At 39.2% G+C, this 72,089-nt stretch overlaps 2 protein-coding genes across 2 annotated transcripts in view; one reads left to right on the top strand and one right to left on the bottom strand.

The window, feature by feature from the left end:
- LOC311176738 (butyrophilin-like protein 3) overlaps window positions 1–9,960 on the bottom strand; it is a gene marked incomplete at both ends in the record, with an annotated part of 18,134 nt that extends 8,174 nt beyond the window's left edge. Inside the window, 3 exon segments of the mRNA XM_084242384.1 lie at window positions 4,563–4,838; window positions 7,101–7,448; window positions 9,891–9,960. Coding sequence (XP_084098510.1) covers window positions 4,563–4,838; window positions 7,101–7,448; window positions 9,891–9,960 — 694 coding nt within the window.
- Window positions 9,961–38,029: 28,069 nt separating this feature from the next.
- Window positions 38,030–70,053, top strand: LOC311176737 (butyrophilin-like protein 8; the record flags this gene model as incomplete). The annotated part of the gene is given in 9 exon segments (XM_084242383.1): window positions 38,030–38,056; window positions 41,562–41,637; window positions 45,634–45,981; window positions 66,987–67,127; window positions 67,539–67,559; window positions 68,344–68,370; window positions 68,677–68,703; window positions 69,315–69,946; window positions 69,949–70,053. Coding segments are annotated over 9 exon segments (1,404 nt in total).
- Window positions 70,054–72,089: the final 2,036 nt, after the last annotated feature.

Genomic DNA, 72,089 nt, shown 5'->3' with positions numbered 1-72,089 from the left:
CTTGGGCTTAACAGACATCTATAGAACACTAACCCCTAAAAAATCTGAGTACACATTTTTCTCAAGCTCACATGGATCATTCTCCAGGATCAATCACATACTGGGACAAGTGACAAACATCAACGGATATTCCAAGATTGAAATCATACCAACCATCTTTTCTAACCATGAAGGCATCAAACTAGAAATAAACCATAAAAAGAAGGCAAGGAACTCTATGACCGTATGGAGATTGAAAGCCACACTACTAGAAGACCACTGGACTAATGAGGAGATCAAAGAAGAAATTAAAACTTTCTTTGAATTGAATAACAAGGAGAACATTAATTTCCTAAATGTATGGGATGCAGCAAAAGCAGTAATAAGAGGAAAATATATAGCAATAGAGGCTCACATCAAGAAATAAGAAAGAACTCAAACAACCTAATCTCAAAACTAAAAGAACTAGAAAAAGAACAACAAAAAACCCCCAAAACCAGTAGAAGAAAAGAAATAATAAAAACCAAAGCAGAAATAAATGAAATCAAAACTAAAAAAAAAAATCCAAAAGATCAATGAAACCAAAAGCTGGTTCTTTGAAAAAATAAATAAAATAGACATACCCCTAGCCAGGCTCACAAAGGAAAAAAGGGAGAAAGCACAAATAAACAAGATCACAAATGAAAGAGGAGAAACCACAACGGACACAGCAGAAATCAAAAGAATAATCAGAAACTACCATGAACAACGATGTGGAAACAAGTTCAACAATCTAGAGGAGATGGACAAATTCCTACAACTCTACAATCACCCAAAGCTAGATAAAGAAGAAATAGAACACACAAACAGACCAATTACAAGCAGGGAAATTGAAATGGTAATAAAAAACCTCCCCAAAAACTAAAGCCCAGGACCAGATGGATTTACAAATGAATTCTACCAAACATTCGGATACAAATTAGTGCCTACCCTTCACAAACTCTTCCAAAAAATTGAGAAGGAAAGGATAATACCAAACATGTTCTATGAAGCCAACATTATGCTAATACCAAAACCGAACAAGGTCAACACAAAAAAATAAAACTGCAGGCCAATCTCTCTAATGAACACTGATGCAAAAATCCTCAATAAAATTTTAGCTATCAGAATCCAACAATGTATCCATAAGATAATTCACCACAACCAAGTAGGATTCATTCCAGGGACACAAAGATGGTTCCACACCCGAAAATCAATCAACATTACCCAACACATCAACAAAAAGAAATATAAAAACTTTATAATAATATCAATAGATGCTGAGAAAGCTTTTGACAAAGTGCAACACCCATTCATGATAAAAGCCCTTGAAATTCTTGGGATAAAAGGAACTTACCTCAACGTTATAAAGGCCATATATGACAAACCAACAGCCAGTATCATTCTCAATGGCGAAAAGCTGAAAGCATTTCCATTAAGATCTGGAACAAGACAAGGATGTCCATTCTCACCACTGCTTTTCAATATAATACTGGAAGTCCTAGCCAGAGCAATAAGAGAAGAGAAAGACATACAAGGAATCCAAATAGGAAAAGAAGAAGTCAAACTATCACTATTTGTAGATGATATGATAATATACATACAGAACCTCAAAAACTCCACAGAAAAACTAATTCAACTAATCAACACACAAAAGTCAGTAGCCTTCCTACACACAAACAATATATCTGAAGAAGAAATTAAAAAAAAACACCCCTTTTATTATCAAAACAAAAAATCAAATACTTGGGAATGAATCTAACAAAAGAGGTAAAGGACCAATCCAAAGAAAACTATAAAACACTGTTAAAAGAAATAGAAGAAGACACAAAGAAATGGAAAGACATCCCCTTCTCATGGATTGGAAGAATCAACATTATTAAAATGGCCATCCTACCAATAGCAATATACAGATTCAATGCTATTCCAATAAAAATTTCAATGACATTCTTCAAAGAAATAGAACAATTATTGATGAAATTCATATGGAATCACCAAAAACCCCGAATAGCCAAAGCTCTCCTGAAAAAAAAAAAAAAGAAGAGAATGGAGGCATCACACTCCCAGACTTCAAACTATACTACAAAGCCATAATCATCAAAACTGCATAGTACTGGAACAATAACAGACACACAGACCCATGGAATCGAATAGAAAATCCAGAAATAAACCCACAGATTTGTGGCCAACTAATTTTTGACAAAGGAGCAAATAATATGCACTGGAGCAAAGAAAGTTTGTTTAATAAATGGTGCTGGGAAAACTGGGTCGCTACATGCAAAAGAATGAAGCTCAACTACTACCTCACACAATGCACAAAAACAAACTCAAAATGGATTAAAGAACTAGACAGAAGACCTGAAACCATAAAATACATAGAAGGAAATACAGGCGAAACACTACATGACATGCACATCAAAGACATCTTTACAGACACATCACCCAAGCACTGAATAGTGAAGGCAAAGATAAACAGCTGGGACTACATCAAATTAAAGAGCTTCTGCACAGCAAAAGAGACAATAACCGAAACAAAGAGAAACCCCACCACCTGGGAGAAAATTTTTGCACCCAACACTAATGATAAAGGACTGATCACAAAACTCTACAAAGAGCTGATGAGACTCAACAAAAGCAAAGAAAATAATCCAGTCAAAAAATGGGCAGAAGAGCTAAAAGAAACTTCTCCAAAGAGGAAATACAAATGGCCAACAGGCATATGAAAAAATGTTCAACATCACTTGTAATCAGGGAAATGCAAATCAAAACTACAATGAGATACCATCTCACACGATTAAGAATGGCACATATTAAAAAAACTAGCGACAACAAATGTTGGCGAGGATTTGGAGAAAAAAGGAACTCTCCTGCACTGCTGGTGAGAGTGCAAACTGGTCCAAACTGGTCCAGCACTATGGAGTGCTGTGTGGAGATTTCTTGAACTACTAAACATAGAGCTTCCATATGATCCAGCAATTCCACTCCTAGGTATTTACCCAGATGACACAGAAACAGTAATTGCAAAGGACACCTGCACCCCTATGTTTATAGCAGCACTATTTACAATAGCTAAGCTATGGAAACAACCCAAATGCCCAAAAATAGATGACTGGATCAAGAAGGTGTGGTACATATATGCAATGGAATATTACTCAGCAATCAAAAAGATAAACACATGCAGTTTGCAGCAACATGGATGGAGCTAGAAGGGATCATGCTCAGCGAAATGTCAGACAGAAAAAGAAAAATACGGGATGATCTCACTCATAGCAGGAATTTAGAAAACCTAAATAAGAGACCAGGAAAAAGACTAATCAATGCTAAGTAATAATCAAAATCAACAAGCAACTATAAACCAGAGACACACCCCGGGACGGGGGGGATTAGGAGGGATGGGGAGAGGAAGAATTAGAGTCAAATTAAGGGGGGGGTGCAATTGTATGGGGAATATAATCAAAATGAAAATGCGTACATTGTACAAAGATGAAAAATGATTTAAGAATTATATAAAATAAAATATTAAAAAAAAGAGAAGCAGAGGCAGGAGAGAGAAGAGGAGAAAGAAGAGAGAGAAAAGCCCAGAGTGAAGACTTGTGGGGTGGGGGGGAGTTGTAGGCCTTGTGCCCTCTGCCCCCCCACCCCACACCCCTGCCTGCTGTGTACCTGGTTGCTGCATTATAAATAAAAGCTCAATAAAAGACTGAGAAAGCCACTGAGGGCTCCAGGACTCTCATTTACCCTGTCTGCTTTGATCATAGTAAACCTGCTTAGTGGCCCATCCTACTTCTACACCATTTGGCTCATCCCCCCTTTGTTTCCTATCCTTGTCCTTTAGTAGTCTCAATTCTGCAGTCATTTTAAACAAATATCTGTTATATTTTTCCCCTATTAATTGGCAACAATCAGGATTCTTAAATCCAGTCTAATATAATTTGTCTTTTTACTGGCTATTTAAGTGCCAGTGAAATTAATTAATATATGTACATCTTTTCTTGTTCCCAGAATTAGTTTTTTTTTTTTAATTTTTGTGTTGATTTTAGCAGGGTATACCACGAGGACAACCATTTGGGGAAGGAAATATTTGATTCTAGGGCCTCCCCGGTGGTGCAGTGGTTGAGCGCTGGGCTGTGAAGATGTCTGCTGCCTCTGCAGCGCCAGTTCGATCCCCGGCCACCGGCGAGGGTCCCACATGGCATGCAGACCTCTCCTGCCATGCCTGCTGCTCCCCTCAGCAGTGTACTTCATCAGTCTGCCTGTTCTGCTCCCCGCTCGGGTTCTGGTGAATTCTCTCACCCTCCCACACTTCTGACTGTACCCAGTGCTTGTATAAATAAATAAATAAATCTTAAAAAAGAGAAATATTTGATTCTAATCACCTTAAATAACAGACAATTGTTTCCACCTAATAAAATTTTTGTGATTTTTTAATATCTTATCAGTCTTTCAATATTTAAATTAGAAAGTAAAAATGGACAGCACTATACAAGATTTGGAACTTGATGTTCCTGTTCTCCCTTCATTTTACCCAGCCATCTTCCTTGCTTCTCCTCCTTCCCATCACTCACCTCCTATCCAAATCCTGGATTCCAACTCTTGGCTATTGTTGGTGAGCTGGACGGAACATGATATACTCCCAGAATTTTCTTGGATGGTAAAGGAGGTCTCCACATCAAATAAGCCATGTTTATCTGTATTTACCTTTGTGTCTGAAGGGAAATTATGTTCATGTGAATTTTTCCATTTCACTATAGGCTTGGGGAACCAACCTGAGGACTTGCAGAGCAGCTGGATGCCTCCATGGAAATATCCAATCATAGAAATGAGAGGAGCTGAGCCCAAGGCTAAGAAGGAAAAAAAGGAAAGGCTGTAAGAATAGATGATACTCAAAGGCTATAGATGTTCTGACTCAGATTCTTGAAGAACATGGATATAACACCTTTCGCCTAATGGTTGATGTTTGTTTCTCATGCACTTAGACTTATAAAACTGCTATAAATTCTCCCATAGTTTGTTCAGTCAACACAAATTTAACAACTACTAGATACATGGATACTATTAAGCACTAAATATGGTAAGTGACTAAGGCAGAGTTCATTATAATAAAGCTCTTGCTGACAAAAAAGAAGACAACTATAAGTTACTACATTTCATTGTGAGATGTGTGACTAAGCAAACATGGTAAAATTAGAACTGAAGAGAAAATGATTGTTAGGGGAAGTTGTTGCTTCCTGGCAGTGACATGCCACCCTTCTCTGTAAAATGAATAATGGTTTTATTGTTAACAAGGGAAAAAAGGGAGAAATATGTCAGACAGAGGGACAAGTGCATACCAAGGCACACAGGACAGGCATGGCCAAAATAGTATAATAAAGGCTTAAGTTGTCTTTGGAACCAGAACCAACACTTGAGTGCTAAACCTAAATAGGGTGATTATCTACTAAAATAGAAGCTTTAAATAGGATCCAGAGTTCCCTAACATTATAAGTAATATATCTGAGCTACAATAAAAATTACCCACTAAATAAATAAATAAATAAATAAATAAATAATGACTAACTAACTAAATAAATAAAATTACCCACTAAACCAATAAACAGAATAATAACAACTTGAATGGTAATGAACAGCACTGAGATGAATCATATGAAGGAATGAAGGAATCACCTGACAAAGACTTATAAGTAGCTGTCATAAAATGCTTCAATAGTAGTTATTTCTAAAGATATGATAAAATAAAACTCTCATCAGAAACAGAACTTATTATCTTCATGGGAATGTAGACAGGTATAGCCCCTTTGGAAAACAACATGGAGTATCTCAAAATATTAAAAACAGATCTGCTATATGATCCATGATCCATCAATTTCACTCCTTCATATCTACACAAAAAATGCAAAAATATTTACTCAAGGTGATATATGTACTCCTACATTATTGCAGCACTATTTACCATAGTCAAATTATGGAAACTACTTAAGTATAAAAATATTAGGAATATGTAGTTTATATACACTTCGGAATGCTCCTAAAATTTAGAAAAGTTGAATTCTTGCCATTTGCAGCAACACAGATGTAACTGGAGGAGATAATTCTATGGTAATAAATAAGAAAGAGAAATACAAGATCGTGTCACTTATATGCGGAATACAGAGAAACAAAACAAAGTGTCAGACAGAACCAAACCAATAACAAACCCTAGAAGTCTAGTTATAAATTTGAGGATATCAGTGGGGGAGGGAGTGGTTGGAAAGCAGGGTATGGAGGGTGCCCAATGGACTATGGTGGACGACTGTGGGTACCTTATGGGGTAGTGTGATAACATACATCTGAAGATGTATTCATAAATCCTATGCCTCTGAATTATATTCAGTGTTATAAACCATTGTTTCATCAGTAAAAAAAAAAGAAGTACTCTCAAATTTCTTGACACATGTGGTGTGACCCAACATGTGGTCTATCCTGGAGAACGTTCCATGTGCACTGCAGGAGAATGTTATCAGCTTTTTTTTGGTGTGCAGTACCCTATATCTAACAAGCCAATGTGCTCCAGCTCCTCCTTGAAAGTGATTGTTTCCTTGTTTATTTTCTGTCTTGTTTATCTGTTCATTTGTGAACATGGGATGTCAAAGTTCCTACTAATTTTGTGTTGCTACCAATGTTTATTTTCAGATTTGCTAATAGTTGTTTTATTTTGATGCTAATTTTGGTGCATACGTATTGATGAATGTCATATCTGGTGTAGTGATTACTTAATTATTATATAATGTCCACCCCATCTTTCATTATTCTGTTTCCATAACAGTCTTCAAATGATATGATCATAAAGATGGAAACTGATTATTGCTTCCAGGTATTGGAGAAGCTGCTGGATGAAGAATTTGAGTGTGACTATAGAGGAGTAACAAATGGATATCTTTATGTTGATGGAATAGTTCTATATCTTGATGATGTAATTACATAAATCTACTCATATGATAAAATGACAGTACTACACACACAAAAGAAAAAGAACTGATATTGTTTCTCATCAATCTTTTTTAAAAAAATCCAGGATGATTCTACAAGGTAACTAAGTTCTGAGTTCTCTAAAATAAGCAACTGACCTGATACCTGCATATCCCAGCTGGTGTTCTGTTCGTAAGTCCGGGATTTGAACCAGCACCCATACAGGCCAGCATCTGAGAGAGTGACTTTCTTCAGTCTCAGGGAGACACGCCCATTACCTAAGGAGTCCTTCAGCAACTCAGTTCTCCCTCGATAGTCTGGAATTTGAATATCATTTTGGTCTTTCCCATCCCTGTACAGGTGGATAACAGCAGAAAACTGATCCCTGAAGAAGCGCACTTCCATGGCCTCTGCATTTGTCTCAGGAGCCAGGGAGCAGGAGAACACTGCATCCTCCCCCACCAACACCTGAACCATCTTCTCTGGCCCAATCACCTGCCACTGTCCTATGAAAGAAACAGAGTAGAAAACTGAGCAAATCCCTCCCAGTGTCCTGCTCAGGGCTGGTGTGGCCTGGGGATGTGCTTGCAGCGTGTGGAGCTTTTGTCACAATCTCCTTTCTAAACCCAGGGCCTTGCATCTGTGTGTCCCCTTGTATTTCACACAAAGCTTCCACACCAGTTGCTTCACTCATTCCTCACAAGCATACAGAAAAGTATGTTTTATTAACTGTCCCAGATTCATGATGAGATTTGTTCTTTAGTATATTCACATTACAATGCATCCTTTCCATTAAATGTATCTTTACATTTGTGTAATTGTATTTTTTCCACTTTATAATTTTGACATGAATCCTTCTTCATCTAATATAATCAATATGTCTTACCTTAATTTTTCTTGGATTTACTTTGTGCAGCTTTGTTTTACCTCAGTATTGAAATTTTCTTTATCATCTTGTTTCAAGACTTTTTGTGTGTGTCCCCTGCATGACTCCAGCTCTGTGTGGACAGAGTCTGTTTTTCTCAGAATGTCGTGCCTAGCAGTCAGCATGGTGCTCAGCACAGAGTATGGGCTTACAAACCATAATTACACTTAGGAAGTGTGGGAAGCCACTTCTTTCACCACTTGTATATTTGCTTGATGACCATTTCAGTAATTTTCCTGCTGTGAGTCACACTTACCATTTTGTTATGTTTTTATTTCTCCTCAGGCCACAAACTGTGGACTCTCACTCCCTTCCACTCTACCTGTGCTAACTGGAAATGTCTCTTGAATCATTCACACCTATATATGCATGAGGGATGCAGTGTATGTCCTAGGTAAAGTGGGTCATATTAGATTTTTACTGACTATTTTTACTTCAGAGCCAATTATTTCTTACTTTAAACATGTTTTATAAATCTTTCTGAAATGTATTTCACTCACACATTTTGAGAGGGAATTTTATTCAATAAAATGTCATTTTGCAGCAGGGTCTCTGACCAACCACTGACCTGGCAACATGGACACTGACCTCTGTCCCTCACTCATCTCAGACTCTTGCTGTGGTAGGATAAGTACATCCCTGCCCACTGACAGCTCCTCCCCATAGTTCAGCCTCTGCTTACCTGCTGAGGGCTTCCTGTTCCCTCTTCAATGTGGGCAGCCCAGAGGGCCCATAGTTTGATGTCCAGGTGGCCTTTGTCACCACTGAGGTCATCAGGCAGTAATTTTGGAAGATTCTTAGGCAGCATCCACATGGCTCCTCAGAGGCTCAGTCCCAGGGGGGCTGAGTCTTATTTGCTGACAACAGGAACCTGCTCACTGGCCCACCCGCTCTGGCTTCCCTCCATTACAATCTCTCTCCCTACTCCCTCACGTTGTTCCCAGAATCCTGAACAGACCACAACCACTGAGGTGAATAGAGTGTCTGTTGGACTTTGCAGGCCCCCACCTGGGGTAGATGGGCTGCTACTGGTGTTCCTTCAGGGCTGTGGAGGTGCTTGAGTTCAGGGAACAAGTTCTGGAGCATCTCTGACTCTCTGACTAGCCATCACTGCTGTCAAGTCTTGTGGTAGCAGCTCCTCCCACACTTTGCACTTTCTTTGGGAATCAGTGAGGAGAAGCTTGTTGATCATGTGCCATGTGCTAGTGGAGCTCTGCATTGTGTGTTTTACGCACACAAACTTATACAGTTCTTGTAACACCCTCTCTGAATGTGACATGGTCTCTATGTCACAAGGAGCAAAATAAAACCTAGAGAAGTTATGAGCCAAAACATGTAAAGCAGAGGAATGGGAGTTTTTTAAAAAATAAAATTTTTAAAAATGAAGTCTTTCTGCCTCTAAGATAATTTCCATAATATACTACTGCCTCTCTTGGAAACAGAGATCAGAGTTGGTAGCGCAGCAGGCTTTGTTGTGATAGGAACTGGAAGGATAAATCACACTGAATTTCAGCCCAGAATATGCTAGAATCCAATTTATTCCTCACTTAAAGATCTGGATATTTTCCCCACCCTCAGGTCACATATCATAGGTGTTTCTAGCTCAATGTGTCCAAAGCTAGACACAATTCTCTTTCCCTAAATAGTTTCTTCTTCCCCTCGTATACTTAACCTGGGTGCTCTATTGGAGATATCCCCAACCAAAACCCCAGATCCTACCTGAGTTACTTATCTACCCTGACATAATTGGCATCCTCTCCCTACTATCATGGTCTTTATTCAACACTCTACTCCAGTTTTTTCTAGACTACGGTAATAGTTTCATGGTGTCTGAGGTCTGCACACTTCCCTGTTTTTCCCACAGCCTTTGTGGGACATTGATTGATGTAAGGCTGGGGAAGAAAAAATCTGGAGGAATGCAAACAACAACATTGTCCTATTCCACTATGCTATTATAGCCAAAAAATCTAAAAGTATTAGTCCGAAAGAAGGGGACAGAGAAAGTACGGTCTAGGCGACTTACCTGACCCAAACTTGAGGAGACTGAGAACCAAAGTGAGCACGAGGGCTACAGATGTGTCCTGTGGGTCCATGTTATGCTATGGAAACAGATGATAGCTGGGATGGGTGGGTAGTTGAGTTAGAAGAATCATCTACAGCAGTTAGCATTCTACACCTGTCCCAAGTGTAGAAATCTTGGGGAAATTTAGCATTAGTCGATGCAGATTGCACTGTTCTTCTTAGACTCTCCCAGACACAGACATGGCTGTATGTGTTAGGAGAATGGGGACTCTGGACTTTGGATCACTGAATTTATTGTCAGGCCATAAACATCTCAGGTCAGGGAAGCAATGAAGTAAAGGGGTGGGGCAGATAGAGGGTCCTGTCAAAGCTGTGCCCTGGGTAGGTAGCATTAGAATTTTAGATTCAGGAATATTTTCAGGTCCAACATACTAGGCAAAGCTTTACAAAAGTCCAAAAAGAGAGGTTGTCCCAAAACAGGGTGTTTAGGCAATCATCTGTTATTCCACAAGCAAGCAAGTCCTACATTTCTAGGTGCAGCGTTAAGTCATTCTGCATTCCTCCCATTATAATTATGATGTCATCTGAGAAATAACTTGTTAGAACAAAGAAACTTAATCTCCAAGAATTTAAAGCATTGAGACAGGGGACATTCAGGCTTGAGGGAAAACTTAGACCCATTTACTAGGCATTCACTAGATACACTAGTTAGGGTAACGACCATTAGAGACTATCCAGTGTCTGAGCATGGAAAGAAGTGATTACGCACTGGATCAGAAAACAAATTTCCTCACATGCTACCATAAAACATATAACATATAATGCAAGTATGGTGCAGAGCAATTTTAAATCATGAGAGCCCTATAGTCATAGAAATAATTCACACAATGACAGTGACTTATGGATAAAAACAAATCATAATATAAACTAGAAAAATATTTAGAATAGACCATAGACAAAAATAATACATTGAGGCTAAAATTGAATGCTAACTGCTGCAGGGGGCCTTGCTGCCCCAGCCAGATAAGACACTGGCAAGCAGCTAAGAAAAGGGCCTCACACCGTGGGGCCGAAGACTTTTAAAGAGCCTCACACCGTGGGGCTGAAGATTCCTTGTGCCTCACACCGTGGGACTGAAGATTAAACATCCTTTTATTTTTTGTTCTTGGTCATAATAAGAAAGACCTTCTCAGTAAATACATTGGGCAATAAATTACAAATATAAGAATATCGTAAGTACATGGCATGGAGAATTACTTGCTTAAAAATTAAACACTGAACAATTTGGCCCACTTGACAATGGGAAATAATTACTGTAACAGAGCATGCCTAGTAAGCAACCCAGAGCTAGCTGCAATTTTCCTTATATGGAAGTTCTGTAAAGAAGCCTTCTAATGATTCATAAAGTTGATTGCACTAGGAATTTCTAGGTAGAAAAAAGTTCTAATAACTGATAACCAGGAAGCAACTGGTCTCTAGTTGCTGGCTGTATAGAGTCTCCTGATATTTAGCCTTGACGGATAGGGATGTACCAAGGACTACTAGCTGTCTTAGGTGGTTGTCTAGGCTGAAATAATGAGTATAAGTTTTAATTATCTGTTAACTTTAAAGGTCACCTCTTTTCTCAAAACACGCAGGTGCCAAATATCTATGGAAAAGGAATGTACTGATTATTTCTGTTTTGCTTTTATGCATACGATAATGTAATCCCGCCACTTGCCTTAATGCATAAATAAAGACCCGCTGAGACCCTCAGCAGGAGATACTTGCACCAGATAGAGTGTCTGCATCTGCCTCATTCCCCTTCCCCTCAGCCCTCAGTTTCGCCGATGCTGTCTCATCCTTTCAGGGACGCCTGACCTGACATTTTGCTGGAGTTGGCCTTTGGCAGCTAACAAACCATATGTTGCCAAGTATGTAGAGCAACAGGAAATCTCATTTATTTCTGGCAGAAATGCAAAATAGTACAATACTCTTTGGAAGACAATAATACAATAGTACAATACTCTTTGATGGTTTCTTAACAAAACTAAACCTTTTTGTTTATTTATTTATTTATTTGTTTATTTATTTATTTTTAAAGATTCATTTATTTATGCACACAAGAGCTGAGGTACAGGCCAGAGGTATGGGGAGAACAGAACAGGCAGATCGACTGAAGTACACTGCTGAGGGGAGCAGTGGGCAAATCAGAAGTCTGCTGTGCCATGTGGGTATCTCCTTGGCCAGCCAGGGATTGAACTCATGCTACAGAGGCTGCAGACAGCTTCACAGGCTTTGTCTTAACCCCTTGCGCCACCAGGGAGGTCCCAACCATTTAGTTTAGACTGTCTTCTATATTTCCCAGTAGTTGTGCTCCAGGATATTTATCTAAGTGAGTTGAGGGCTCATGTTCACACACACACACACACACATACAAATAAACCTGCACATAGATATTTAGAGTAACTTTAATCTTTTTTAAAATTTATTTTATTTTATATATTTTTCACATTTAAATTTTTTTATGTATTTCTTACATCATTTTTCATTTCTGCACAATGTATGCATTTTCATGTTGGTTATATTCCCCATACAATAGCACCCCCCCTTAATTTTACCCCAATCCTGCCTCTCTCTGCCCACCCCCCGTAGTGTGTCTCTGGTTTATAGTTGCTTGTTGATTTTGATTTTTTCTTTATTATAGTTATTCTTTTTCCTGGTCCCTTATTTAGGTTTTCTAATCTCCTGCTGGTATTTTTAAAAATACCAGATCATCTGGTATTTTTCTTTTTCTTTCTGGCGTATTTCGCTGAGCATGATCCCTTCCAACTCCATCCATGTTGCTGCAAATTGCATGAGTTTATCTTTTTTGATTGCTGAGTAATATTCCATTGTGTATATATACCATTTTTCATTTTTGTACAATGTATGCATTTTCATCTTGATTATAGTCCCTGTAAAATTCTCACCACCCTTGCTTTGTTCTTTCTCCCTTCTCCCCCCCTGTAGTATTCTCTGGTTTATAATTGCCTGTTGATTTTGATTTTTACTTTATTATAATTAGTCTTTTTCCTGATCCCTTTTTTGGGTTTTCTAAATTCCTGCTATTAGTGAGACCATCCAGTATTTTTCTTTTTCTTTCTGGCTTATTTCACTGAGCATGATCCCTTCCAGCTCCATCCATGTTGCTGCAAATTGCATGAGTTTATCTTTTTTGATTGCTGAGTAATATTCCATTGTGTATATGTACCATATCTTCTTGATCCAGTCATCTATTTTGGTGTATTTGGGATGTGTCATTGCTTACCTGTTGTCAATAGTGCTGCTATAAACATAGGTGTGCAGGTGTCCTTTTGAATTAATGTTTTTGTGTCCTTTAGGTAGATACCTAGGAGTGGAATTGCTGGATCATATGGAAGCTCCATTTTTAGCAGTTTGAGGAACCTCCACACAGCTTTCCATAGTAGTTGGACCAGTTTGCACTCCCACCAGCAGTGTAGGAGAGTTCCTTTTTCTCCACATCCTTGCCAACATTTGTCGTTGCTAGTTGTTTTTACTATGTGCCATTCTCGCTGGTGTAAGATGGTATCACATTGTAGTTTTGATTTGCATTTCCCTGATTACAAGTGATATTGAACATTTTTTCATACACCTGTTGGTCTCTTGTTTGCTTTCTCTTTGGAGAAGTTTCTTTTTAGCTCTTCTGCCCATTTTTTTGACTGGGTTATTTACTTTGTTTTTGTTGAGTCTTGTCAGTTCTTTGTAGATTTTTGTGATAAGTCCTTTATCATTAGTGTTGTATGCAAAATTTTTCTCCCAATCAGTGGGGTATATCTCTTTGTTTCGGTTGCTGTCTCTTTGCTGTACAGAAGCCCTTTAATTTGCTGTAGTCCCAGCTGTTTATCTTTTCCTTCACTATCACTGCTTTGGATCATGTGTCTTTAAAGATATTACTGAGGTGTATGTCATGTAGTGTTTTTTCTGTATTTCCTTCTATGTATTTTATGGTTTCAGGTCTTATGTCTAGTTCTTTAATCCATTTTGAGTTGGTTTTTGTGCATGGTGTGAGGTAGTAGTCAAGGTACATTCTTTTGCATGTAGTGGGCCCAGTTTTCTCAGCACCATTTATTGAACAAACTATCTTTGCTCCATTGCATATTCTTTGCTCCTTTGTCAAAGATTAGTTAACTGTAAATCTGTGGGTTTATTTCTGGATTTTCTATTCCGTTCCATTGGTCCATGTGTCTGTTCTTGTTCCAAAAGCATGCAGTTTTAATGATTATGGCTTTGTAGTATAGTTTGAAATCTGGCCGTGTGATACCTCCATTCCTTTCCTTTTTTTTTTTTTTTTTTAGGAGAGCTTTGGCTATTTGGGGTTTTTGGTGGCTCCATATGATCTCCATCAATATTTGTTCTATTTCTTTGAGGAATGTCATTGAAATTTTATTGGAATAGCATTGAATCTGTAAATTGCTTTTGGTAGGATGGCAATTTTGATAATGTTTATTCTTCCAGTTCATGATCCCCTGTCTTTGCATTTCTTTGTGCTTTCTTTTATTCCTTTTAACTTTGTTATATAGTTATCTTTGTATAGGTCCTTTACCTCTTTTGTTAGGTTTATTCCCAAGTACTTTATTTTTTTTTGTTTCAATAATAAAACGGATGGTTTTCTTGATTTCTTCTTCAGATTTATTGTTTGTATATCAGAAGGTGACTGATTTTTGTGTGTTAATTTTGTATTCAGCTATAGAGTAGCATTATTCTTTTGTGCCAAAACTTGGAAGCAACTAAAATATACATCAATGGATGAATGTATAAATGAACTATGGTATATCCATATAATATATATTAACTGATATACAGAGAGAGAAATGAGCTATCAAGTCATGAAAAGACAAGAGGAAGAAATTTAAATGAATATTATTAAGTAAGTGTGAATGAATATAACTAAAGTACGTGTGAAAAGGTTGCATGGTGTATGTTTCCAGCAATGACATTCTGTCTTCCTGATGTGCTGTTCCCTTATCATTATATAGTGTCCATTCATGTCCTTTGTTACTTTTTTTTTTAGCTCTAAGTCTTTTTTATCTGATGTAAATATGGCTTCTTTTTGGGGGCCATTTGCTTAAAGAATTGTTTTCTAGTTCTTTACTTTCAGTCTGTTTATCTTTGCAATTTATTTGTCTTTCCTGGAGGCAGCAGAGGGTTGGATTCTGTTTCCTAATATAATATGCTACTCTATGTCTTTTTACTGATGAGTTTAATCCATTAACATTTAGGGTGATTGTTGATATGTGGAAGTCTGTTACTGCCATTATATTTGTAGTTTTATGGTTCTATTTACTTTCTTTTTCAGTTCTTTGTGGTCATTCCTTTCTTTGGTTTAAATCAAAGTCTTCTTGTAATATTTCAAGTGGGGGCTAACAGTAGCAAATTCCTGAAGATTTCTTTTAATCTGAGAAGGTTGTTATTTTCCCTCACAAAGGAAGGAGAGCATCATAGAAATAAAGTATTCTTGGCAGCACTTTTTGTCTTGGAGATTTTATATGTCACTCCATTCTCTTCCTGCCCACAATGTTTCTTCAGGGAAGTCTAATGTTAGCCTAATTGGTTTTCCTTTATAGGTTATCTGTTTCTTACCACTCATCAGTGTCATCATTTTTTCTTTGCCTGAACTCTTGGAAGCTTTACTACTATGTCTCTCGATGTAGATTTCCTTTTATTAAGATAGTTTGGCATCCATTAGCTTCCTATATGTCTGTTTTCATTTTCTTTTTCAAGTTTGGGAAATTTTCTTCAATTATACCCTTGAATAGTTTTTCCAGCTCCTTCTGGGATTCCCATGCCTCTTATATTTTCTTTCCTTAGGGTGTCAGATAATTCTCAAAGTGTTTCTTCATTCTCTTTCCTTTATATCTCTCTTTTTCTTTCTTGTCTCTTTGAGATTTTTGATTTGTTATTCCATATTGCCTATTCTATTTCAGTGGCATTTTGCAGAACTTTTTACCTCTTCCACTGATGTTTTGATATCTTGCATTTCTTTTATTTTCTTATTTAAAGTTACCCTCTCAATCTTCTGTTTGTTGATTATGTTTCTCATAGCATTCTTTTCCTTTTCCACCTCTTCTTATGTATGATTGATCTTTTATTCCCCTGAGATTTGTTTGTATTATTCAAATTCTTTGACTTTCTTAATTATGGTATTTTTGAATTATTCTTCTGAGAAGAAAAAGTTTTTTTTTCCATGTATGTCTTGTTTGTTTCTGTAGATTGATTTTCTTTCTGTGATTTATTTTTCCCCAGAAAGCTTGCTTGACCATTTTTATTTTCTTTCTCCCTATTGTTTGCTTTCAGGTTTGCTTCAGGCATGGGATGTCTGGGCTGCTGGGTCTGGTGGGAGGAACTCCTATGACTCCTACTGGGCGTGGGTTGTCCAGGCAGGTGTTCAGGATGCTGGGGCCAATGGGTTGACCTCCTACAGATCCACCTAGGCTTGGGTTGTCCAGACTCCTGGGGCCAGTGGTTGGGACTTCTTCTGACTTTAGCATTAGTGTCCAGGATGCTGGTGTCAGTTGGCAACTTCCTGTGGCTCACACCTTCGCATGTAGGCTGGTGTCCAGGCTTCTTGACCCAGTGGGTGGATCTTCCTTGGCTCTGACCTTGGTGTGGGTTGTCCAGACTACTCAGGAAGACTTTTTTTCTTATTTCAATTTCGTTGCTTGCAAATGGTCTGTTCAGGTTTTCTATTTCTTCCTGATTCAGTCTCAGAAAGTTGTAGATTTCAGATTTCTCAGATGCCTGTTGTAACTTCTTTTTTCCTTGTTTCTGGGTCTGTTTATTAAATTCCCCCCCCACTTTTTCCAGTAAGCCTAGCTAGTGGTATCTGTTTTATTGATTTTTTGGAAAGAATCAGTTTTGGCCTTATTTATCCTTTGGACTATCTTTGTAATTTTTATTTCATTAATTTCTACTAATTATTATTATTTCTTTCTTCTACCAGCTTTTGGCTTTGTTTGTTATTGTTTTTCTTCTACCTTATGGTGAAGGGTAAAGTTGTTTATTTGAGCTCTTTTCTATTTCTATTTTGGTATGGGCCTATATTGGTATTTACTTGCTTCATTATGACTTTTTTGTGTCCCATAGATTCTGGTAGGTTGTGTCTTCTCTTTTGTTCATCTTCAGGTATTTTGAATTTTTTTTTGAATTTCTTTTTTTATTTTAATTTTTTTTAGATTTATGTATTTATTTATACAAGCACTGGGTACAATCACAAGTGTGGGAGGGTGAGAGAATTCACCAGAGCCAGAGCAGGGAACAGAGCAGGCAGACGGACCGAAGCACACTGCTGAGGGGAGCAGCGGGCGGCAGGAGAGGTCTGCGCACCATGTGGGACCCTCCTCCGGTGGCCGGGGAGCAGCCGGGAATCAAACTGGCGCTACAGAGGCTGCGGGCAGCTTTGCAACCCAGCCCTCAACCGCTGCGCCACCAGGGAGGCCCCCTGTGTGTTTTTTTTTTAACCATCCCTGTTTATTGTCTTGTGTCTTCATCAACATTCAGAGTCCCATTTTATAATGACTATTTCAAAGTCAATATATACAACTATATGCAAAGTCAACATCTGCATCTTCAATACGCTAACTCACTGTTCCATTTAACCTATTTGACTCTATGATTTTCTCCTGAGTTTTTCATCTCCTATATTTCTCTTTTGAAATTATTAAAACCCATTTTCATTTTATTTAGGGCTTCATTTTTAATTTTCTTTTCATTGATTTCATTTCTAAGATCATTCATCTGTTTTTCTGAGTTTTCTTCCATTTCTTTGAATTTATTTTTCAATTCTTTTTTTAAAGATTTATTTATTTATGCATACAAGAACCGGGGTATAGGCCAGATGTGCGGCAGGGGTGGGGGGAAAGGGGGTGTGTGTGTGAGAGAGGATTCACTAGAGATGGATTTGGGAACAGAACAAGTGGATCTACTGAAATGCTCTGCTGAGGGGAGCAGCGGGCAAGACAAGAGAAGTCTGCTGCACCATGTGAGTAGCTCCCTGGCCTGCCGGGATTGAACTGGTGCTGCTGCAGAGGCTGTAGATAGCTTCGTAGTGCTGTGCTTAACCCCTTGTGCCACCAGGAAGGCCCTTTTCACTGTAATTCTAAACTGTATCTGTATATGTCTACAACATGGGGTTCTGGGATTTGCTCTGTCTCTGTGTTGTATTGTTTATTGGGGACTCATGTTGCCATTTGTAGGTTTTTTCCCCTCTGCTCATTATTAGCTTTGGATACCAGCTGTTGTATGTGGCACTTCCTCTGGGTATGTTTCCTCCTCCCTCAGTGGTCAGGGTTTTCTCTTATATGGGAAAGCTGTTGGTGGGGTCTACTATGAGCTCATGAGGCCTCTGGTCATTCTGACTCACTCCTTAATGTGGGTCTGGGGTCTCACCAGTCTATCTGTGTACTGGTAGGGCTCTCGTGGGAAGTCATATGACCTTCCTCGGTCTGGGTTCTGGCAGGGTTCCATAGAAGGTCACAAGGTTTCTGCAGGTGTGAGTGGTTGCTGGCTGTGTCCTGTGGGAGGTTGCAAGACCTCTGGCTTCTTTGGCTCTCTCTCTGATGAAGGTCTGGCATCTCCCCAGTCTGGGTGGGGCTTATGGTATCTCTCAGAAAGTCAGGAGACCTCTTCTTATTTGGGTGGGGCTGGCAGTTTCCATGGAAGCTTGTGAAGTCTCTGACCTCTCTGCATTTTAAACATTTTTTATTAGCTAATTTTGGCAAAATAAAAAAAATACTAAATATTATAAGCAGGATTAAATCCCTTCAGTGAAAACAATGCTTCTTAACTATATGGAATTAGACTACAACTACAATCTTCTTTACCTTTGAGTCTCTGCCATCCTCTCCAACAGCTCAGGTTCAGAGCAGTATATGAAAGACAAGTCCTCTGTCAAATCATGTTACATCTTCAGGAGTCAGAGTTCGCAGGTGAAAGTCAATCAGTCTAAAGAATCACAGGAGTATCCTGTTTTCCCTGAGGAGGGCATCTCTCAGTGTATCTAGCTTCTTTATCATTTTCCAAATTTGTGTCAGAGTCATCCAGTCTTGAGCCAGGATGAAGTACCATTGACTAAAGCTGTTCTGTAGATCTCCTGACTAAGGAGCACTCATAAGAGGTCAGGAATTTATTGGTCTTCTCCATCAAATCTGTGCTGTTTCATTAGGATACACTCACCTCCTTCCTTGGTGTTCACATTGTAGATTTACAAGTGGCCATTGGAAGTCTCCACCAGCAACCGGGGAATTTTTTGAATTGTGATAAGTGAGCAGATGTTTCTGAGGCCACGAACAGGTAAGCCGACTGTGGCAAAGGCTCTGGTCTTGCTTAACAGTTATCCTACTTGAAGAGCAGGTAGCTGATAGAAGTTGTGAGCATGTTCCCCAGAACCCAGTTGTAGGGTAAGGTAAAAGGTATCAGGCTTTTCTGCCCTCCCGCCATCAGGATAGATGAGGGAACCCTGTGATCCTGAATGCATGCCTGATGGCGGGCACCTGAAGTGGGTACACCTGCGCTAAGGCTGTGCCTTTAAGGGTGGTGTCACAGGGACGCCAGTAGAAGCGGAAAGAGAAGCCCGAAGCAGAAGCAGAGAACACCAGAGCGCCCAGATAGATTGAGGATTTACTGGGGGCTGGGAGGACTGCCAGCCTCCCGGCCCCCCAGCACCCCTGCATGCCATATGCCTGATGAACCCCAATAAAAGATCTGCAAAAAACCACTGAGGACTCTGACTCCTCCTTTACGCGGTCTGCATGGGATCAGAAAACCTGCACTGTGTCCTGTCCTGCCTTTACACCAGTCCAGGTGGTGAAGACATCCAGAGGCTTATGTTTCCCTGTCTAGATTTGAAAATGTAGAGTCTGTGTTGCTGGGGCACAGATGAGTATGTTGTCCATGCTGAAGGTCAACAATGTACAGCTTAATTCCCCTCAAGCTCAAAGGGCTTTTATCCCTCTGGGCTAGAAAATACTCTAATTACAATCCCTTTCTCAGGAGCTGTGAAGAGCTTGGTTCCATATGCATGGAAAGGCAGTGCAGCTAAATGGCTGTTGTGAGCTAGGATCCTGTTGGCACCTCAGAAGTTAAAGGTGTTGTAGATGTGCACCTCTCAAAGGTCACACTTCCTTGGAACACTAAGTAATTGTTTATTGACTGTGCTCACAAATGTGCAGGTTTGGTGGAGATATGGTCTTCCTGATTGTATGTAGTTCCTCCAGGTCCCGAATGTTGTATATATACAGAGACTCTTCCAGGCATACTGCTAGTCTCTGCCATTAAACTTCGCAGCCAGCAAACTGTTAGAACAGTAGCAGTTGCAGATCTTAGTGACTCTTAATGTGGAAAACTGTTAGTTTCTTAGGAGCTCTAAGGCTGACAATGCAATTTGGGGACACAGTTCTATGCATATATTTCCAGTAGTAGTGTATTCATTGATCTGTTCCAATTTATCTGTTAGATAAACCAAAAATTTTGTAACTAGACTTATAGGCAACAAGTAGGGCCCAGTTGATACACAGATGGTCATGTCAGCTACCCTAGGTACCGCTATGTTGTCCTGGCTAAAATTAGTGAAGAGTGATTTGATGACACCAGCCTCACCACTCTGATTTGCCAAGTTCATGCTGGGCACAAGACCATGGGAGGGTGGGCAGGCAGCATGAAGGAGCTGCTGGATCTACTGGCCTGGGTGCAACACTGGCAGGTTTGGTACCCACTGGATCCGGAGTATCACTGGATCTGCCTTCCTGTACCTTAAGGACTGCTCTGGTATCAGCTACTCCCCTGCATTTTTTGAAATTATTTTTCTGGTAGTTTCCCACAATCTGTATGTTGCTGATTGAATCTCAGTCCCCATATTTCCCAAAAATTGTAATTTGATCTTTAGGCTTGATAAGATCTTAGGGTTGATTAGTTGCTTGGTTCATTGGTTGATTGTTTTTGGTGTTTTGCTTCATTTTGGTTTTGGTTTGCTTTAATTTGCCTAGGTCCATCCATTCACTTGGGGTGGCAATCTTAATTCCATCCTCCCACACTGATTAGCAGTGTAAAGGCAGGACTTGGACACAGTGCAGGTTTTCTGATCCCATGCAGACCGGGTAAAGGAGGAGTCTGAGTCCTCAGTAGTTTTGCAGGTTTTTTTATTTGGGGTTCACCAGGCATATGGCAGGCAGGGGTGCTGGCTGGGGGGCTGGGAGGCTGGCAGGCCTCCCAGCCCCCAGCAAGTCTTCACTCTATCTGGACTCTCTGGCATTCGTTCTGCTGCTTCTCGGCTTCTGCTTCGGCTTCTACTGCTGCTGGCTGGGGCTGCTAGCGTCCTCCCGTGACGCCGCCCTTAAAAAGCACAGTCTTAACTCAGCTGAATCCCATCTACCTATGCCCACACCCTATTCCAGGTGCCCACCATCAGGCATGCATTCAGGACAAGGATCCATCATCTATCCTGATGGCGGAAGGGCAGAAAAGCCTGACATTTTCTTTACCCTACAAGCAGGAAAACTTATAAAAGAAACTTCTCAAGTATATAGTTATATTCATGCATAGGATAAATGCTATGATTTTCCTCTTCCTCCCCAATCAACTGCTAGCTTTCAAAATAATGAATTGTTTGGGTATGTTAACCAAAGTTAACAAGTAGATACCCCTCTTCCTGGTCTCAATTAAGGGGAACAAATTAAGAGTCAAGACTCAGCTGAACTGGCTGAGAAGTCATATTGACAGTAACAACAAAATTGCCTCTGGACAAAAAAGTTAAAGAAAAAGAGACTTTAAGGTTTAAGGCATGCTAAAACCCTTGGTTCCCAGTAGATACAGCTATAAGTAGATAAATTTTAACAACCCTCATTGTTTTCCTCAATGCATAGATAGCATCAGATAGATAAATTAACTGGACACATGCCTATTTTTCTCTGTAAAAGATCCTTGAAATATTTTTCCTTACATGTTGTATAAAATCCTCATTAGAAACTCAGAATTTGAGTAATTTTCCTACAGCTATTGAGAGGTTATTTTCAAGCTTGAGTGTTCACTCATTAATAAGCTCATTTAATTTTCCTTGTGCAATTTAAGTCAGAGAGGTATGTTTCAGTGGCAGAGCATTTGTAGGAGGAGGAATGACATGGAGCAGGTTTTCTATGAGCCAGCAGACAGGTAAAGGAGGAGTCAGAGACCTCAGTGGTTTTTTGCAGGTTTTTATTGGGATTACCAGGTACACAGCAGGCAGGGGCGCTGGGGGGCCGGTAGGTTGGCAGGCTTCCCAGCCCCCAGCAAGTCTTTATCTGGGCTCTCCAGCGTTTTCTTTCTCTCTCTCGGCTTCTGCTGCTTCTTTCTCGGCTTCTCTTTCGGCTTCTGCTGGCGTCCCTGTGATGCCGCCCTTAAAAGCCCAGTCTTAGCCCAGGTGAATCCCATCTACCTATGCCCACAACCTATTCCAGGTACCCACCATCAGGCATGCATTTAGGACCGCAAGGATCTATCATTTATCCTGATGGCGGGTGGGTAGAAAAGCCTGACTTTTTTTTTACCCTACACCGGGTAAAGGAGGAAAGAGTCCTGGAGCCCTCAGTGGCTTTTGCAGGCCTTTATAGGGATTAACCAGGTACACAGCACGCAGGGGTACTGGGGGGCCGGGAGGCTGGCTGGCCTCCCAGCCCCTAGCAAGTCTTCACTCTATCTGGGCTCTTCGGCCTTCTCTCTGCTTTCCTGCTTCTCCTTCTCTCTCAGCTTCTGCTGGCGTCCCCGTGATGCCGTCTTTAAAAGCCCAGTCTCCCAGCCCAGGTGTACCCACTTCAGGTGCCCGCCATCAGGCATGCATTCGGGACCACAGGGTTCCCTCATCTATCCTAATGGTGGGAGGGCAGAAAAGCCTGATACTTCTTACCTTACCCTACAGCATTTGACTGCCAAATGTTGGGGTGGTTCCCTGGTGTAGGGTAAGGTGGAAGTATCAGGCTTTTCTGCCCTCCCACCATTAGGATAGATGAGGGAACCCTGTGGTCCTGAATGCATGCCTGATGGCAGGCACCTAAAGTGGGTATACCTGGGCTGAGAGACTGAGTTTATAAGGGTAGCGACACGGGGACGCCGGCAGAAGCCAAGAACGAATGGAAGCTGAGAGAAGAAGAGAAGCAGAGAGAACACCAGAGAGCCCAAATAGAGTGAGGATTTGCTGGGGGCTGGGAAGACTGCCAGCCTCCTGGCCCCCAAGCACCCCTGCCTGCCATGTACCTGGTAAATTGCAACAAAAGCCTGAAAACCCGCCGAGGTCTCCCAGACTCTCTCCTCCTTTACCTGGTCTGTTGGATCATAGAAAACCTGCTTAGTGGTCCTTCCTGCCCCTACACTTGGCAATAAATGAGACTTTGGTTGTTTTCCAGTGCCACTATGAATTTGTGGATTTAAACATACTATATGTGTTTCAGCCCATTGTAGTTATAATTCCCATAGACGTGCATATCAGTTTACACAAAGCAACCCTTCAGGTTGGCCAGCAATTCTTATTTTTTATTTTTTTTTTTTTGGGTGGCAATTCTTATTGCTTGGCCAAGCCTTGTCAGGCTCATTTCCTCCCCAATCAGTCATTTTCCAATTCATCCAAGGTTCCTTTGTGAAGCAAATGGGATTTATTCCTTAGAAGTATACCAAGACTACAGGATCTCAGAAAGTGTTTTTCCCCATCTGCAGGAATTTTTATATATTCCTAGCCATTCATAGATGTTCTGTGTTCTAGATTTAACTTTGAAATATCCAAAACTAGAGTTCCAACTAGAAACCTAAAGCACTCTAGCCTGAAGGCCTGCAGGGTGGCCAGAACCAGTGAGAAGCAGTCCGTCTGGTCTCTATAGCTAAACAGGAACTATCAGGAGGGCCTCCAGCGCTGCATGGCGGAGCCCTTCTATCTTGTTTCTACAACCACAAATCTCCATCATGACCTGTGGTTATTCCCAGAGTGGCACTGCCGCCCAGTGGTTGCAGACACCAAGACCTCTAGAGGTGTGGAGGGAAGGACTGGAAGAGAAATTTCCTTACCTCTTCCCCGAGCCACCCACTATGGAGAGACAGGTGGGTTCAGACACTTATTCTGACCAAGTTTTCTCTGCTGGTTGCCAGGTAAACCCAGGGAAAGACTGGTGGCAGAACCCAATTAACCTTAAGTTGGGTCCTCTGGGTGGTACTAAGAGCTTGGTCCAGAGGTTGACTCTGTCCCTCCATCACTGTGTCTCTAGTTAGTACCCAGGAAGTCACACCTGCAGTCAGAGCTCCAAGGTCCTTATGAAAGAAGTGAGTTCCACAGAACCTGCACGTTTCAGGTTGTGTTTCCTCTGAAAACCTCTGTTCCTTCTCCCAAAACTTTTTATTTCTGTAATTTTAGTATTTACATGAAACTTTTACCCTTTTTTCACCTCTGTCTGCACATCTGCACTGGTGATGGGGTTCCTAGTAACTAATTACACCTGGATCCATCCTCTCTGTATCAACAGCTTTTATCTCCTGTAAATAGGATGGTCCTGTAAATAGGATGGTCTGTGAAGTGCTTAACCCCATGCTTGACACACAGTAGGTGCTTAGCAGAGGTTTGTTGCAGTTATATTGATGTTAATGTGTAATTTTCTCTGCATCTGAGTCTTACCAGCCCTGTCAAAAAGGCCCTATCACAATCTAGAGTGTACACAAAAAAACCAACACTGTCTGTCTCATGCAGCTCACAACATCCAGATGCATGGGTGAGCAATCAACACAAATTCTAACTCATTGATTTGTGGTAGAAAATCATGCACCACGGTCTGAGATATTTACATTGACAGATAGTTCTTGGTAACTGGGAATCTGAATTAGTGGTTAGAAGTTGTGAGGATGAGGACTATGAGGAGGGTGTTCTTTTAAGTGCATATATGTTCCCCCCAAAAAAACACATTGGTGTAAGGGGAGTTTTGTTTATAAAAGGTATAAAAAAGCAAACAATTATGCTAAAGTCCCACCACCTAAGAGCAACTGCTCAATACTTGGATGAACAACTTTTTGTCCCAAGGTACAAAATGTTTTTCTGTGTGTTTCCTCAAATAGCTAAAAAATACAGTATGAAAACATTTTTTTCTTTTTTTTTCTTTTTTGGTCACCTCTATTTATTTGCTGTGCTAAGATGTAGAAAGTCCTACTGATAACGTAAGGATGTTATTTAAAATCTTTTATTGTCAAAATTAAACATGCTGGAAATAATCCCTTACTTTATTAGAAACAAGGTCTATATAAAAACTGTACAGCAAAAAGCTTATATAATTTGAACAGAAAAGGCCTTTATTAGGGGCAAGGGAAAAAAACACACTGGCCATACATCATAAAACTTCCTGGAATTCTCATTTATTAAATCAAAAGGAATTTGTAAAATCGATTACTAAATAAATCTACAAATATTCAAACTACATTTTTGGTAATAATTCATAATATTCAATAATTTCTTCTTTATTAAATGCAATTTTAAATAATTTGAACTCTTTTTTCCCAAACAATAGGTTTGTTCACTATCAAAAACTGACAAGAGGAAACTAAAATAAAAGGAAAATCAATTAATTTGGGGGTTCAGAATTTGAAAACACACTAGCCACAATGTACATTTAACTGTACTTAATTATATACTCTATTTAAATCACTCTTCTTGGGGATTTAATAATTTAATATCAATAGTTTCCTACAAAACATAATATTTACAATTTAGAAAATATTAACCTATTAAGCATACAGTTGCGTTGTTTATGAGTGTAACTGAAGTTCCAAAACATTCTGTCTCTGTAAGACTGTGAAGTTAGTAAAATGATCCTTCACAAAATGTAAATGAAGATCTTCAGTTCTACAAATAGCTCGTTGATTTATAAAATAGCTAATGACCTAATATTGAATCACTCCAATTATTTATATCATCAGCTATGATAATAATGATGCATTAGTTAAGAAAGATCCTGGTTAGTCCATTTGCAACATTTTTTCCCAGAAGTACAGAAGTCTCAATATCACCAACTCTAAGTTCTTAGACATTGATCTGAGGAGGATGCTGCAGCTCCACACCAAGGTAAAGAAACAGTCCAGGACAGGGAGGAGGCCTGAAACCCCCAAGCCAGATCCCACCCTCCGCACCACACAGGCAGATAGATAAGCTCAGAGCCACTGTCTGCTGCTCCACCTGCCAGAAGTCAGAAAGATGAACCAAGGGGTCCTGCTCCCAAATCAGGAAAGGGCCCTTACAACCCTCTGGTCAGGACTGGAAAGATGACTCCACAGACACCAGTGAGGGAAGGCAAAGAGTCAGCATTTATTAACAAGCAAAAGACCAAGGAAAGAGAGGCACAGACTCTCCCAGAGCCAGGACTAGGGCTGTATAAGTTTTAAGTTTGAGGACAAAGAAATTAACCTTTTTTGGCTGAGACAGCAGGGAGAGTAGACTTGGAAAAGTCCATGATTGTTGCTTATTTGGGCACCAATCATCTGCATCTCGGGGGTTGTGCAGGCCTCATGGCCGTGTCCAAGGTGAGCATCTCACGGAGGCCAGGTGCCCTCAGCTCCAGGTTGAACCTGTCTGGTCTCAAGGTCTGTGTCTCCCTTTTCTTCTGGGTCTGCAAGTCCCTTACCCCCACCCCACCTCCATAGCAGCCAACTTGATAAACTGTGTAAAGATAGCTCAAAAATGCTAATAATAATATAAAAAAGCTGCCAGTGAGCAGGATCCTGGAGAGACAGGGTCAGAACTGGCAACCATAACCATAGCGGTAGATTGTTTGTAGAACAGTCATTGCAAGTTTTCCCATAGACCAATGGCCCAGTTACAGCAACAGCACAACAGCATCCTTAACTCCTGATGAAAGCCAAAATGTCAAGAAAAGATTCCTAGCAATTTGAACTTTAAAAGACCCTTTTCAGGTTTTTTTTGCAGTCCCTGGGATATAAATTTCTTTTCCCTCCTGGGATGATTATTTTCCAAAAATTTATCAGTATCACAACTTCAAAAACAAAGGAAAAACATATGTCTTCACCACTTTTTTCTATCAGAAGCCCAAAGCAGTTATTTAAAAAAAAAAGTTTTTACAAAGCAAATTAAACTGTAAAATAATTTTATATCTAACAGACTCATCAAGCAGCCAATTATCAATCATCCCAGGGAGGGGTGGATTCCTTAACAACAAGCATCAACATGACCCAAAACTCAGATGTCCCACTTAACCCAGTTTGCAGTTGGCAGAATAAGGCACAAAAGCTGAGAGAGAAAATAGATTGGGATGATGTAGTGGCAGGAAGGGACAGTGCAGGTTCTCTATGATCCAAGCAGACGGGGTAAAGGAGGAGAGAGTCCTGGAGCCCTCAGTGGCTTTTCAGGCTTTTAGTGGGATTTAACAGGTACACAGCAGGCAGGGGTGCTGGGGGGCTGGGAGGCCTGCCAGCCTCCCAGCCCCCCAGCAAGTCTTTACTCTGTCTGGGCTCTCTGGCCTTCTCTGGTTCTCTGCTCTCTTGTGGTTCTGCTTCTGCTGGCGTCCCAGTGATGCTGCCCTTATGAGCCCAGTCTCCCAGCACAGGTGTATCCTCTTATGCATGCCCGCACCCCACTCCAGGTGCCCGCCATCAGACATGAATTCAGGACCACAGGGATCCGTCATCAATCCTAATGGTAGGAGGGCAGAAAACCTGACACTCTTTCACTTACCCTACAGATGAGACCAGGGGAATTTTTAAATAATTACACAGAATTTGGAAAACTATGGTGACCACACCTGAGGGGAGAAATCCCATATTGTGAAAAAAAAAAAAATAAGGGTGTTCAGAAAAAAAAAAAAACTAAAAAATATTACTAACCATCAAGAAGAAAAGGAGAAAACAAAATAATACAACTAATTAAAATAGGATGATATTTACATTGGATTTTTTTGGTTGGACTAGTTATCTTTTAAACACTTTGACAACATCTCATTCTATATAAAAAGTGATTGTTAATTATTTACTGTATTATTGTCTTTTTCTGAATTTATAAATGCTAAATTTATAAATGCTGTTCTAAAAATAATACTCAATTTACCATAACCCAATACATGCAATTATTACAACAAATGGCAGATAAAAATGTAAGTTTGATTGTAGGGTAAGTAAAAAAGTATCAGGTTTTTCTGCCCTCCTGCCATTATGATAGATGATAGATCCCTGTGGTCCTGAATGCATGCCTGATGGTGGGCACCTGGAGTAGGGTGTGGGCATATGGAGATGGGATTCACCTGGGCTGAGACTAGGCTTATAAGGGCGGCGTCACGGGGACACCAGCAGAAGCAGAGATGAGAGCGAAAGAGAAGCAGAGATCACCAGAGAAGGCTGGAGAGCCCAGAAAGAATGAAGACTTGCTAGGGGCTGGGAGGCCTGCCAGCCTCCAGGCCCCCATGGCACCCCTGCCTGCCGTGTACCTGGTAAATCCCAATAAAAGCCTGCAAAAGCCTCTGAGGACTCTAGGACTCTTCCTTTACCCGGTCTGCTCTGATCATAGAGAACCCGCCCTGTGGTCTTCCTGCCTCTACATTGACTGTTTTTCAAACGCAGCATTAGGTGATAAAGAGGGTAAAAGGGTCAGCTCATAATGGTGAGGAAGGTAGATTTGATTTGATACACCTCTTTAGGTGAAGCGTAGGTGGAAGATGAAAAAGATACCCTGATATTGGAAGAAGATACATTACTCACAAATGAAACTAATGAAAGGTTGATTATACAACCCAGAGCGGACACTGACCGTTCTGTAAAATGGTCTGGGAGCGACCCCTCCTACTTTATCAGAAGAGAGCAAAGTCATCTGCAAATACTTGAAGTCTTTGAAACAGCTTTGATTCACAGAGGTTATCCTTATCAAATGACTTATAATAATTGAAAGTAAAAGATAAGGTTAGGGAGGGAAGTAATCAGGAGGTGATGTTGGTCAGAAGGTGAGGAGGAGGGGCCAGAAAGTGCAGGTAAATGCATAAGGAATCAGTCTCCAGACTGCAGCACCTCACCTGTGGATTCAGACCCACCTAGGTTCAAGGGTTGCCCTTCGCTGTTTTTATATCTGATGACTTTTCATTGTGTTCAGACTCCATTTATTCATTAAACAGTTATTGAACACCCACTATATATTTGCTAAGGACAATCTTCTCTTTGAACAACAGAACACTTCCTTCTCCCTCCTGAGCCTCTTTTAGTTTCATTTCTCCCCAGGGCATTCCCCTGACCCCACTCTCCTGCCCATACCTGTGTCCTCTTTCTTGTTCCTCAAACCTAACTTCTCACCCTATTTCATATGATCTAAACTCTATTCTTAAGAGTATTGTTTTGTTTTTTTTTTTGCATGTTTATCTGGGGATGCAGGTATCACAGTATATACCTAGGTATGGATATCTGTTATTTTCAGTTATTCCTTTTCCTACGTTTGGGGAATGCTCACATTTTAGGCATCGGAGACCATCTCTCTAAGGTGAAAATGAAAATGCCAATTTCCTACCCTCCCTTGAGCCAGGCCTGGGACACAAGAGCTGGCTCTGCCTAGACTGTGAGTTGCAGGGAGCAGGAACTCTCTGTGATGAGCCATGCAACATGGGCAGCAAGATCCCATGATGAGGTCAGCCATGTGGACATGGAGACCATATGCCCTGAAGTGTCAGCAGTGGGTTGTCCCCTGATGTGTGGCCTGTTTTCTGCGGTTTAAGCCTCTGTTCTCTTGGTCCCTGCAGATGCCATGTACTACACAAAAAAACTTCACGGAATTTTTTTTCTCTTGCTCTTTAAGTCAATTTCTGTTAACTGAAATACTCTAGGAATCAAATGAGAAAGGTTGTTTTCACCCTAAGGGATTCATCTGATTAGTTAGGTTAAAAAAAAAAAAAAAACCCAGAGAACTTATATATGTAAATCACCTGGAACTGTTGTTGGCAAACATTGTGGTGTAGTGGGATGCTAACAATAGTTGTATCAGTTTTTATATGGTGCATCTTTCCAGTTTATACTTAAGGAAATCTTGGCTATTTTTTTGTTTTTCTATATATTCATTTAAACTTTTAGAATTAACTTTAAACTTTCATTTTTAAAAAAAGATTAATTGGGCATTTGATTTAAGTTGCAATGAATCTACAAATAAATTTGGGAGATTTACTGTTTGCAATCTTGAATCGTCCATTCTACAAAAGATAACCAACATATATCTCTCCATTTATTTAGGTCTTTTAAGTGACTATTATTAAAGTATTACAATTTTCCTGCAACATTCTTTTTTTCCCTTTTTCATATTTTTAATTACAATTATTGCATCAATAAAGCATATGCTTTATATAAATATAGCTTAAACTTTATTTTCAATGTCCCAGCACTTAAAATACGTATTATCATCTTGAGAATACAAAAAACACAACATGGAGGAAGACAGAGAAACTAAGTTTCCAGTAGTTAGTCAGTAGTGATTCTATAGCCTTTCCTTTTAATATTTTTTAGTGCAATTTTAAAATGTCCTGCCACAGCTCTGTGAGAATAGAGCTGCCTGGAAGGGGTGGCAATGAAAAAAAAAAAAAAGAACCCAAAGTTAAAAATATTCAATAAGGGAATCAAGGAGAGAATATGTATTTTGAAGATAAATATAAAGACTCCCTTTAACCAGAGTGTACACATCCAAATTGGCTAAGGGAAGAAATTATATTCTCCCATTTCATCCTTAAAATTGCCCGTTAACATCGAGAATAGGTAGGGTCTGTTCATCAAAGAAAGGTCCCCTCACAGCACTGTGAAAGGAAGGCAGGCACAGGGAAAGGAAGGTGGTGGGCAAGCATCTTGTTTCTGAGACACCCTGGGGATGGGCATCAGCGTCCTCTCTGGGCAAAACCTCCTAACTGAAACTGTCGCTCTAGGTCTCTGCCTCCTTCACAGGTGACAACACGTGTACTAGCAGCTTTCTACTGCAGAGCTAGATGTGCTGGTAAAGAAATGTTTATGGACAGAGACCAGATCCCCAGGCAGCAAGGCAGTGGGGGTATGAGCAAAAGTGAAGTGCTTTCAACTTCTCTGCTCTACAGATCAGATTAAAAACTCTCAACCCTTCATTTTAGGTCAAATAATGAGGCAAATAGGAAGCAACACCGTGATTCAAACACATCACCTTGATGGAGCTGCAAGGAAGTAAATGCTTCTCTAGAATATAACTTGGAAAACAGCTCCTTGAGCCTCCTTTATCCAAGAGACATCACTGATGAGAGATGCTGCTCCATTCAACAAACACAAGGACAGTGGGGTGCCCCCAATACAACCTTCTTATCATAGGAAACGTGTGAACACATGAGAGGGCCTGTCGCTGCACCAGCACTGCGTGTTCTCCGGGGAGGGAAAGTCTGGAGGACACATAGCAGAAACCCAAACAGGTCTGTCTCATACCTGAAGTAGCAGCTGTAATCTGTCACTGTCTCCACAGCTACCAGGATTCCAGTGGTGCCTGAGCAAAGAGCTCTCTTGAAACTTTATCCTCCAGTTTGATGTAAGCTATCTTCACTTTCAGAGTGATTCGAAGGCGACCAGTCCAGTCAGGCCTATTTCATGTCATATGATCTTGCAGGGAGTGGAATCTGGTGGATGCCTGGGTCAGGCTTCACACACAGTACCCATGTGTACTCCATCTAGGCCGGATCTTGGCTCTCTCCTACAACATTCTTATATGGTTTTGTTCTATTCCTGGAAGTTGGTCTTTTTTAATCCTACTAGAAATTATAATTTCTAAACTCTCATCTTTGTATACTGATATATTGATTTTTCATATTTCCAACAATTTTGTGGAAAACTTTCCACTAACTCATATAATTTCTATGTAAATTTACTTGTGTTTTTTGCACTAATGTCTGAAAATAATTGTAGTATTTTTTACTTTCCAACTCTTAATCATGTCTTTATTTTTCATATCTTACTCTGCTGGTTTCAGCCCCCTGTGGAAAGTGGAATACAATGTGAGGAGACCTTACTTGGTCACAGGTATAAATAGGACAGGCTGGACCTCCCTGGTGGCACAGCGGTTGAGCACTGGGTTGCGAAGCTGCCCGCAGCCTCTGCAGCGCCTGTTCGATCCCCGGTTCCTGGGCAAGGGTCTCACATGGCGCGCAGGCCTCTCCTGCTGCCCGCTGCTGCCCTCAGCCGTGTACTTCATCTGTCTGTTCTGCTCCCTGCTCTGGCTCTGGTGAATTCTCTCACCTTCCCATGCTTCTGACTGTACCCCGTGCTTGTATAAATAAATAAAAATAAAATCTTTAAAATAAAATAAAATAAATGGGACAGGCTGTTCTCTTACTAGTGTTTTTTATTGTTAGTTCTATCTCATATCTTCAAAACCCACATTATTTATAATTTATTGACCAAAATGCTGCTTCTATATATTCAAAACCAATGACATTTCTTCCACTTCTTAAAAATTCTTAGATTGTCATTTTAAGTTATAAAATAGTTGAATATGTGCACTTAAATTCCAGTTCCTTTTATTAGTGACTCTACATTCCATGTCTTTTCTCCTGATCCTTCCTCACGCTGGCTGTTTAGTACAGCCCTACAATATATGGGCTGTTTTCCAATATATAGTATTATTTTTTTTATTGTTGTTATTATTCATAATGACTCTCAGTTTTGGAAAACATTCCCTACTTAGCTTCTTGACCTCATCTGGTGTTTCCTCTCTGAAATTCTCCAGAAACTGGTCAGTGCAGGTAGTTCCTTTATGTATTTCCCACAACTAGGACACACAACTCTCAGACTCTTAACATGTTTACTGAATGGAAATTGTTGGTTTAATGCTTGTCTTCACCTCTAGTCTGTAAGATCCTAGAGGGCAGGTATTTTTGTTCACATTTGCAATCACAGAGTGGGCACCATCAGCTTTTATTTTTCTCTGCAATTATGTTGATTGAGGTAAAGTGGTTTATATCATTGTATTTGTTTTAGGACTTACTGGTTTAGGACTTATTTTTTAAAAATAATGTTTTCCAGTTTGGTATTGGAACAAAAACAGACACACAGACCAATGGAACCGAATGGAGAGCCTAGAAACAAAGCCACACTTATATGGACAACTAATCTTCGGTTTGTTCAATAAATGATGCTGGGAAAACTGGACCACCACATGCAAAAGAATGAAACTAGACCACTACCTCTCACCATGCATAAAAATCAACACAAAATGGATAAAAGAACTGTACATAAGACCTGAAACCATAAAATATATAGAAGAAAATATAGGTAAAACACTACAAGACATACATCTCAGTAACGTCTTTAAAGACTCATCACCCAAAGCAAAGAAAGTCAAGGAAAAGATAAACACCTGGGATTACATCAAACTGAAAATCTTCTGTACAGCCATAGAGACATTAACCAAAACAGAGAGACACCCCACTGATTGGGAAAAAAGTTTGTACTCCATGCAAATAATAAGGAACTGATCACAAAGATATACAAAGAACCCACACTACTCAACAAAAACAAAATAATCAATCCAGTCAAGAAATGGGCAGAACTTACTTAAAAGACATTTCTACAAAGAGGAAATGCAAATGACCAACAGGCATATAAAAAAATGTTCAACATCCTTTATAATCAGGTAAATGTAAGTCAAAACCACATTGAGATACCACCTTACACCAGTAAGAATGGCACATATCTAAAGAACTAGCAACAACAAATGCTGGCGAGGATGTAGTGAAAAAGGAATGCTCCTGCACTGCTCGTGGAAGTGCAAACTGGTCCAACCACTATGGAAAGCTGTCTTGAGTTTCCTCAGTCTACTAAAAATGGAGCTACCATATGACCTGGTAATTCCACTCCTAGGGATATACCCAAGGGACACAAAAACATTGATTCAAAAAGAACACCTGTACCCCTATGTTTATTGTAGCACTATTTACAATAGGTAAAACCTGGAAACAACCCAAATGCCCAAAAATAGATGACTGGATCAAGAAGATGTGGTACATATACACGATGGAAAATTAAACAGCAATCAAAAAGATAAAGCCATGCCATTCACAGCAATGTGGACAGAGCTAGAAGGAATTATGCTCAGTGAAATAAGTCACAAGGAAAAAGAAAAGTATTGGATGGTTTCACTTACAGCAGGAATATAGGGGACCCAAATAAAACATCAATGTAAAAAAGTAACAATATGAAATTCAACTCAATAAAAACAGACAATTATAAATTAGAGATATCCTGCAGGGGATGAGAAAGAAGAGAGATCAGAGGGAGGGTAGGAGGAGCACAGGGGACTGTCAAGGTGGTACATGAGTGAATTGGTGAAGGAAATTCTATGGGGACTACACCTGAGGGGTGGGGGGAAGCAAATATTGTTTAAAAATGAACAATGATGTCAAAAATTTTTGAAAATTAAAAAAATAGTGTTTTCACATCATGCCCACTACCGAAGTCCCAATAATTCTTCATCATGCTCCAATGGGCCCCTTCCCTACCCTGCTTCCGTCCTACCAACTTCCCTTCTGTTTGCTTCATTTTTACTGTCAAATGTCAAGGGTTTGTTATTGGTTTGGTTTTGTCTGACTCTTTGTTTAGTTCTCTATATTCCACATATAAATGTAAATCATCGGGCATTTGTCTTTCACCTTCTGACTTATGTCACTTAGCATTATCTTCTCTAGTTTCATCTATGTTGTCAAAAATTGCAAGAGTCTTATGGGGGAACCAAATAAGACATCAGTGTAAAAAAACTGTAACAGTACAAAACACAACAAAGCAAAAACAGACAATTATAAATCAGAGACACATTGCAGGGGAGGAGGGGGAAGAAGGATCAGGGGAGGGAAGGAGGAGCACAGAGGACTGTGGTGATGGTGCACGGGTGCCTTGGGGAAGGAAATTCTATGGGGACTCAATCTGAAGGGGTGGGGGGAAGCAAATATTGTTTAAAAATAAAATATATATGTATAAAACAAAAGAAAAGGTAAATAAACAAATGTTCATTTATATTAAAAAATAAACTAGTGATTAAGGTTAAAAAAAACTGAGTAGTATTTCAATGTGTGTGTATGTGTGTGTTTGTGTAGTATGTATGTATGTATTATGTATGCATGTATGTATTATGTATTTTTACCACCTTTGTCTGGTGCACTCTTCTGTGCTTTGATTATTTCCATAACTTGGCTATTGTAAATACGGCTGTAATGCTCACAGGAGTGCATCTATCCCTTAGAATTGGTGTTCTGTATTCTTCAGACACAGTATTTGATTTCTGGGCTTTGAATCAGAAATTCCACATGTAATTAACACCATGTAGTGTTCATCTTTCTACTTCTGGATTATTTTGCTTAGCATAATCTGTTTGAGCTCCAACCTTGTTGCCACAAATGGCAAAAATATGTCTTTTTTGATCACTGAATGGTATTCCATTGTACTTATTTACTACATCTTCATCCACTCATCTGTTTTTGGGCGCTTAGTTTATTTCCATAACTTGGCTATTGTAAATAGTACTGCAACAAGCACAGGAGTGGCAGGTTTTCTTTTGAATTAGTGTTTTCTGTTCCTTGGGAAGATGCCAAGAGTGCAGTTGCTAGGTTGTATGACAGTTCCATTTCCAGTCTTTTGAGGAAACGTCACATTTCTCTCCATAAGGACTAAACCAGCCTATATTCCAACCAACAGTGTAAGGAGGTTCCTTTTTCTCCCCACCCTCACCATGACTTGGTGTTTCTGATCTTTTTAATATGAGCCATTCCCATTGGTGTCAGGTGGTATCTCATTGTGATGATGTTTTGCATTTCCCTTATGATAAATGATGATGAACATTTCTTCATGTGCCTGTTGACCACCTATATGTCTTCTTTGAGAAGTACGTTTTTAGCTCTTCTAACTCATTTTTTGATTGTTTTGTTTTTCTTTTTGCTGTGTTATATAAGTTATTTGTAGATCTCTCATATCAGTCCCTTGTCAGATGTATGGTATGCAAATATTAAGTCCCATCCAGTAGATGTATCTTTGTTTTGTTTTAATGTCTCTTTGACTGTGCAGAAGATTTTTTAGTTTGATATAGCTCCAATTGTTTATATTACCTGTTGTTTTCATTGCTGAAATTGATGAATCCACAAAGACATATCATGTAGTGTTTTCACTATGCTTTTTTCTATATATTTTAAGGTTTCAGGTCTTGCAGCCAAGTCTTTTGTCCATTTTGAGTTGATTTTTGTGCATGGTATGAGATAGTGATTTAGTTCAATTCTTTTTTATTCAGCAGTCCAATTTTTCCAATGCCATTAATTGAAATTTAATCTTTGTCATAGATTAGTTGTCCATAGGTGCATGATTTTATTTCTGGACACTCAATATTTTTTTATTCCTATTTATTTATTATTTTAATGTTATATATATTTTTACATCATTTTTCATTTTTGCACAATGTATGCATTTTCATCTTGGTTATAATCCCCATACAATTCCCACCTCCCCTTGTTTTGATCCTACTCCCCCCTTCCCTCCCCCGGTAGTGTACTACAAAGCCATAATAATCAAAACTTCATGGTACTGGAACAAGAAAAGACACATGGACCAATGGAACTGAATAGAAAATTCAGAAATAAACCCACAGATTTATAGTCAACTAATCTTTGACAAGGGAGCAAAGAATATGCAATGGAGCAAAGAAAGTTTGTTCAATAAATGGGCACTCAATATTAGTCCACTGGTCTATGTGGTTTTTTTTGTTCCAGTGCCATGGTATTTTAATTATTATGGTTTTATAGTGTAGTTTGAAGTCTAAAACTGTAACACACTGTTTCTCTCCCTTTCTCTTTTTTGGTCAGGAGAGCTTGTCTTTTTAAGGTCTTTTCTGTTTCCACGTGAATTTCAGTGATGTTTGATCCATTTCATTGAAGAATGCATTAAAATTTTTAATGGGATTGCATTGAATCTATAAATTGCTATGGGTAAGATAGCCATTTTGACAACGTTGGCAATATTTTGATCTCCTTGTTTCATTTTCTACTTTCCTGAAGTATTTCTTCTGAGGAGTCTAATGTTTGCCTGGGTTCCTTTACAAGATATCTGCTTCTTTCCCCTTGCCAACATCAATATTTTTTCTTTGGCTTGAACTTTTGGAAGTTTCTCCACTGTATATCTTCGTGTTGTTCTCATTTTGCTCTTTCAGCTTCCTGGATTAGTATATTTATTTCCTTTTACAAGTTTGGGATGCTTGGTTCTGTTATTTCTTTAACTATATCCTCTGTCTGTCTCTCTTCCCCTTCTTATATTGCATTTCCTCATGGTATATATAGTCACAAAGTGTTTCTTATTCTTTTTTAAATTTTTATTTTGTTTCTCTTTTTCTTTTCTTTTTTTAAAGATTTATTTATGCATACAAGAACTGGGGTACAGGCCAGAGGTTGGGGCATGAGAGGATTCACCAGAGACAGAGTGGGGAGCAGAACAGGCAGATTGACTGAAAAACACTGCTGAGGGGAGCCGAACGGGCTAGTCAGGAGAAGTCTGCTGTGCCATGTGGGTTAACTCCCTGGCCAGGGATTGAACTCGTGCTACAGTGGTTGCGGATAGCTTCATAGTGCTGTGTCTTAACCCCTTGCATCACCAGGGAGGCCTCTGTTTCTCTTTTTCTTTTACATTGTTTCCTTGTGTATTTGCATCTTCACATTCTCTGATTTGCTCTCCTTTTTTGTTTATTTGCCTTTCTATTGCTTTCTACAGTACTTTTCAATTCCTGTGTTGATATTTTGACATCCTGCAGTGCTACCATTTTTTATTAGAGTATCATTTTTGATCTTATGTGCATTGATATTGTTTCTCAGGACATTCACTTGCTTTTATCTGGATTTTCTTGTCTATCTTTGATTCACTTTTCTATGTTTTCTCTGTGTTCTTTGAATTTCTTTATCATAGCAAGTTTGAATTTTGTATCAATCAGAAGAACAGGTCTTCCATGTGTTTGTGATTAGGTTCTAAAGATTTGTTTTCTTTCCATAGTGTAGTATTTCCTGAGGTCTCATGTGGCCTTGTGTTTTATTTTCCTGCCTACCCATTCTTTCATTTCAGGGCCATCCTGCTGTGACTGAGGATTCCACTGGGCATGTCTCTACCCTCATGCCGGTCCAGGGTTCTTACTGGCAGGTATGGGGATTGCTGGCCCAGGTTGGCCTTGGGGTTGGCTGGGGCCTTGTGGCATCTCCTTGTATGGTGGGCCCAGAGTGCTCTATAGCTTTTCATCTCATTTGTTGGGTCCTTTATCTCCTGAATCATTTTCTTATTTAAAACTTCAATTTCTACCTTCTGTTCTTGATTTTATTTCTGAGCTCATTCATTTTTTTTAATGGATTTTGCTTTATCTCTTAAGCTTTTATGAGTCCTCTTGAACTGCTTTGACTGCCTTTCACAGCTTTCTTTTGAGTTCATTATAGCATTATACATTATATCATTATACATCTATATGATTGGTAGATGTAATCGCCCATGTTTTTTGTTTTTGGATTCTGAAGAGTTGTTCTCACCTTGTGATGTCATACTCTCTTGAGATCTCATAGTTCCATGAATCATTATTTTTTTTGTCTGCCCATTATCCTTATTATATTTACCTTCATTAGTAGTACCCTAGGTGGTTAGCCTCTTTTACTTTCTCCACAGTTTTTGTTGCAATATTAATTTATTTGTTTGTTTCTGTTTGCTGCTGTATGTACTCAGATCTGTTTTGTAATTTGTGAGTCAGCAGAATGGGGATGGGACTTGGGGAGGTCCAGATGTTGGCATTGACGAGTTGGGCTAGAACTGCCTCATGTTTGTGTCATCCTGGTTATCTGCCTTTCTGCTGTTTGGAATGAGAGATTTGGCAGTCTCTGTGCTCTCTGTGTGCCTCAAAAGTTCACAAAATAAGCATCAAATCCCAGAGTTTAGAAGGGAGACTGCAGTTCAGAATGCCTGTTCTATTATTGTCTTTATGGGAAAACCAGTCATTGTGGTGTACCACAGATCCTCACAATATTTTTTTCCTCTTTAAAAGGTTTGTGCCTCCCATACTAAGAAAACTAGCAACAAGAAATGCTGGCACGGATGTGCACAAAAAGGAACTCTCCTGCACTGCTGGTGGGAGTGCAAACTGGTCCAACCACTATGGAGAGCTGTGTGGAGATTCCTCAACCTACTAAAGATAGAGCTTCCATATGATCCAGCAATTCCACTCCTCGGTATTTACCCAAATGACACAGAAACGTTAATTCCAAAGGGCACCTGCACCCCTATGTTTATAGCAGCACTATTTACAATAGCTAAGCTTTGGAAACAACCAAAATGCCTAAAAATAGATGACTGGATCAAGAAGATGTGGTACATATACACAATAGACTATTACTCAACAATCAAAAAAGATAAACTCATGCAATTTGCAGCAACATGGATGGAGCTGGAAGGGATATGCTCAGCGAAATAAGCCAGAAAGAAAAAGAAAAAATACCAGGTAGACTCACTCATAGCAGGAATCTAGAAAACCTAAATAAGGGACCAGGATAAAGAATAACTATCAAAAAGAAAAATCAAAATCAGCAAACAACTATAAACCAGAGACACACTATGAGGGGGGAGGGTGGGGAAAGAAGGAATTGGGGGTCAAAATAAGGGGGGTGCAATTGTATGGGGAATATAAAAATAAAAATATGTAAAAAAAAAAAGTTTGTGCCTCCATACAATCTCTTCCCAGTGCTGCAGGCTGAGCCCACAGCCCTGTCACCAATGTCCCTGCTCCAGACCACAACTCCCAGGTTCTCCTCTCTACCCACCTCCTCTTTGTTGTAGCTTCAGTATTTGCACAGATCTCCACTGTCTACAGAACAGTCAAGTCCCACCCCAACCCATGAGACTCTCTCCATGACCAGTCACCCTCTCACTTGTAGCTCCAAGAGTCACATCCAGTGGTGACCAGGCCCTGCCTTTGCTTCTGCTGAGGTCTTCTTCATCAGTGCTCTTTGATGGGGTCTACTCCACTCCTTTCCAATGTCTGCTACATTAGGGCTTCTTACTGGCCCTACCCTGATATTTACTGGGGGACTACTGTGTCCATGCTACTTGCCTAGGGTTCTGCATGGGCCTACTGCATGAAGGTTGCTTGCTGCTCCTTCCCTGAGGTTTGGTGGTGGGGGGCTATTACATCTGGGCCACTTGCCCAAACTATTCCACTGCTCTCTGCAGTCTATAGGAGCCTATAGTTTATATTTTTTTATAGATTTTTTTATTGAAATGAAACTAAACTCTCCAATATACCTGAATATGTAAGCTACAATTTTTACCTGCCACACCAGTTCCATCACAAATTAGATCAGTTTTGTAAAATCAGATAGATCAGTGATTTTTCATGAAGGATATAACTCAGGAATAAATAACGAGATGTATAGGGCAAGGTATGGGGGAATAGTATAGACCTTGTGTCCAGTACAGGTGTGATAACTTCCCAAATCTTCATGGGCTAATCAACCTACTAGTAGCTTTTATTGTAATTTCTTTTTTTTTAAGATTTATTTATGCAAGAATGTGGGTACAGGCCAGAGGTGTGGGAGGGTGAGAGAATTCATCAGAGACAGAGCAGGGAGCAGAACAGGTAGATGGACCGAAAACACTGCTAAGGGGTGCAGTGAGGAGAGGTCTGCTGTGCCATGTGGGTATCTCCTTGGCTAGCAGGGAATCAAGCCTGCACTGTGGACATCTTCACAGCACTGTGCTCAACCCGCTGTGCCACGGGGGAGGCCTATTGTGATTTCTCTCTCACTGATGACTTATTCAAAACTGTGTTATTGATAATCTCTTAGTGTATAAGACTTCCTACTTTTAAAAGGATTTTCACATTAATTGTATTATGGCTAGAGAATGTGCTCTTTGTGGTGATCTCTTTGGAAACTTGCTTTCTGATTTAGTAAGCAGTCATTTAGTCTCTGTTGAGTGAATGAATGAATGAATGAATGATGGTTCTTTGCCTTTCCCTCATGTCTGACCCATTGCTCTAGTACTTTTCTCAATACCTTGGATCATTGGAGACCAAGGTATTGTCATGTTTTAACAAGTTACTTCTCCATCTGGTCTTATTATTAGAAACCTGGGCCTGAACTAAAGTCGAAGAAAGGGATTATGTGAGGTTATGCTCGAAATATAGCTCTCATCTCCTTTTAGTTAATCTTCATGGAATATTGCCTATTTAAATTATTACCCTGTGCTGGGATGAACTCTCTTTTATGACTAGATCTCCCTCCCAGCTCCACATCCTCATACAGCTCTGTCTGCCCCAACCAAACCTGAAAATATCCCTGCCTCTGACATGCCCATTTTCACCTGGGCACAGTCATGAAACAGGGCAAAGTCCTAGCTTTGTCTACCCCACCTTCTTTCTACCTCTGCTTCCTTGGTCTGAGGTATATGTTTATGACCTGGCCATAAACGCAGTGGTTCAAAGTCCAGAGTCTCCATTCTCCTAACACACAGCCACGTCTCTCTCAGAGAGACTCTAAGAAAAAGAACAATGCAGCTTGCCATTAGCTCATATTGAGTTTTCCTGTGATCTCTGCAGCTGAGACATTTTGCTTGAGTCCTCTTCTCTCTGATGAATCCATCCTCCTTTCCCTGATGTCATCTGTTTCTGTAGACTGACATTGACCCACAGGGCACATCCATGGCCCTTGTGTTCACACTGGTTCTCAGTCTCTTCACACTGGGGTCAGGTAAGTCATCTTGTGGAAATTTCTATGGACAAAAGTATTGAATATAATATAGTGGGATATAATATAATGGCAGTAGTAGACAGAGTGTGGGTGAAATTTAAAATAGTTTGACAAGGATAGAGCTCAATGAAGGGAGATATTTGAGCAAAGATGTGAACCTATTCTTTCTAGCTTCTAAAATTTCATTGAAATATCTCATCTGATAATGTCTCCTCTCTTGTTCTTTATTGCTTTACTATTACTACAGTGAGATTTTTGAACCAAGAAAAATGATTATGTCCAATCAAAAGTTTTGTAAGAACATGTCCACAAAAACTAAAGTGAAGATTGTTTATATAATCACTGGTTGTTTATCCACCAAGATATTTCTTTATATATTTTCCACAGTGAAATAAAAGGAAATTTTTTATAATGCAGTGGTAGTCATTTGCTGCTTGTAATTTCTGAAAATTTTCTTATTATATATGTTGCCTTTGGCTAAGACCCAAAATAGTTTCAACAACTTTGCTAATAAAGGATGCCAGTATTATTATTTCTTTTAAAGATTTATTTATTTATTTATTTATCCATTCATTTATTTAATTATACAAGTACTGGGTACAGTCAGAAGCGCGGGAGGGTGAGAGAATTCACCAGAGCCAGAGCGGGGAGCAGAGCAGGCAGAAGGACCGAAGTACACTGCTGAGGGGAGCAGCGGGTGGCAGGAGAGGTCTGCGCGCCATGTGGGACCCTCCTCTGGTGGCCTGGGAGCAGCCAGGGATTGAACCGGCGCTGCAGAGGCTGCGGGCAGCTTCGCAACCCAGCACTCAACCGCTGCGCCACCGGGGAGGCCCAACCAGTATTATTTCCTATTTATTTTTATTGTGGTAAAATTGATATTACATAAAGTTAACAATTCAGTGGCACTATTTTATTCACAATGTTATACAACTACCAACTCTACCATGTTCCAAAACATTCTTTGTCCCCTTTTTATGGAATTACACTTTGAGTTCTTTAGTTATAATGGTTGCAGCAGAGTGAGATAGGGATACCTTTCTTGGTTGAGTTCTTCCAGTGTCTCTTGGCCTTTTCTGATATCTAACTATATCAGAGATTGTGGGAGACACAGGGAAACATCAAGGACTTGGGCACTATGAAATCTATTACAGTAGCCCAGAAATAATGGGAACAAGTGATGAAGAAAGGACACAGTGTTGGGGAAGGGACACACCAGGGATGTTAACATGACTAAATTAAATGTTTGTCTGAGACAGGTTGTGGGGTTTAGGCAGGGGAGGTCTGGAGTAGAACACTCATGTTTCTGATTTAGATGTCTACCTAGAGGGAGATATCATTTAGAACATTTAGGGAAAAGACAATGTCCCTGACTGTGTGTGTGCAAAACTGGAAACATTCGTGGTATGTGACCTGAAAGTGGTGAAATTGCCCAGATATTTAAGGGAGGAATAAGTTGGAGTGTGGCATATTCTGGATATTTCCCTGACCCAGGACTGAGCAGGTTCAAAGGAGTAGAAGAGGAAGGCAAAGATCAGACTCCCCAGTGGAGTGGACAGTGACAGCTCAGGAGATGTCAGCTGTCAGCTTTCAGGGGACATTTCCATTCCACTGTGGGGAACTAAACTGGGGGGATGGGGGACAGGACTCAGCATCTGCTAGTCTATATCAGCAGCTTGTCAGAACTATCATGCTTCAAAGCCACGTTCCATTTAATAAGTCTCCTTGGAAATGTATGAATGAAATACATTTCAAAAAAAAAACTAAATGACATTTATAGTCAGAGAAAAGGGGGTATAAGAATTAATTTATTTGGGCCTCCCTGGTGGCACAGGCGGTTGAGCGCCGCACTGTGAAGCTGTCCGCATCCTCTGTAGCATGGGTTTGATCCCGGCCAGCCGGCAAGAATCCCACATGGCGCGGCAGACCGCTCCTGTCTTGCCTGCTGCTCCCCTCAACGGTGTGTTTCGGCAGTCTGCCTGTTCTGTCCCCCGCTCTGTCTCTGGTGAATTGAATCCTCTCACCCTCCTGCGCATCTGGCCTATACCCCAGCACTTGTATAAATAAAAAATAAATCTTTAAAAAAAAAGAATTCATTTATTTGGAAATTTACACAGGGGACACATCTTTACTCCAATGCACCAGCACCCTCCCCTCATCTATATGCACATATTATAAATGAATGCATGCAAATTAATTACTAGACATTTCCAATCAAAAGGAGTGTATATATAGAAGTGAGTATGAGCCTCCAAAGTTTGTGGTATCTTTAAGATAAAATATAACCATTACAGAGTGATAACTGTTATTTACCAGGATAGTTAATGAAATGATCATTACACAGATAGGGAACTTGGAAAGGAAATGTGCTCACCATTCATATGTATAACCATATTGTTCGTAGGGCAAATGCTCTGTGCCTGGCACTGTGTTAGACTCAGGGTACCATGCTAAGCAAGACAGATAAGTCTTGTCTCCAGGTAGCAAGAGTTGTGCAGGAAAGATTCATAGAATACAAATAATTATCATTATTTAAGTATTATTGAAGAAAGTTTCAAAACAAAGATGGGACTAAAACTGAAAAAAAGGTGAGTATATTGTAAAGCTTAGACTGTGATACAAAATATCAACAAAAATTTAATTTCTTAGAGTTCTGCAAGCTGTAAGTCCTGATGCTGGATAATTTCTTTCTGTTAGGGGTTCTCTTCCTAGTATGTAGGTGTCTACATTTTCTGTTTCCTCACATGGTCTCCCCTCTATGTGCACTAGAGATGTGGGAGGGGAGGAAGGCAAGGAAAAGAGAGGAGAGCAGAGTGGAGGGAGCCCTCTTTGGTAGGAAACACCAGTCACATTAGGGTCCACCTTCATCTAACCTTCCCAGATACCATCACGTTGAGAACTGGGATAACCTAACTTTCGGATTGCACAATTTAGTCCTTAGCGGTGTGATATGTTTTAGAGGAAGCATTATCTAAGGAAAATTTGCAAAGTGGGAAAAAGAAAATTATTATGCAAATGTAAAAGCTGCACTCTAGGGCCTCCCTGGTGGCGCAGCGGTTGAGCGCTGGGTTGCGAAGCTGCCCTCAGCCTCTGCAGCGCCGGTTCGATCCCCAGCTGCTTCCCGGCCACCAGAGGAGGGTCCCACATGGCACGCAGACCTCTCCTGCCGCCCGCTGCTCCCCTCAGCAGTGTCCTTTGGTCCTTCTGCCTGCTCTGCTCCCCACTCTGCCTCTGGTGAATTCTCTCACCCTCCCGCACTTCTGACTGTACCCAGTGCTTGTATAAATAAATAAATCTTAAAAAAAAAAAAAAGCTACACTCTATGCAAAGGCTAAATCACAGCAGGAATGTACCAGAGTAAATACTCAGATAAAAACTGAAAAATCTCCATTTCACAATGTAACAGCATGTCTTTCAGAATTTGGCAGGATAAGTAGATTTAAAAAACAAGTAACTATAAATAAATGTTGTCTATAGGTAGAGACTACATAACCCTATATAGTATATAGAAAATGCTTGCAAAGCATTGTCATGTGCTTGAAAGAAACCTTTAAAAATTACCTCAAACTGGAGATTTTATCATCCCAAATTCCCCTCATGGGTCATTGGAAAAGGTGTGGCTTTTGAGGATGGATAAGAGGCTGGTGTGAGCGTTCAGTGAAGCACATGGGCAGAGGAGAGAACGTGGGTACAGGGCCTCCTCTACTCATGGGGGCTGCATTTGGAAATTGCCTTTCTTGCCTCTGTATAACATATTTAGTCTCTATGACATTAGTTTCTCTTGAAAATGGAAATATTAGAGCATATGTCAGGATGTTTGTGAGGACTGAATAAAGTAACCTATGTGGAAGTGTTCTGGAAAGTGTAAGAGAATGATCTGGATTTAGAAAGAACTTAATAAAAATTCCAGTCCCATGGATATCACCAGCCCACTCTTGCCCTGAGTGGGAGACAACAAAATGGTTTCTGTGCATTTATCTGTTGTGTTTCCTCCCACAGGCCAGTGGCAGGTGATTGGTCCAGACAAGTCCATCAAGGTCTTGGTGGGGGAGGACACAGTGTTCTCCTGCTTTCTATCTCCTGAGACAAGTGCAGAGGCCATGGAAGTGCGTTTCTTCAGGAATCAGTTCTCTTCTGTGGTCCATCTCTACAGGGATGGGCAAGACCAGGATGATATGCAGCTGCCAGACTTTCGAGGGAGAACAGAGTTGGTAAAGGACTCCATGGACTATGGCCAAGTCTCCCTAAGGTTGAAGAATGTCACTGCCTTGGACACTGGCCAGTACGGATGCCGCTTTAGCTCTCAGTTTCATTACCAGGAGGCCACCTGGGAGCTGCAGGCATCAGGTAAGTTGCTTAGTTCAGATAACTCCTATCTATAAGTTGTCTTATAGAACCATTCTGGACTTTATAAACAGTATCAAGGTAGAAAAATTTTTTACAAAAACATGTCATTTAGAAGACAGCATCCTATGTTTTGTGTGTATAGTTAAATATGATTTTCCACATCTTTAGATTCATGCAGCTAGCAAGCACATCAAGATGTATTCCATTGCCACAGTAGTCTCCCTTTGCTGCTTCTTTGTAGTCACACCCACTGTCATCCCTTCCTGCAACCATCCCAATCCCTGTCAACCACTAATCTGTTTTCCATTTCCATATATATTTTCATTTCAATACTTTTACATAAATAGATTAAGACCATATATGATCTTTTGAGATTGGCTTTTTCACTAAGCCTGGTGCCCCTAGAATGCTTCCAAGTTGTGTGTTTCAATACTTTGTTCTTTTTATTGCTAATTAGTGTTCCAGAATATGGATTACTTTTTAAACAATCAGAAATTGCTTCACCCATTAATGGATATTTAGGTTGTTTTCATTTTTTTTATATAAATAAGGGTGCCATGAATATTTGTGGATAGGTGTTTGTGTGGACTTCAGTTTTCATTTCACTGGGATAAACCCCCAAGAATAGGATTGTTAAATTGTATCATAGGGTATTTTTAAATTAATAGACTATTTTTGAGTAGTTTGCATTTACTGAAAAGCTGAGAGATAAGTTCCCATATTCCAGCTCACCTTCCTTCAGTTTATCCTATTATTAATTTTTGTGTTAGTATGGTAAATTTGTTAAAATTGATAAATCAGTGTTAATACATTATTAGTAACCATAATCCATGGTTTATATTAGGGTTCAGTCTTTGTGTTTTACATTCTAAGGGTTTTTACAAATGTAGAATGATATATACACCATTATGGTATCATGCAGGCTACTCTCACATCCCTGAAAATCCCTTGAACTCCATCTAATCATTCCTCCTCCCTAAAATGAAAATCCCTGACACCCACTGATGATTTTTAATATTCCATAGTTTTGTCTTCTTCTGACCATCATATTGTTAGAATCATACAAAGTAGCTTTTAAAAACTGGTTTCTTTCACTTACCATGATGTGCTTAAGGTTCCTCCGTGTCTTATGAGTTGATCATTTTCTGATTTTTGTTATTTTTGAAAAATTTGTTGTATTGCAGTTAAAATAAACTTTAAAGCTTACCACTTAAAATTTTAAGTGTGCAATATAGTGGTATTAAATATAGTCAACTTATTGTGCAACCATCACCACTATCCATCTCTAATACTTCCTCATTACTACAAACTGAAATTATTTCCCCATTAATACTAGCTACACACCCCCTCTTGTTTTCAGCCCCTGGCACTGACCCTTCTTCCTTCATTCCCTCCCTCCCTCCCTCCCTCTCTCCCTCCCTTTCTCCCTGCTTCCCTCCCTTCCTTCTTTCCTTGTTTCCTTCCTCCCCTTCTTCCTTATTGTATTTTTCCCCTCAATTGAGGTACATTGGTGCACACACTATATACGATTCAGAGATACAGGTTTATACCTCTTCAGATGTATGTTACCATATCACCCGTAATCCTGCACCACAGTCCATTGGTCCCCCTCCCTTTCACAGGTGTCCTCATGGGTAGCCTCAACTCTATAGTCATATTTCTAGGGTTTTATTTGGTTTAGTTTTTTCTGTTCCTTTACTATATTCTGCATATGAGGGAAATCATCTGGTATTGTCTTTCTACTTCTGATTTATTTCACTTAATAAAAATACCTTCAAGTGACATCCCTGTTGCAGCAAATGCTGTAATATCATCCTTTTCATTTTTTTAATAGTTGAGTAGTGTATATTGTGTGTAAATACCACACCTTCTCAGTCCACTCATCTGTACTTGGGCACTTAGATTGTTTCTATAACTTGGTTATCGTAAATAGGGCTGCAATGAACATAGGGGTGTAAATATTTAGTGTAATTGCGTTCTTTGTATAGATAGCTAAGAGCTGGGATTGTTGGATCATATGGTAGATCTATTTTTACTATTTTGAGAAAACCCTCTACTGTTTTCTGTAAAACTGAGCCAGTTTATATACCCAACTAAAGGAACAGATTGTTCCTTTTTCTTCATATTATTGTCAATACTTGTTTCTTGACTTTTTGATATTGGTCATTCTCACATGATATGGCATATCTCACTGTGGCTTTTGATTTGTAGCTTCCTGGCAAAAGGAGATAATGAGTGTTTTTTCATATGCCTTTTAGTCACCTATATGTCTTCTTTGAAGAAGTGTTTATACAGCTCTTGTGCCATTTTTAATTGGATTATTTGTTTTCTTTTATTGATTTGTATGAGTTCTTTGTAGATATGAGATATTATCCCTTTGTCAAATATGGAATGTACAAATATTTTCTCCCATTCAGTAGAGTGTCTTTTGGTTTCAATGATAGCGTCTTTCACTGTGCAGAGTAATGTAGTTCCATCTGTTTCTTTTTATTTTTGTTTCTCTTGGCTGTGAAATTGAAGCCCTCAAAGACTTCACTGAAGCCTGTATCATGGAGAGTTTTGTATATCTTCTATTTTGCAATTTTTTATGGTTCCAGGTCTTATATAGAAGTCTTTAATCCATTTTGATTAAATTTGGGGGCATAAAAAAAGATAATGGTCTACTTCATTCTTTTGCATATGATTGCCTGTGTTTCCCAACAACATTTGTTGAAGAGATTTTCCTTCTCCATTGTACACTCTTGGCTCATTTGTCATAGATTAACCATCTATATTAATGTGGGTTTATTTCTGGTCTCTTAATTCTAATCTAATTTTTATTGCATTACCATAATATTTTGGTTACAACAGCTTGTAGTAGTTTGATGCTTGTAGGGTGATATCTCTGTTATTTTTTGTCATGGTTGCTTGACTATTAAGGGTTTCTGTGGTTTCATATGAATTTCAGTAATATTTATTCTACTTCTTTGTAGAATACCACTGAAACTTTAATAGGTATTGCATTGAGTCTATATATTGCTTTGGGTAGGATGGCCATTTTAACTACATATTAATTCTTCCAAACTGTGAGCAAGAAATATCTTTTATTTCTTCTTCCCCAGTCTGGATTCCTTTTATATCTTTCTCTTACCTGATTGCTCTAGCAGACTTCCAATACTATGTTGCATAGTAGTGATGGAAGTGGATGTCCTTATCTTGTACCCAATCCTAGACGAAAGACTTCAGTTTTTCACCATTGTAAATGATGCTATTTGTCATAATGATCTTCATTGAGTTAGGTACAGTCTTTCTAACCCCATTTAAAAAAGTTTTTATCATAAATGGATGTCGAATCTTGTCAAGGGCTTTCTCTGCATATCTTGATATGACCACATGGCTTTTATCTTTCCTTTTTTTTTTTAAGATTTATTTATTTATTTATACAAGCACTGGGTACAGTCAGAAGCGCAGAAGGGTGAGAGAATTCACCAGAGACAGAGCAGGAAGCAGAACAGGCAGACTGACAAAATACACTGCTGAGGGGAGCAGTGGGTGTGGCAGGAGAGGTCTGCGTGCCATGTGGGACCAGGGATTGAACCGGTGCTGCAGAGGCTGCGGGCAGCTTCCCAGCCCAGTGCTCAACTGCTGAGCCACCAGGGGAGGCCCTTTCCTCTTTCTGATGTGGTGAATGACGCTCATTGATTTGGTGTGTTACAGTATCCGGTATCCCCAGAATAAATCTCACTAATTACATGTAAGACATGTACGATCTTTTAAGGTATTATTGAATCAATTTGCTAACTTTTATATCTATGTTCATCAGGGATATTGGCCTGTACTTTTCTTTACTTGTGATGTCCTTGTCTTCTTGGAGTCAGAGTAATATGGCTTCAGAAAATGTGCTTGGAAATATTCTGTCCTACTCATTTTTTGGAACAGTTTGAGAAGGAGAGTTATTAGTCCGTCTTTGAAGATTTGATACAACTAGCTAGTAGAATCCTCTGGTCTAGGATTTTTGTTCTTAGGGGGGAAGACTTTTGATTACTACTTGAATTTCTTTTATGTAATTGGTAATTTTCAAGTTTCCTACTTCAGTCTTGGATGGTTCTATGAGTCTAAGTATTTGTTCACTCCTCTTGATTATCCAGTTTTTGTGCATATTGAACAGAATGTTCAGATTCTGTGTTTCTTGGATGTTCTATATTTCTGAGATATTTGTTATAATTTCTTTTCCGTTTCTGATTCTATTTGTTAATTTTCTCCCATTTATTCTAAATGATTCCCTTTACATTTGTCTACTATGCTTAATATTTTTAATGAATCAGGTTTGGTTTCATTCGTCTTTAAACTGTCGTTTTGTGTTCTATTCCATTTATTTTAACTATAATTTTTACTACCTTCTTTCACTGTTGTTCTTTTTTAGTTTTTTAAGATGTAAGATTATATTGTTTATATCAACTCTTTCTTGTGTCTTGATGTGGGCCTGTATAAATGTCCATCTTAGTACTGCTTTTGCTGTATTCAATAGGTTCTAATTGTTCTATCATCAATGTGGTTTGTCTCCAGGGATTTTAATTTTATCTTTGATTTCCTTGTTAGCCTAATACTCATTCAGTAGTATATTATTCAGTGTCCACAGTTTCTTTTTGTGACTAATTTCTATTTTGACACTATTATGACCAAAGAGGATACTTGTTGTAATTGTAATCATGAATTTCATGACACTTGTTTTGTGGCCCAACATGTGGTCTTCCTCAGGAATTATCTATATGAACTTGAGAAGAATATGTCCTCATATTTTGGGGGTGCAGTGCCTTATAAATGTGTACTAGGTCCATCTGTTCCAAAACATTATTTAAGATATTTTTTCTTTAATTTTCTGCCTGGTTGATCAGTCTATTGATAAAAATAGAGTGTTGAAATGTCCTACTATTATTTTTTGCCACCATTCTCTGTTTTTAGATGTGTTAATAGTTGCCTTATATATTTTATATAATGTTCCTTCATTTGATGCCTATACATTGATGGGTGCCTTCCTATGTATTTTTCCTTTAATCATTATATAATGCACATCCCTGTTTCTTACCTTTTTTAAGCTGGGGGGTTATGTTATCTGATATAACTATGACTGCCCTTTCCTCTTTTTGGGAGTCACATTTGCTTGTACATTTGTTTTCCATCCACTAACTTTCAGCCTATGTTTAAGTTTGGGGTTTATATGGGTCTCTTGTAAACAGAAAATTTTGGGTTTTATTTTCTGATCTGTGCCTTTTGATTGGGGGAGTTCAGTCCATTTAAATTTATGGTGATTATTGATATATGAGGGCTTGCTAATGTTATTTTGTCCTTAATTTTCTGGTTGTACCTATTTCTTTCTTCAATATTTTATGGATTTTATTTTGTTCAGTTTAGATATAAGAACCCCTTTCAGCATTTCTTGTAGGAGAGGCCCAGTGTTTGCAAACTCCTTCAGCTTCTGTTTTTCTTGGAAGACCTTTATTTCTCCCTCATACATGAAAGAAAGTTTTTCAGAACATATTAGTCTTTGCAAGCAGTTTTTATCTTTATGTATTTTGAATATGTCATTCCGTTCTCTCCTTGTCTGTATAGTCTCTTTTGAGAAGTCAAATGTAAGTTTGATGGGAATCCCTTTATACCCTAGCTGATCCCCCCCCCCACTCCTAGTTGTCTTCAATATTCTTTCTTTATTTTGAGCTCTCGCTAGTTTTACTACTATGTGTCTTGGTATAGGTAATTTAATTTAGTTCTGAATTTAGTTTTTATTTCATAAATTTGTATATTTTGTTGCTTTCTCAAATTTGGAAAGTTTTCCTCTATTATTTCTTTGAATAAATTCTGGCCCCTTTTTTTCTTCCCCTTCTGGGATAAGCATCATCTTTATGTTGACTTTCCAAACAGAGTCAGCTAGTTCTTGTATGTTAATTTTTCTCTTTGTGTTTTTCTTTAACCTTTTACCTGAACCCTTTGCATTAATACTTCATCAGTCTATTCTGTTTCCATAGCTTTCCCTACAGTTTTTTTTTTAATCTCCTCTTTTGAGGCTTTTATATCCTGAGTATCTATTTTCTTATTTAAATTTCAGTTTCTATGTTCTATTCATTAATTATTTCTCTAAGTGGTTCATTTATTTTTCTAAATGTTATATTTCTTCTATTAGCTTTTTTGAATTCTCTTTGACTTGATTTTCTGCACTTTCTTCCATCTCTTTGATTTTCTTCAGTACAGCAATTTTGAACTCTAACAAGGTCACAAAACTTTCAATTTGTTGTGGATTCTGGAGAGTTATTATTTTCTTGTGATGTCATATTCCCTTGGGAAATCAAGGTGCCATGTGTAGTATTCTTTTTGTCTTTTCATTTGCTCTTTGAAGATTTCCCTATTCTTTTTTTTTACTTTTTTTATTTTATATATTTTTACATCATTTTTCATTTTTGCACAATGTATGCATTTTCACCTTGGTTATAGTCCCCATACAATTCTCACTCCCCTTTGTTTTGATTCTACTCCCTCCTGCCCCCTGTAGTGTGTCTCTGTTTTATAGTTGCTGGTTGATTTTTATTTTTACTTTATTATAATCAGTCTTTTTCCTGATCCCTTATTTGGGTTTTCTAAATTCCTGCTATGAGTGAAACCATCTGGTATTTTTCTTTTTCTTTCAGGCTTATTTCACTGAGTATGATACCTTCCAGCTCCATCCATGTTGCTGCAAATGGCATGAGTTTATCTTTTTTGGTTGTTGAGTAATATTCCATTGTGCATATAAACCACATCTTCTTGATCCAGTCATCTATTCTTGGGCATTTGGGTTGTTTCCATAGCTTAGCTATTTGTAATAATGCTGTTATAAACATAGGAGTGCAGATACCCTTTTGAATTAATGTTTCTGTGTTATTTGGGTAAATACCTAGGAATGGAATTGCTGGATCATATGGAAGCTCCATCTTTAGCAGGTTGAGGAATCTCTACACAGCTCTCCATAATAGTTGGGCCAGTTTGCAATCCCACCAGCAGTGCAGGAGAGTTCCTTTTTCTCCACATCCTCTCCAACATTTGTTGTTGCTAGTTCTTTTAATATGTGCCATTCTCACTGGTGTAAGATGGTATCTCATTGTAGTTTTGATTTGCATTTCCCTGATTACAAGGGATGTTGAACATTTTTTCATATGCCTGTTGGCCATTTGCATTTCCTCTTTGGAGAAGTCTCTTTTTTAGCTCTTCTGCCCATTTTTTGACTGGATTATTTACTTTGTTTTTGTTGACTCTCACCATTTCTTTGTAGATTTCTTGTGCTTGGTCCCTTATCATTAGTGTTGTGTGCAAATTTTTTTCTCCCAGTCAGTGGGGTTTCTCTTTGTTTTGGTTACTGTATCTTCTGCTGTACAGATGCTCTTTAATTTGATGTAGTCCTAGCTGTTGATCTTTGCCTTTGCTATCACTGCTTTGGGTGATGTGTCTTTAAAGATCTCACTGAGGTGTATGTCATGTAGTATTTTGCCTATATTTTCTTCTATATATTTTATGGCTTCAGGTCTTCTGTCTAGTTCTTTAACGCACTTTGATTTGGTTTTTGTGCGTGGTGTGAGGTAGTAGTCAAGCTTCATTCTTTTGCATGGAGCAACCCAATTTTCCCAACCCCATTTATTGAACAAACTTTCTTTGTTCCATTACATATTCTTTCCTCCTTTGTCTAAGATGAGTTGACTGTAAATCTATGGGTTTATTTCTGGATCTTCTATTCAGTTCCTTTGGTCTGTGTGTCTGTTCTTGTTCCAATACCATGCAGTTTTGATGATTATGGCTTTGTAGTATAGTTTGAAGTCTGGGAGTGTGATACCTCCATTCCCTTCTTTTTTTTTTTTTCCCCAAGAGAGACTGCTTTGGCTATTTGGGGTTTTTGGTGATTCCATATGAGTTTCATCAGTATTGCTCTGTTTCTTTTGTCGGCCCGTCCCGCAGGCTGACGGGGTTCAGGAGCACGGCGGAGGGACTGGGGATGAAAGATGCATACACTCACTTGGCTGGAAGCAGGAACTCTCTTTATTACCGAGGGGCAGGGATATATATAGGAAAGTCTGCACATGCGCTTTACGTGGCCTGCACATGCGCTTTACGTGGATCTTATAATATCCGGTTATTATTTCATCAGCTTTTGCCAAATCATGCTTGAGCAGAAGCAACCACTACCCCAGGTCCCTCTGCTGGTGAGCCCTGTACTAACAGCTCCCCTGATTTTACGTTATAAAGAAAAAAGGGGGGAACGCACTGGGGCCTGTCTTAGGTCGTATTCACGTGCTTACCCGTCATGGCCACCCACCACCAGATTCCTAGGTAAGGTAGTGGAGCTGTCTTAGGTTGCAACGGATTACACCGCCATCTTACCCTTCATTGGCCTACAGGTGGTCAAGGGCAATATTGACCCACACGCCAGGGTCTTCAGTGTGTTGTAATGGAGAGTACCGTACCTGTCGCAGAGCCAGTCGTGGGGCCCTGCGTCTTTGGCACTGGTGCCACAGGATGTAGAAGATGACACCCAGACAGCAGAGGACCACACCAAGGAGTGATATGGCTCCCCCCAAGGATTTGGCCAGCCCCCAGGCTTTACAGAGCCAGGAAAGGGCTTGATCAGGGTTAAATACTACGGCTCAGGTATTATTAATGGTGAGAATTTGATTAGACAATTGAACTGTAAAATTGAGAAAGGTTTGGTTCCACAGGCCGTGCAGGTACTCATTAAGGGTATGAACCTGGGAAGAATAATTGGAAACAAGAGCAGGGGTAACACATGTGAACGCATAGGTAGGAACACAGGGGATATGGGCAGTTAGAGTCAATAAGTCTATTTCTTCTTGTAGCAAGGAGACTGATTGATTTAGTTGGAGTATTCCGACCGCAAGGTGATTGTTGATAGAATTTTGAGTGGAGATTTGTTCTGAGAGAAGGTTGATGGTGTCCGTGTTAGCCACAGAGTTGGACAGAGCAAGGCCACTGACCACCGCGGCCGCAGCTGCCAGTGTCGAGAAGACGGAGATCAAGGCGCCAACAACCAGTGCCGGACCTGCTCGTTGATTTCGGATGATTACCTGAGAATTAGACTCAGACACATTGACAGGCATAATAATGACCTTAGGGAAACGCATGACAACAAAGTAATTGCTGAGGGTTCTGGACCAACAAGAGGAAAGGTGACAGCTACAATTGAGGGAGGATTGATTGTTGAACGATAGATTGAAAGACACTATATAAAAAGGAGACAGGATGCAAACACCTGCTTGAACAATAAAATTAACTTTGAAACTGAGAGTGGCATTGTCAGAGAGAGTGCTGGGATGGTTACCATAGGTAGCATAATAGGAAGGGAATGACAGGAGAATACCCACCTTTCTGGAAACCGGCAGAAGGAAAGGGGGATTATTAACTATTGTCCAATGAATCATCTTGCAAAGGAGGGGGGGTACTTGCAGTTGGAGGTGGAAGAGTAGTAGCAGGTGGAGGATCATCTTCAGAAGATTTGGAGAGTGCCTCTTCGTTGGGCGGATCAGAGGGCGGACTATGAAGTAAGCGAGTCAGCCGAAGAGGGATCCAACGAGGCTGAGGTTGACCTGGAGGAAAGATCCTCGTGGGATGTTTGAGAAGGGCTTGAGGAGGTGAATTTTGAAAGAGCACAAGCCCCCGGAAGTAGAGTGGGAAGGGAGGGATACAGGTGAAATCGTATCATCCTAGAATTTTCTTTGTTGAGCATTTTGGGGGATTTTTGTGTGTGTGTTTGTTTTTTAAATTGCTGATTCAATCGCCTTACTAAAAATCTATCTGTTCAGATTTTCTATTTCTTTGAATCAGCCTTGGAAGAGTACATATTTCTAGGAATTAATCTATTTCTTCTAGATAGCCAAATTTGTTAGTGTATATTTGCTCATAATAGAATATTATGATCCTTTATATTTCTGTGGTATCAGGTACAATGTCTACTTTTTCATGACCAATTTCATTTGAGTATCCCTATTTTTCTTGGTTAATCTAGCTAAAGTTTTCACTATTTTGGTTTTTTTTTTAAACTGAGTTTTGCTGTATTTTTATGGTCTTTTTAGTCTCTACTTCATTTGCTTTCATTCTGATTGCCATATATTATTTCCTTCTACTAAGTTTTAGCTTAATTCGTTCTCATCATCTGTGTATAATTTCTTCAAAGTCATGTGAAATTTAAAGGCAATTTCTTTCTCAAAAGGAAGATATTTAGATATTAAATGCTGAGTTATTTAGATATTAAATGTATTAAGTTTGTACAGTAGAGTAAATGTCCATGGTATTTTGAAGGAAAGAATGGAAGGAGAGGAAATGAGGAAGGCAAGGAAGGCAAAGAAGGTGACAGGAAAAAGAAAAAGAAAGAAAGGGAGGGATACCGCTGATTTTTGGTTGACAGGGGTGGTCTATCATAGGGAGGTGGATGGTCTGTATTGTCCTCCACATCTCCCTCGTCGGAGGAAGAGTCCTCCATCAGCTTTGTGGAATGAGAATGGGACACAGAAACGGCCGGGGCCTCCGTGGCTGCGCATGCCATGGGTGGAGTTTCACTTTCGGATTGGGCCGCGGAGCGTAGGGCCTTAGCTGCCAGTTCGCAAGCGGCCGGCCCCCTTCACTGAGAGTATTGCGAATTAACTGCCACACCAAAAGGATGCGGGTGGAGGGGGGATTGTTTGGGCTCCGTAGAGATCCCTGTGAAGAAGATCTGCCTTGACCTTTTCCCAATTTTGTACAGAAACTGTGTCCTGCTGAAGGAACCATTTGCTGGTATTTGCGAGGACTGAGACTAGATTATGAAGGGTCTGAACCTTAACAGGAGTTCCACAATTTTTAAGGAGAAGTTGTAGGGCTCTAACAAGTTGGCCCTTGGACATGGTATTGCCCATGATGCCAATCACTTACCTAATCCTTACCTTACTGATTGATCGGTCCCTCAGAGGATCCCTCGTACTCGTGTCCCTGTTCAGGCGCCACTTGTAGGTCTGTCCTGCAGGCCAACGGGGTTCAGGAGCATGGCGGAGGGGCTGGGGATGAAAGATGCGTACACTCACTTGGCTGGAAGCAGGAACTCTCTTTATTACCGAGGGGAAGGGATATATATAGGAAAGTCTGCACATGCGCTTTACGTGGCCTGCACATTCGCTTTACGTGGCCTGAACATGCGCTTTACGTGGATCTTATAACATCCAGTTATTGTTTCATCAGCTTTTGCCGAATCATGCTTGAGCAGAAGCAACCACTACCCCTGGTCCCTCTGCTGGTGAGCCCTGTACTAACATTCTTTGAAGAATATCATTGAAGTTTTTATTGGAATAGCATTGAATCTGTAAATTGCTTTTAGTAGGATGGCCATTTTGATAATGTTAATTCTTCCAATCCGTGAGCAGTGGATGTCTTTCCATTTCTTTATGTTTTCTTTTATTTTTTTTAACATTGTTTTATAGTTTTCTTTGTACAGGTCCTTTACTGCTTTTGTTAAGTTCATTCCCAAGTATTTGATTTCTTTGTTTCAATAATAAAAGGGATGGTTTTCTTGATTTCTTCTTCAGATTTATTGTTTGTATATAGGAAGGCTACTGATTTTTATGAATTGATTTTGTATCCTGCTACTTTACTAAACTGGTTGATTAGTTTGATTAGTTTTTCTGGGGTTCTGTATGTATATTATCATGTCATCTACAAATAGGGATAATTTTACTTCTTCCTTCCCTATTTGGATTCCTTGTATGTCTTTCTCTTGTCTTATTGCTCTGGCTAGGACTTCCAGTATTATATTGAAAAGCAGTGGTGAGAGTGGGCATCTTTGTCTTGTTCCAGATCTTAAGGGAAATGCTTTCAACTTTTCATCACTGAGAATGATATTGGCTATGGGATTGTCATATAATGGATCTTGGCCTTTTTATTGATAGGAGAACAAAGAGAATCTGGGTAAAACTAAAAATATTATGTTTATTTAGGGCTTTACAGAGGGTGAATCCACTGATCAGGTAAATCATACTCCCAATCACCACCCGTGGTTCCAATCTTATTGACAAAACATTCCACTGATCAGTCTCTGGGATACAAAGTACATCAGTCATTGGCCCTCTGGGCATTCCCGGTCATGTTCATATCTGGTGATGTATACCCATTTCACCAGGGCAATCAAGATTCCTACTTTCGTTTTACTTGAAAGGAGCTTTGGTGGGTCTGGAATGGTACATTTAGCAGGCCCACAGTAAATGAACATGGCTTGATCTTAAAGTCACCAATGATATTATATACTGACAAAGGTCAACCTGTCCTCTGAAGTTAGTAAAGCAGGCATTAACTTCTCTCTAGTGATGAAGACTTAGATGGCATCTTCTTCCAATATAAGGCTATTTAGCTATACTGAAAATCAGTTGTTTAAGAGTCAATGCAATCCCTATCAAAATTTCAATGTCATCATTGAAGGAAATGCAACAAATGATGCTAAAATTTGAATGAACACACCAATGACCTCTACTAAACAAAACAATCCTGAAAAAAAAAAAAAAAAGAAACATGGAGTTGTTATGTCCCCTGACTTCAAACTATTCTTCAAATACAGTGCTAGTAATAAAAAAAAATACGAAATTTAATACCAACAGACATGAGATTGTAACCGATGGCTGGCTGAAGTCAAAGGCTGTTACAGGTGGTGCTGGTGAGGATAGATAGCCCAAGGAAAAATGCTAAAAAGTATCACATTTTGGGGTGGAGCGAATGATAAGATATATAAGGGACTGCAGCAGCAGCCCAGGATTATTCAGTATTCAGTATTTTCAGATCTTCAGCGATTTCAGGGTTAGCAATTTCAGCCTCCACCATGCTGATCTTCCAGAAGACTGTTGTGGGCCTCTGAAGATGGAGGCTTCCAGCAGCCAACCTCAGAGAGGAAAAGTTTAGAGGCTTTGCAAATATTCAAGTGACTAAAACTGTTCCCAGTTTTGCTGCTGTTACAGTCTGGCAGAGAAGGCGAAGACCAGGAGCTGGGCACATCACTGAGCTGTGAGTGTGGCTGTTTGTTTGGTCATTTGGCCACTGTAGCTGCTGTTTTGAGTGTTGCTAGTCTGGTGCTGTTCTGGGGCATCTTGGTAGCTCTCAGAGTATCTCCTGTTATGTCTTATATTGTCTTCATGATTTGGAAACTGGCCTATAGTCTGGCTGCTGCATGCTTCAGTTCTACAGTGGCAGGAAGATGCCATTTTGGGCATGTGGTCTATTGTTTAGGAGAGGAGCTCTGTGTCCACACTGGTGGGAAGATGGCATCTTAGATGCTTATGTTTAGAACTTAAAATCACTGGACACTGCTTTGGATGAGGTAAATGGCCATTTTTGGCCTCAGTAACTCTTAGTTTTTCCCAGTTTGTTAAATAAATCCCATTTTTGTTGTTTCTTGAGCCTGAGTAATCTTGCAATTGTGCACGCAGGTAAAGAACTCAGACAGTGACTGGTAAACTATTTGGTCAGTGTCCTTGGCTCAATTTAGTGCCCCTTGCTGCCCTGTATCAAGATTACTAAACTATAATTGAGAGCCTAGAAATAAACCACAAATATATGGATGGTTAGCTTATGACATAAAAGCCAAGAGCATACAATGGAAAAAGGAAAATTTCTTCAACAAATGGTGCTGAGCAATCTGGACAGTCACATGCAAGAGAGTGAATCTACATTACTATTTCACATCACAAACACAAAAATGAAATCAAGATGGGTTAAAGATTTATATCTAAAATCAGAAAACATGAAAACTATATTAGAAACGTAGGCAAACTACCATGTGACATTATATTAGAGATGTATTTGGGTGCATGATTCCAACAACAAAGAAACAGAAACAAAAATAACCAAATGGGACTACATTAAATTAAAAAAATTTGAGAGCAAAATAAACTAACATCAAATGTTAAATATTAAAATTACAATGTAACCTAAAACAATTTGCAGATTCAGTGCAATACTTATCAAAATCTTCATAGCATTTAATTTTAAAAATTGTAGGGATCCACAAAAGACTGTGATGCCAAGGCAAACCTGAGAGACAAGAATAAAAATAAAAGAATTGCACAACCTCATTTCAAACTATACTGTACAGCAATAGTCATCAAAACAGTAGGATATTGAGTCAAAATCATAGACCAATGGAATAAAATTGAAAACCCCAAAATATGCTCATACAAATATAGACAGTTAATATTTCACAATGGATTTATAACCCTATAGAGAGAAAGAAAAACCTCTTTAACAAATGATGTTAAGAAACTTGGACAACCACATGCAAAGAAATCAAACTAGAGGGCCTCCCTGGTGGCGCAGGCAGTTGAGCACAGTGCTGTGAAGCTATCCACAGCCAGCTTCAATCCCAGCTGGCTGCAGAGATACCCACATGGTGTGGCAGACCTCTCCTGTCTTGCCCATTGCTCCCCTCAGCAGTGTATTTCAGTCAGTCTGCCTGTTCTGCTCTCCACTCTGTGTCTGGTAAATCCTCTCATCCTCCTGCACATCTGGCCTGTACCCTAGCTCTTATATGCATGAATAAATAAATCTTTAAAAAAAAAGAAATGAAACTAGATCCATACCTAACTCCACACACAGAAATTATTTCAAGTGTATTAAAGACATGTATATAAGATGTGAAATCATAAAATACATAAAAGAAAACATAGGTGATAGACCCCTAGATATCAACCACAGAAATGTATTTGGGAATGTGACTCCAACAGCAAGGGAAACAAAAGCAAAAATAAACAAATGCAACTACATCAATCTGAAGAGCATTTCTACCACTAATGAAACCACTAGACAAAAAAGCAACCTGGGAGAAGATATTTGCACATGAGATATCTGATGAGTGGTCAATTTACAAAATATAAAAATAAGTGATACAACTCAACAACAGAAAATATAATCATCAAAAAATGGGCAAAAGATCTAGTAGAAACTTCTTCAAAAGAGATATATAGATGACCAAGAGGCACATAAAACAATGTTCAATACCACTTAGTACTAGAAATGCAAATTAAAATCACAATGAGATATTACTTCATACCTGTGAGAATGGCCCATACCAAATACATATGTATACATATACATACTTACATATGTACACACACACACACACACACACATATATAAGTGCTGGTAAAAAGTTGTGGAGAAAAATGAACACTCATAAACTATTGGTGGTATTGCAAATTGATGCAGCCTATATGGAAATGGTATGGAGATTTTCATGTTGACTTCAGAAAAGGCAATCATGTAGTAAAGTCATGAACAGTATTTATTTATTTAGAAACAAACCAACACAGGAAATGGGCGGGGAATATGTGTGCATGGTGAAAGTTGTATGCATTTCTCTATTTCCTGTTTCCAGTGACCTGTATAACCTCTAAACCCACCCACAGTTGTACCCAGAGAAGAAACAGTGGGAGAAGGCTAGGTATTATGGGTTTTGTAGATTCTGATCTACACATGAACTGTATTCTCTAGTCTCCTGACCTCATTTAAATAGGATTTTGAATATTAATAATACTAAAAAATAAAAATAAAAATAGCAAGTGATTGAACAATTCTGCTCCTAAAAGTATCTGAAGAATAGGAGAACGCTAATTCAAAGATACATGCACTTTTATGTTCATTGCAGCACTATTCACAACAGCCAATACATGGAAACGACCTAAATGCTTACTGACAGAGAGTTTATGTATTTTTACGTGTTTCTAGTGAAATTATAACTCTTAGAGTCACCTTTATGACACATATTTGATAGTTTCAACATCTGACTCATCTTTGTGTTGGCATCAGTCGACTGTATATATATATTTTCAAGTTGATATTTTCATGGTTATTGTTATGATGTTTTTTTTATTGAAATGTCAACGTTTTGGTTATGTTAAGAGACTTTGGTTCCTTCCATTTTAACCAGGCAATCATCTATTTAGGCTCAATATTCAGATCCTTGTCTATTTGTGCCATTTTATGGTTTCAAAGATAATTTAATATTCAGAGTTTTAGCTGCACTATTTTGGTTTGCTTCTCTCCCCTAAATGACTTCAGTGGCTGCATGTTTGGCCACTCTGCTCCTGAGGGATCCTCAGGGTCCCTTCTCCATGGAGCTGCAGAGGGTATCTCTAACATGTAGATCCGGTAATAACCCCTACCTGTTGGAAGCCAGTGAGTAGCCCTATAATGAGTATAAGAGATATCATCTGCATTCCTTGCATCACTATTCTAACAGTCTCCATAGGTCTATTAGGTCTCATTCTTGTTATTCTTGCACATTATACTCTAAAAATAAAGAATTTTCATAAGTCCTTGTACATATCACAGCATATCCACTCACCACATCATGGTTTGTCTCTATCTGGCATTTTTCTTTCTTTCCCCTACTTGTCCACATACAAAACCCCTATTCATCTGATATAGCAGAGCACAAATGTCATTTCCAAAAACCTGTGACTTTGCCTAACATTAATTCACTCTTGCCTCAGAGTTTACTCTGTATGTGAACTTTTCACAATAAAATTCATTTCAGTTTTCTTTCTGCTTAGCCAGGAAATTTTTCATTAGGTGGGACTCTTTATTTAATTACATTTTGTAATTAGTAATAATCACAAATACAGTGGTTGCTAAATACTCATTGAATAAACAAAGCTCATGAAAGGGCTTAGAGCAGAGATATGAGTCTATGTAAGAGAATGGGAGGGAGACAGAGGATGATGTGTTATGTCTGTGAGCTTCATGGATCTGGCTCAGAACAGCTGTAGGCTTGTTGTATGATCTTTGTTTTCATCCCTTCTCTGTTTCCTCCCCAGCGCTGGGCTTAGCTCCTCTCATTTCCATTCTCGGACATGGTGGAAATATCCAGCTACTGTGCAAGTCCTCAGGCTGGTTCCCACAACCCACAATTAAATGGAAAAGTTCACAGGGACATGATTTGCCCTCAGACTTGAAGGTGAACATGGACTTGCAAGGCCTGTTTCATGTGGAAACGTCCATTAGGGTTGGAGAAAATACTGGAAATATATCATGCTCTATCCAGCACCGTGACCAGGACCAAGATGTGAAACTTAATGTATGGATAGGAGGTGAGTGGGAAGGAGGAGGAGGGAAGGAGAATTCTTGTATAACCTAGAGTATGGATTTTGAAATGTTTGAAGATAATGAAGTAAACCCAAATATGCCTGGAATCACAGTCAATGTAACTGGAATTAATTTGCCAGTGAAAAGATGAAGAATGTCATATTAGGTTTTTTAAATACCCATTGCTGCATAGCATAAGCAAAAAATGTAAAACATATGCACTTTTAATAAAAATGTGGAAAAAGATCTTCCTGACAAATAGTAACAAAAGTAGAGCCATAGCTAATATATATATATATATATATATATATATATATTCATAGCTGATATATAATGTAAGAAAAGGAAGAGAGAGATTTCAAGAAAAACACATCATTATAAATAGATTGGTTTCACAAATATAAGAAGGCAATACACCAAAAAATATAAAAATATAAGTACATATACATTATTATATATCCATATATATGCAAACAAATATCCACAAGAATATAAAGAAAAGTCAATATATCTTGCATTCCAAAATTTATTAAATGAGTGGATCAAAATAATAAAAGTATAGAATATTTCAACTACAAATTATTCAGATTTATTTAATAGATATTCTTTTAATAGATATTAGATTCTATTTAATAGATATTCTGTCTCCTCTGAACATTATTTTGTAGCACACATGGGATATTAACAAACTTCCACCAAGACAAGCATATAAAATAATTTTAAGATACTTTCAAAAGAACTCACATCACATAGGCAATGCTCTTTAATCACAGTGTAAGAAAGTTAATGGTTTAAAATTTTAATGTTTGATCCTGCCACCTGCTGCTCCCCTCAGCAGTGTTCTTCGGTCCTTCTGCCTGTTCTGCTCCCCGCTCTGGCTCTGGTGAATTCTCTCACCCTCCCGCGCTTCTGACTGTACCCAGTGCATGTATAAACAAAACAAACAAACAAACAAATAAATAAATAAATAAATAAATAAATAAATAAAACATGCCTCTATAAAAAAAATTATAAAAAAAAATTTAATGTTTGACAAAAATTAAAAACACACTTAGAAAAATAACTGAGGGATATTTGAAAAAATGACAATAATTAGAAAATTCTTAAGCTAAAATGATAATGAATTCACAATTATCATAATATGTGAGCTAGAACTAATATAGTTTTGTGAATCACAATTACATTTTCAAGTCATTATATTAGAAATGAAAAGGCTGAAAATATATTTCCTAGGCATGGATATTTGTTTTAGAATAAATTTGAGGAGAACAGAACAGTGAAAATCATAAAGAAGAGAATTCACAGAAATAAGAAAACAAATGGTGCAATTTAAAGTTTAAGTTAAATGTTTCAAAGTGCTGTTAAAATAGATAACTTCTGAAAACATCAATCAAAATAAGGGAAAGATGGCATAATTAAATAGTGCAGAAATAACAAAAGAGCAGAAGTAAAGATGCAACAGAAATTTAAAAGGCAGGCAGTTTGAATAACATTATGCTATTTTGTTTGAGTATTCAGTTTGAGATGAAATGAAAGATTTTCTAAAAAAATACAAAATATAAATTCTAACTCAAGGAAAAATAACCATCAAGGTTAGCTTTATAACCATGAAAAAATTGAATCAGTATTTAAAATTTCTTCCACAAAGTAGACACCAGTCATATCATTTTATCATTTTATCTACCAAACTTTCAAGAAAAAGGAAAAATTCAGTCTTACATCAAGTTTTCAAAAAAATAGGAAAATAGAAAGATTAAACTCATTTCCTTAAGTTAGAATAATTTTGATAACACAAGGGCAGTATGGAAAAAATATTGACTAAACTTATTTAGAAACAAAAAATATGAAGTCCTAAACCAATAGTATGTAAAATTGCAATTGTAACCAATAGTGTGTAAAAAAGTTAATGTATTATGACTGAATTGAACTTTTCCTGGACTTGTAATTTAGGTCAACTTAAGAATATATAATAATGTAATTCTTACCATAATTAAGTAGGGGAATACTTAAGTTTCTTAACAGATGTAAATAAATCATAAATTTTAATACCCATCATGACCAAAATTCTTGTGAATCCAGATAGAAGAATCCTCTTAAATATCTAAAGAAGGAAAGTACCTCCTTAATCTGATTTTTAAAAAACTATCTAAAATACCTCTAAGAAATATCACACAATTGTATGTCATTTAAAATCAGAAACTTTATAAGTATGAATGCATTAAAGATTTGTATTCAACATTATATTGCAATAAGAGAAGACAATGAAAAAGAATTATAACTTTCAGGAAGAAAGACATAAAATGACCGTTGTTCAAGGGTTAAATACAAAAACTTCAGAAAAATATATAACTTCTTTTAATTCACGAGAACTCATCATATTCATGCACCATAAGGTCAATGAACAAAATAAATTTCATTTGTGAACACAAGCAAAGACAGAAAAACAGACAGATCATGTACAATATCAACATAAAGATGCTAACTAGAGTACATCCAACAAGATATTAAAAAGCTCTTATTAAAGAACATTATAAAACTTCACTAAAAGTCACTAAAGAAAACTAAAGTAAGGAGAAATAAGCATCTTTCAGATAAGAAGAAAAAATATTTTAAATCTATTGTTTTTCCAAGAATTTTTCTAAGATTCATTATGAAACTATTCAAAATCTCAGCAGAGTTTCTCAGAAGTTAGACATGTCAATTGTAAAATTATGTGGCAGAGCAAGTGGCAAATAATCACCAAGACACAGCTGGATAGTAGCTAAGTAGCTTAGTATATCGTATTTGTCAAGATATGTCCTAGAGCTGTGATGATTGGTTTAATCAAAATAAAAGCAACAATATAGAGAAATGGCCAGTGGTACAGACCAGAGAGCCAGGAGAGAATTGCATGGCAGTTCATAAAGTTGATATGGACAGACATTTATGTGACATGACAGCAACAATGTGTAAAAGAAAGCCCACTTAAAATAATGCACAAATGTTATGTGTTTAGGAAAAAAAAAACAATTTTTTATTAAATTTTAAAATTTTTTAACAATATTTTCTTCCCTTCACCCCCTCAGGTTGAGTCCCCATATAGTTTCCTTCCCCAAGACACCTGTGCACCATCACCACAGTCTCCTGTCCTCCTCCCTTCTTCCCTCTGATCCCTCTCCCTCCTCCTCCCCTGCAGTATGTCTCTGATTTGTAATTGTCTGTTTTTGCTTTGTTGTGTTTTGTACTGCTATTATTTTTTTTACACTGATGTCTTGTTTGGTTCCCCTATATTCCTGTTATAAGTAAAACCATCTAATATTTTTCGTTTTCCTTCTGGCTTATTTCACTGAGCATAATTCCTTCTAGTTCCAGCCACATTGCTGCAAATGACATGAGTTTATCTTTTTTGATTGCTGAATAATATTCCATTGTGTGTATATATCAGGTCTTCTTGATCCAGTCATCTATTTTTGGGCATTTGGGTTGTTTCCAGATTTTACCTATTGTAAATAGTGCTGCAGTAAACATAGGGGTACAGGTGCTCTTTTGAATCAATGTTTTTGTGTCCTTTGGGTAGATACCTAGTAGTGGAATTGCTGGGTCAAACAGTAGCTCCATTTTTAGTAGACTGAGCAACTCCAGACAGCTTTCCATAGTGGTTGGATAAGTTTGCACTCCCACCAGCAATGTAGGAGAGTTCCTTTTTCACCACATCCTCGCCAACATTTGTTGTTGCTTGTTTAAAAAAAAACCAATTTTTGAGAAGAAAGTAAAATCCAACTTCTATTTTTTACACTTTGTGTCCAGTTTTATATACAAAAATAAAATCCTAACACAAGTTACATAGAAACGATCCAAAATTTCCTTTTCATCATGGGGTAAAAGATTCCTTAAATGAGAGTCAAACTGTCTTCCTTGTTCAGCAATTCCTGAAGAGTCTGTGAATTGTTTTTTAGAGACGTTTTTCCAACCCTCACCCTTCTACCTGGTGTCTATTGTATTGGGAGTGCTCTGCTTTGTCCTGTGCATTGGTATCATTGTCATGAGGATTACCTTCATCAAGGGTAAGTAAGAGAGAGAAGTATAAGCCATAAAGCTTATTCATGGTTCCAGTGGGGTCAGGATCAGGTTTCACCTCCCACTTTTGTTCTTCTAGTCAGGGTTCCAGAAGCCCATCACCTGGGGCACAAAGGCTACATTCCTCATTTCCCTCTAGGCCGGCCCAAAACGATGTCTTCCAGAAATGTCAGCTCCCATTAGATCCTTCCTACCTCATGTAGAAACCCAGAACTGGGGAAGGAACTATTTTCATTACCTATAAAACTTATAGAGATGCTCAGTACAGGGGCTTGGGAGTGGATCTCAAAGGAGAGCACTAGGAGAGTCCTGTCCTTCCCCATACCTCACCCTTCTGAGGGAAGAGCCAGGGCTGTCTTTACACCTGCACACTCCTGAATACTCTGTTTCTGTTTCAGGGAAAATTCAGACAGAATTGGGTAAGTGTCCTATCATGTTCCGAACCCCCCAGCACAGTTCCCCTGGGCCCCTCCTACTCAGTTCTTGAAGCCATCTGTGTGCTCTCTTGGCCCCAGGCCAGACAGGAAGCATGAGAGGAGCTGGCCCACCCACCTGGCAATCCATTGACTAATGAGAATTTCTTGGATGTCTGGGGTTTTAGGGTGGGCACTGGGTCTGAAACTTACTAAAATTATCTATAGACTTTGCCTGTTGGTACATTTTGTGGAGATAACTCTAGTTTTCTGAGGGTGTGTGGGCCCAAAATAGTAAACAATCTATGGGGCATCTGCTTAACTTATCCCTGGTTTGATACTTTGAACTTTGATCCGGGCTTGCTTCAGCCACTGATTATTCTGTTTTGCTCATCAATGCCACCCCATGAAAAACTGGGTAAGACCATTATCAAATATAGAACTTTCCTCCTGCACTTGCCTCTGGGTCCATTCTGTGATTTTATTTTTTTTAAGATTTATTTGTTTGTTTATTTATTTATTTATTCATTCATTCAAGCACTGGGTACAGTCAGAAGTGTGGGAGGGTGAGAGAATTCACCAGAGCCAGAGCATAGAAGAGAACAGGCAGACTGATGAAGTACACTGCTGAGGGGAGCAGTGGGAGGCAGGAGAGGTCTGTGCTCGCCGGTGGCCAGGGATCGAACCGGCGCTGCAGATGCTGCGGGCAGCTTGGCAGCCCAGCGCTCAACCACTGCGCCACTGGGGAGGCCCTTCTGTGATTTAATTTTTTTCTGTGTTTTGGTTTCAGATTGGAGAAGGAAGCATGTAGTGGCAGGTGAGAAGCTATTCCTTTTCCCTTCCTTTATTTATCTCTTCCCTTCCAGTCTCTAGCTTATGGATTCTGACAACCTGAAGTATGTGAGACTTTGCAAAGGGAAGTTTGTGATGGTCTGAAGGGTTGTAGGTACCCTGAAATTGTCTGCAGGTACTAAGGGGCTGCATTCTATAGAGAGGCCCCAAACCTTGATCAGATCTCTGGTGGGACCATGACACTCAAAAATAGAACCACCCTTGTTCTCCCCTCTCTCTGCCTCCTCCCTCCATATAAGCACTGACTCTCCTGTTTTCTGCTTGTTTTCAGAGTTGAGAGAGGCCCAGAAACATGCAGGTACCAAAACCCAAGGGGGTGACAATGAAACAGAACACTGGGTAGGCCTTTGAGAGGGAGGGGACCAGCAACAGCTTTGGGGACTAGAGGAACACTGAGGCCCATCTGCCCTGCAGATGAGGAATCTGTGATGTCCTGACCCACCCTGGGATGTAGCTCCCCTCAGACACACCTCTCAGCTCTGAACTAGAAGGGACAATGAGGGCCATAGGTAAAGACCCAGCAGTTGAGGACACCAGTACAAAGGGCCTGCCTGGGTTGATGGGGGGGTTGTATGAAGTTGGGCAGGAACTGATAGATGAGAGGATTCTGAATAGTAGGGTCACTTAATTCTCACAAAATCAAATAATGGGTTTACATGGAGGCACAGTGGTAGGGTTGGGGCAGTATACAGGAGTTAGAATCTCACATTTTGGCATCTCCAGGCATTGGTAAAGTCCCAGGCTGCCCTGGACATGAGGGAGGGGCTGGGTGAACAGTGTCTGATGGAGACTTTGGCTCTGGCACCCTCCCTGCTCCCCACTGAGCCAGACTGCAGTGGGAGGGGCTGACCTCTGGGCCCAGCAAGTTCCCTTCTCAGGAATTTATCTTTTCTCCTCAACCATCACCAGTGGAGGTGACTCTGGACCCAGACACGGCTGATCCCCATCTCTACATTACTGATCTGAAAGTTGTGACCTATAAGAGCGTTCCTCAAGATGTGCCATACTCGGAGGAGAGATTCTGGAGGGAGTGTGTGGTGGCTTCTCAGGGTTTCCAGGAAGGGAAACATTACTGGGAGGTGGATGTGGCATGCAATAAGCAGTGGGGGTTGGGCATCTGCCGGGATGATGTTAACAGAAAGATGAGTTCTGGGACCTTGTCTCCCCACGATGGGTACTGGGTGCTGAGACTGAAAGAAGAAAATGAGTATTTCATATTCAATCCTGATAGAATTGACCTATCTCTGAGAATCCCCCCTACACGAGTGGGGATCTTCCTGGACTATGAAGGTGGCACCATCTCCTTCTTCAATATAGATGATCAGTCCCTCATTTGTACCCTGACACATCAATTTGACAGGTTATTGAGGCCTTACATCCTGTGTGAAGCATATGGCGCAACTCCAATAATCATCTGTCCTGTGTCCCAGAGATCAGAGGGTCCCCACGCTCTCCGATACAGACAATTCAGAGCCCTCCATGAAGTGACCACATCCTTCCTCACAAGAGTGATGCCCAGAGGGCATAGCACCTCACACTCTCCTTCAGGACACTGAGGTTTCTCTCAGGCTCCAGAACCTGGCGCCAGCCAGCAAAGATGGCTTCAGCTGAGGGGAATTTATACTCCCTGAGGAGGGAAGAAGACTGACAGGGATTTAGTTTGTGAGAATTATGTTACCTTAGCCATATCATAATCTCTCAGGCTTCTCACCTGTTAAGCAGGAATTCCCATCTCAGGGGTCAGAGTTAAGATTCAAGAGACGATGAATGTGAATCATGTCCCATCTTTCCACAGCCTGGTGTTTGCTGGTGCTTATATGACATTTTTCCTCGGCCAAAATTTTTATATATTACTTGTTAGTTCATTTTTCCACTCTCCAAATTACCCATGGAGTAATCATTGAGTACCTGCTGTGTGTCTGGCCCACAGAATTGAAGAGAAGGCACTACTTCATAATTTATTCCACAAGGCCAGCATTGCCCGATACTAAAACCATACAAGAACATTACAAAAATAGGGGAGAAAACCCAAAGATCTACATCCTTCACAAACATAAATGCAAAATGTCTAAAGAAAATTTTAGCAAATTGAATCCAACAATATATTCAAAGACAATACATTAGTACCAAGTGCAATTTACCCCTGGAGTGCAGGGTTGGTTTAACAATCAAATGTCAACTGTATTTTACCACCTCAACAGAGATGATACACACACCACTTTGGATAGATTTTAAGACATCACATTAAGTGAGGAAAGGGGTCATACTGTGTGACACAATGGCAAAATTATGGTGGTGCAGAACAAATAAGTGATTAGAGGAAGGCGGGAAAGGTGTCTCTAAAGAGGCAGCATGAGTGAGTCCTTTTATGGTGGTGGAACAGTATCTTGATTATGCTGGTGGTTTATGAATCTATACATCTAATAAAATTGTATAGAACTACACACACAAACACACTGTGGAACATGAAACTGATGGAACATGAATTAGACCTGTGGTCTAGTAAGCAGTGTTGCCCTAATGTCAGTTTCTTGATTTTGATGTTGCACTATTGTACAAGACATCACCATTGGACAAACTGGGCGAAGGATGCTCAGGATCCCACTATTCTTGTACCTTTCTGTGAATTTAGAGTTATTTCATATTAAAAAGTATATTTTTAAGATTGAATTTTAATGTTACTTGATATTTTGTACATTTCCTTACTATTCAGCAGTAGTGTGTGATTGTTTTGGATGAGAAAGAAAAGAAGCAAAGAAAATATTTTAGCAGAAGAAAAAGAAATAGGGTATTTAATACACTTTTAAAATAAATTTTTAAAACTCTTTAAATGACTTATTTTTGTTTGAGCACAAGGAATAACACAGATAACAATCCTTACCATTGAGTCCACTTCATGTCTGGTGTCTGGGGTCTGAATTATCTCAAGCCAAATATCTTGAACACTGGATCTCCTGCTTCAGGATTTAGCAGGAGGGGAAAAAAATTGGTTGTGCCTGAGGCTGTCAGACTTTTCTGTGTACCACAGTCCTTAATCCCCACTTTTTTTCCCTTCTTCAATAAAACATCTTGTGTGTTTAATAAAATAAAATAAAATGCAACTTTAAATCTACAGTCATGGCAAAATAAAATGTTCACTGAAAAAAAAAAGGTGATTCAGCTGGTGATTCAGGTGAAAGGTGATTTAGTATGCTTTCCCCACATGCCCACCATTGAAGCTCCAATAATATTTCTCCATGTTCCACTGGGTCCCTTCCCTTCTCTTAATCTAGCCCCCACCCTCCTCCTCTTGCTACCTCAGTTTTGCAGTCATTTGTCAAGGATGTGTTATTGGTTTGGTTTTTTGTGACCCTTTGTTTTGTTTCTCTATGTTGCACATGTAAGTGAAATAATCTGGCACTTGTCTTTTTTCCATCTGATTTATTTTGCTTAGCATTACATTTCTAGTTCAATCCATGTTGTCACAAATGGCAAGGTTTCATCTTTCTATGAATAAGTAGTGTTCCAGTGTGTATATATACCACATTTTTCTGATCAAAATGAGCCATTGTAAATAGTACTGAAACATACATTGGAGTTCATATATGCCTCTGAATGAGTGTTTTTACATTATTTAGGTGGACACCTAAAAATGGAATTGCTGTCTAATATGGTAGATCTATTTTGAGAAGCCTCCATACTGTT

Source organism: Talpa europaea (genome assembly GCF_964194135.1).
Source record: "Talpa europaea genome assembly, chromosome: 9".
NCBI lineage: Eukaryota > Metazoa > Chordata > Mammalia > Eulipotyphla > Talpidae > Talpa > Talpa europaea.
The sequence above is the reverse complement of the archived record's forward strand: the minus strand, read 5'-3'. Positions and strand labels throughout refer to the sequence as shown.